The 72,089-nt window shown below is 42.2% G+C and overlaps 1 pseudogene; it reads left to right on the plus strand.

The window, feature by feature from the left end:
• Positions 1-21,401: 21,401 nt before the first annotated feature.
• On the plus strand, positions 21,402-37,438 carry LOC110567469 (microfibrillar-associated protein 5-like; annotated as a pseudogene).
• The last annotated feature ends 34,651 nt before the right edge of the window (positions 37,439-72,089 follow it).

Below are 72,089 nucleotides of genomic sequence, written 5' to 3' on the forward strand. Positions count from 1 at the left end.
ATTTCTTGATGATATGTTAAACAAGGGGTGGCTTATTTATAAATGTCTCCCCTTTTTCTTTTTTAAAGACGAGGTTTCACCGTGTTGGTCAGGCTGGTCTTGAACTCCCGACCTCAGGTGACCCGCCCACCTTGGCCTCCAAAGTGCTTGGATTACAAGCGTGAGTCACCGCGCATGACCTTTTTTTTTTTTTTTTTTTTTTAGATGGGGTTTCACCATGATGGCCAGGCTGGTGTTGAACTCCTGACCTCAGGTGATCCACCCACCTCGGCCTCCCAAAATGCTAGGATTACAGGCATGAGCCACCATGCCCAGCCTATGTCTCCCCTTTTTAAACTATATAGGATAACTTCTCGATGTTGCTGTGGCATTCATAAACTGTCATGGCGCCGGTGGGAGTGTAGCAGTGAGGTCAATCAAAGGTCACTCTGGCATCCATTTTGGTTTTGGTGGGTTTTGGCCGGCTTCTTTACGGCAGGCTGTTTTATCAGCAAGGTCTTTATGACCCATAATTTGTGTTGACCTCCTATTTCACAGGATAAGTCCTGTGCCTTAACCATCTGGGAATGTAGACCAATAGGTCTCAGCCTCATTTACCCAGCTCCTATTCAGGATGCAGTTGGTCTGGTTCACACGCCTCTGACAGCGGGATGACTCGCAGGCTGCACTCAGGCCTCACCTCATCTTTCATTAGTTGCTGTGAGAAGAAATCTCTTTCTTGGTTTTTAAATATGAAAACAAGACCTTGTTGTTCATGGTCTAAAGGAGAATACATAGTGGATGTGAGGCCAGGCACCACCTGGGCTGTGTGAAGAAGGCATGGATTTGCTGTGTTATCATTTGTCCAACAAGCTGCTCGAGTTCCTGGATGGAATCATTACTCAGTTGCTGCATACTTGGAAACTTCTGAAGCAAAAGGAAGGCTTTAACTTTTCCAACTCCTGGAATCTGCTGCACATTTCAAAAAAGGAGTGGGCCAGGCGTGGTGGCTCAGGCCTGTAATCCCAGCACTATGGGAGGCCCAGGTGGGTGGATTACTTGAGATCAGGAGTTCAAGACCAGCCTGGACAAAATGGTGAAACCCCATCTCTACTAAAAATACAAAAATTATTGGAAGTGATGTTGGGAAAATAAATTTAAATTTAAATTTAAAATATATTTTAAAAATTGTATTTAAATACAATAATTAGTTGGGCATGCTGGCAGGTGCCTGTAATCCCAGCTACTCAGGAAGCTGAGTCAGGAGAATTGCTTGAACCTGGGAGATAAAGTATTGCTCACTCATATGAGTTCTTTCAACTACTACCCATAGATTACCAGAATTCCTAACCTGACCAAGCCTCTTTATGTAGCTATTTTCTGGCCACCGTATCAGCTTCAGTGACATAAAGAATGCAGAATCTGCTAAATAGGTAAAAATCTGGTGTCAGGCCATCCTGAGAAATGAGATTAATTTTCCTTTGCATCCCCTGCAGCAGCTGGGACCCATGCCATTTCTCAGTGGCCACAATGAGAGAAATGAAAGACAGAACTTGAACAGTCTCTCCTGTACACATCCCCGTATTCCAGAACTTAAGGCCTCTGGCAGGATCCCATCTGCAGAGTGTTCTTTCAAAGACTGAAATTATTTGCCAATGTCATAGAAATAAGAAAGACCAGTTGGGTGTGGTGGCTCATGCTTGTAATCCCCACACTTTGGGAGACTGCGGTGTAAGGATCACTTTAGCCCAAGAATTCGAGACCAGCCTGAGCAACATAGCGAGACCCTGTCTCTATTTTTAAATTTTAAAAAATGATTTAATTTAAAAAAAGAAGAGAAACAAGGAAGACCTTTGAACTTTTTTTTTTTTTTTGAGACGGAGTTTCACTCTCATTACCCAGGCTGGAGTGCAATGGCGTGATCTCTGCTCACCGCAACCTCCGCCTCCCGGGTTCAAGCAATTCTCCTGCCTCAGCCTCCTGAGTAGCTGGGACTACAGGCATGTGCCACCATGCCCAGCTAATTTTTTTTTTTTTTGTATTTTTAGTAGAGATGGGGTTTCACCATGTTGACCAGGATGGTCTCGATCTTCTGACCTCATAATCCACCTGCCTCGGCCTCCCAAAGGGCTGGGATTACAAGCGTGAACCACCGCACCCGGCACCAGGGTTTCACCATGTTGGTCAGACTGGTCTTGAACTCCCAACTTCAGGTGATCCACCCACCTTGGCCTCCAAAGTGCTTGGATTACAGGCATGAACCACCACGCCCAGCCCTGAGCTTGGTTTTTAATTCAAGCCTCATTCTAGCATATATGGTCGCTGGAACCTAAATCACATTCAAACTCTAGCTGTAGGAGAGTCTTGAATATGTAGTTTTTTGTTTTCCACCACCTGTAGTACAGGAAAAGCACAAGAAAAAAGGTGGAAAAATGTTGAGCAAGCTAAATCCTAATAGCTTGACATGTCTGAGACAGAATTGTCATCTTCCTGCACAGTGCACCCCCATCCTCAGCTAAACTGGGGCCATGATCTACTAAGTTACATGGTTGAAATATGGGTGAATCATCCTCATTTTTCTGTTTCTCTCTTTGCCTCACTTGAGTTGCAGCACACACACCACACCCTTTATCACTAAAATCCCATGCAGCCTACCTCCTTAATATCCTTCAAATCCATCCATCCTCCATTCTTTCCACATGGCTTCAGCTCTGTTCAGTCATTGCTCTAACAGAGTCCTAAGTGACCCCCGAGTTCTCATCCATGCTTCCCCATCTTCTTTGCCCCCCTCCCCTACATTTTTTTTTTTTTGAGTCGGAGTCTCCCTCTGTCACCCAGGCTAGAGTGCAATGGTATGGTCTTAGCTCACTGCAACCTCTGCCTTCTGGGTTCAAGCGATTCTCCTGCCTTAGCCTCCTGAATAGCTGGGATTACAGGTGCATGCCACCACACCCAGCTAATTTTTGTATTTTGTAGAGACAGGATTTCACTATGTTGGCCAGGCTGGCCCCCTCATCATTTTTTTCTTTTTCTGAGACAGGATCTCACTCTGTTACCCAAGCTGGAGTGCAGTGGCACAATCTTGGCTTACTGAAACCTTCACCTCCTGGGCTTGGGTGATCCTCCCACCTCAACCTCCCAAGTAACTGGGATACAGGCATGCACCACCATGCCTGGCTAATTTATTATTATTATTTTTGTAGACTCAGGGTCTTGCAATGTTTACAGGCTGGTCTCAAACTCTTGAACTCAAGCAATCAGCTCACCTTAGCCTCCCGAAGTGCTGGGATTACAGGCGTATATCACCCTGACCCCCAGCTCTGTTAGCCTTGCCCCTTGTTTGTTAGCCATAGTGAATTACTTGCACTTCTTCAAAAGCTCAGAGGTCAGGCCGGGTATGGTGGCTCACGCCTGTAATCCCAGCACTTTGGGAGGCCGAGGTGGGTGGATCACAAGGTCAAGAGATCGAGACCATCCTGGTCAACATGGTGAAACCCCATCTCTACTTATCAGTGGTGATATCCCAATTTTAGAAGGTGGCCCCTAGATGGTGGAGAAGCAATAGAGTCCCTGGAGGCTCAAACTGGAGTGTTTCTTTAAGCGTTTCACCTTTCTGAGTCTGCTGTCTGTAATTAAAGCCTGTCTGACTCAAGGTGCCTATGGGATGACCAAACAATGATATGCTATTGCATATGCAGACTTAGAGCTCAGGACATAGATATGTGAAAGTAAATATAATTTAAAAGCTGTTGGGCTGTGCACAGTGGCTCACACCTGTAATCCCAGCACTTTGGAAGGCCAAGGCAGGCAGACCACTTGAGGCCAGGAGTTTGAGACCAGCCTGACCAACATGGTGAAACCCTATTTCTACTAAAAATGCAAAAATTAGCCAGGCATGGTGGTGCAGGCTGGTAGTCCTGGCTACTCAGGAGGCTGAGGCAGGAGAATTGCTTGAACACAGGAGGCAGAAGTTGCAGTGAGCCAACATCATGCCACTGAACTCCAGCCTGGGCAACAGAGCAAGACTCTGTCTCAAAAAAAAAAAAAAAAAGTCTGTTGGGGGCCAAGCTCAGTGGCTCACTCCTGTAATCCTACTACTTTGGGAGGCCACAGCAGTGGGGTGACTGAAGCTCCGGAGTTCAAGACCAGTCCAGGCAACATGGTGAAAACCTGTCTTTACAAAAAGTACAGAAAATTAGCTGGGTGTGGTGGCATGCCCTTGTAATCCCAGCTACTGGGAGAGCTGAGGTAGGAGGATTACTTGAGCCCAGGAGGTCAACACTGCAATGAGCCAAGATCATGCTGCCGCACTCCAGCCTGGGTGATAAAGTGAGGCCCTGTCTCAAAAAGAAAAAAAAAAAAAAAGCCAGGTGCAGTGGCTCACACCTGTAATCCCAGCACTTTGGGAGACCAAGGTGTGCGGATCATGAGGTCAGAGTTTGAGACCAGCCTGGCCAACATGGCGAAACCCCATCTCTACTAAAAATACAAAAATTAGCCAGGCATGGTGGTGGGTGCCTCTTACTCAGCTACTTGAACTGGGGAGGTGGAGTTTTCGGTGAGCCAAGATGACACCATTGCACATCAGCCTGGGTGACAGAGGGAGAGCTCTGTCTCAAAAAAAAAAAAAAAAAAAAAAAGCTATTGGAACCCCTCAAAACATTTAAACCTTGACAGAGATGAGACTGCTCTGAGCTACATATGGCTATAACATGTTTCTCAGATTATAGATTAACTCATTCTCTCATTTTTCTTGTCCTGTACAATGACTAGACAAAATTAAACAACCTCAGAGACAAAAACTCCTGCCTTCTTAACTAATGATCTTTGTTACAGATTAACTTTCCCTTTGTTGTTCTGCCTTGCTTAAACCAGATGACAGAAAATCCGTGACTATTACACCTCTGTAAAACAACAATGCAGGCCAGGCACGGTGGCTCACGCCTGTAATCCCAGCACTTTTGGAGGCTGAGGCGGGTGGATCACGAGGTCAAGAGAGCGAGACCATCCTGGTCAACATGGTGAAACCCCGTCTCTACTAAAAAAATATAAAAATTAGCTGCGCATGGTGGCACATGCCTGTAGTCCCAGCTACTCGGGAGACTGAGGCAGGAGAATTGCTTGAACCCAGGAGACAGAGGCTGTGGTGAGCCGAGATCGTGCCACTGCACTCCAGCCTGGGTAACAAGAGCGAAACTCCATCTCAAAAAAAGAAAAAACGCAACAAAAAAACCCCAAGGAAACAACTGCATGTACTCTCCCAAAAAGAAACCCTTTTATAGCCAATCAGATTGCGATAACTACGTGCCAAACTTGTGTTACAAAAAGTTGTAATACTGCTAAAAGCTCCTGTGTCTCTGCCTATATAAATGAAACCTTAACTTCCTGACTTCACAAGGCTGACTTCCTTCTTTTGGATTTGATGTTTCCAGATGTGCCATCGTCACACTTTGCACTTGAATAAACTGTTTTGAAATTAGATCCTGACCCTTTTGATTATTTTAGATTGACAGATACAGGTTAAACTGAAGTATAGATCTGGGAGAATGAACCAATAGATGGTAAATGAAGACTTGGGAGTGGGCGAAGGAGAGGGAGAAAGTACAGTAAAAAGAGAGGTGGCTGGGTCAGAACCTTGAAAACCAGCACTGAACAGTAAATAAAAGAAGAAGAAGAAAAAGGAAGTGTTAAAGAACACTAGAGGGTGTTAAGAGGAATAAAAGGACTGTGATGTCATAGATGTCAAGAGGAGGGGATATTTCAAAAAGCAGGGACTGGTCAGCAGTGACTAATGCTTCAGAAAATACGAAAATAAGACTGAAATGTGTCTGTGTTATTCAGCAAAAAAGAGGTTCTTGCATGACAGCTTTTCTTAGAATTGTGAGAAGATGGATGGGTGTGGTGGCTCATGCCTGTAATCCCAGTGCTTTGGGAGGCCTAGGTGGGTGGATCACATGAGATCAGCAGCTCAAGACCAGCCTGGCCAATATGGTGACACACCCATCTCTACTAAAATATCAAAATTAGCTGGTTATGGTGGCAGTTGCCTGTAATCCCAGTTACTCTGAGGCTGAGGCAGGAGAATTCCTTGAATCCGGGAGATGGAGGTTCTAGTGAGCCGAGATCATGCCATTGTACTCCAGCCTGGGCAACAAAGCGAGACTCCCTCTCAAAAAAAAAAAAAAAAAAAAAAATTGTGACAAGAGGCTGGGTGCAGTGGTTCATGACTGTAATTCCAATACTTTGAAAGGCTGAATGGGCAGAGGCTTAACTTCAGAGATGCTGTGGAGGACTAAAGATGACTGCATGTTTGTTTCTTGCCACTCTTCTCAGCAAAAGGTGGACTTCATTTCTCTTTCCCTTAAATTGGAACTGACCCTGTGGCTTATCTGGACCAACAGAACATGGTGGGAACTTCTGAGACTGAGCCTTAGGAGACGTGATGTTTCTTCACATGCTCTCTCAACCCATGCTTATGCTGTCAGAAGGCCAAATGAGGCCGGGCGCGGTGGTTCACCCTTGTAATCCCAGCACTTTGGGAGGCTGAGGCGGGTGGATCACCTGAGGTCAGGAGTTTCAGACTAGCCTGGCCAACATGGCAAAACCCTTTCTGTACTAAAAAATACAAACATTAGTCAGGCGTGGTGGCACACACCTGTAGTCTCAGCTACTTGGCATGATAAGGTAGAAGAATCACTTGAACCTGGAAGGCAGAGGTTGCAGTGAGCTGAGATTGCACCACTGCACTTCAGCCTGGGTGGCAGAGGAAGACTCTGTCTCAAGAAAAAAACAAAAAAAGGGAAGCTCCAGTGAGTTGGTAGAGACACTACATGGAAGATAACTGATGCTTCTGCCAACAATCCTATTTGCTATTCCCACTGGCAGCTAGCACTAACTATCCATTCAGCCATCCCTGCAGCCCAGCTAATGCTTTGTAAAGCAGAATTCCTGCCTAATCAACACACAAAATAAAGAAATGGAGTCTTACTCTGTTGCCAGGCTAGAGTGCAATTGCACCATCTCAACTCACTGCAACCTCTGCCTCCTGGGTTCACGTGATTCTGCTGCCTCAGTCTCCCAAGTAGCAGGGACTACAGATGTGTGCCACCACGCCCTGCTAAGTTTTTGTATTTTAGTAGAGATGGCGTTTCACCATGCTGGCCAGGATGGTCTCGATCTCCTGACCTCGTGGTCCGCCCACCTTGGCCTCCCAAAGTGCTGGGATCACAGGCTTGAGCCACCACACCAGCTGCTGTTGTTTTTAATCACTAAGTTTTGGTGTAGTTTGTTAAATAGCACCATTCAGGGAGTTGAGGAGAAGGCTCTTCAAATGGAAAGGTATCAGTGATTCATGGTAACTTGTCAGTAAGGAGTATTTGAAAGACCAGCACTGTATCTCTACCTGTCACTGCTCTCAGCACAGCTCTGTCTGTCACTGCATTTGGCTGTTCTTGCATCACTCTAAAGAAATATCTCATCAGAGGCCAGGAATGATGGCTCACGCCTGTAATCCCAGCACTTTACTTTGGGAGCTGAGGCAGGCAGTTCACCTGAGATCAGGGGTTTGAGACAAGCTTGGACAACATAGTGAAGCCTTCTCCCTACTAAAAATACAAAAATTAGCTGGGTGTGGTGGTGGGTGTCTGTAATCCCAGCTACTCAGGAGGTTGAGGCACAAGATTTGCTTGAACCTGGGAGGTGGAGGTTGCAGTGAGCTGAGATTGTACCACTGCACTCCAAGACTGGGTAATTTATAAACAAAATAGGTTTAATTGGCTTATGATGCCACAGGTTATACAAGAAGCATAGCAGTATCTGCTTCTGGGGAGACTTCAGGACGCTTTTACTCATGTCTGAAGGCAAAGCAGGAGCAGGCTGTTCACACGGTGAAAGTAGGAGCAGAGGGAGGCGGAAATGTACCACACACTTCTAAATGACCAGATCGGCTGGGTGAGGTGGCTCACACCTATAATCCCAGCACTTTGGGAAGCTGAGGTGGGTGGGTCACAAGGTCAAGAGATCAAGACCATCCTGGTCAACATGGTGAAACCCCATCTCTACTAAAAATACAAAAATTAGCTGGGTATGGTGTTGCACACCTGTAGTCCCAGCTACTCAGGAGGCTGAGGCAGGAGAATTGCTTGAACCCAGGAGGCGGAGGTTGTGGTGAGCCAAGATTGCACCATTGCACTCCAGCCTGGGTAACAAGAGCAAAACTCCATCTCAAAAAAAAAAAAAAAAAAATGACCAGATCTCATGAGAAATGATGTGTGTGCCCATGCAAATCTCACCTTCAGTTGCATCTTCCAGAATTCCCATGTGTCATGGGAGAGACTGAAGGGGAGTTAACCATATCATGGGGGCTGATCTTTCCCTTGGTATTCTCCTGGTAGTGAATAAGTCTCATGAGATCTGATGGGTTTATCAGGGGTTTCTGCTTTTGCTTTTTCCTCATTCTCTCTTGCTGCTGCCATGTAAGGAGTGCCTTTCTCCTCCCACTATGACTGAGGCTTCCCCAGCCATGTGAAACTGTAAGTTCAATTAAACCTCTTTTTCTTCCCAGTCTTGGATATGTCTTTATTAGCAGCATGAAAATGGAATAATACAGTAAATTGGTACCAATAGAATGGGGTGTTGCTGAAAAGAGACCTGAAAATGTGGAAGTGACTTTGGAACTGAGTAACAGACAGAGATTAGAACAGTTTGAAGGGTTCAAAAGAAGATAGAAAAATGTGGGAAAGTTTTAAACTTCCTAGAGACTTGTTGAATGGCTTTGCCCAAAATGCTAATAGCAATAGAGAGAATAAAATCCAGACTGGGTTGGGTGTGGTGGCTTATGCATGTAATCTCAGTACTTTGGGAGGTTGAGGTGGGTGGATCACGAGGTCAAGAGATTGAGATCATCCTGGACAACATGGTGAAACCCCATGTCCACTAAAAATGCAAACTTAGCTGGATGTAGTGGCAGCCTCTTGTAGTCCCAGCTGCCCAGGAGGCTGAGGAGGGAGAATCACTTGAACCTAGGAGATGGAGGTTACGGTGAGCTGAGATCGTGCCTTTGTATTCAAGCCTGGTGAAGAGCTAGACTCCATCTCAAAAAAAAAAAAAAAAATCCAGCTGGGTGATCTCAGATGAAGATGAGGAATTTGTTGGAACTGGAGCAAAGGTAACTCTTGTTGTTTTAGCAAAGAGACTGGTGGCATTTTGCCCCTGCCCTAGAGATTTGTGGAAATTTAAATTTGAGAGAGATGATTTAGGGCATCTATTGGAAGAAATTTCTAAGCAGCAGAGCATTCAAGAAGTGACTTGGGTGCTGTCAAAGGCATTCAGTTTTATAAGGGAAGCAGTGCATAAAAGTTTGGAAAATTTGCATCCTGACTATGCAATAGAAAAGAAAAACCCATTTTCTGGGGAGAAAATCAAGCCGGCTGCAGAAATTTGCATAAGTAGCAAGGAACCTAATATCAGTCCCCAAGACCATGGGGAAAATGTCTCCAGGCCATGTCAGAGACCTTCACAGCAGCCCTTTTCATCACAGGCACAGAGGCCCAGGAGGAAAAAGGGGTTTTGTGGTCTGGGTCCAGGGATCCCATGCTGTGTGCTACCTAGGAACTTGGTGCCCTGTGTCTCAGCCACTCCAGCTGTGGCTGAAAGAGGCCAACATACAGTTTGGACTGTGGCTTCAGAGGGTGGAAGCCCTAAGTCTTGGTGGCTTCCATGTGGTATTCAGCCTGTGGGTGCACAGAAGACAAGAATGGAGGTTTGGGAACCTCTGCCTAGATTTTAGAAGATGTATGAAAATGCCTGGATGCCCACGTAGTTTGCTGCAGGGGCAGAGCCCTCATGGAGAACCTCTTCTAGGGCAGTGCAGAAGGGAAATGTGGGTTTTGTAGCCCCCACGCAGAGTCCCTACCAGGGCATTGCCTAGTGGAGCTGTGGGAAGAGGGCCACCATCCTCCAGACCCCAGAATGGTAGATCCACTGGCAGCTTGCACTGAGAGCCTGGAAAAGCTGCAGACACTCAATGCCAGCCAGTGAAAGCAGCCAGGAGGGAGAGTGTACCCTGCAAAGCCACAGAGAAGGAGCTGCCCAAGACCATGGGAGCCCACCTCTTGCATCATTGTGACTTGGATGTGAGACCTGGAGTCAAAGGAGATCATTTTGGAGCTTTAAAATTTGACTGCCCCACCGGATTTCAGACTTGCATGGGCCCTGTAACCCCTTTGTCTTGGCCAATTTTTCCCATTTGGATCAGCTGTATTTACCCAATACCCAATACCTCCCATTGTATCTAGGAATTAAGTAGCTTGCTTCTGATTTTAAAGGTTCATAGGTGGAAGGCACTTGTCTTGGCTCAGATGAAATTTTGGACTGTGGACTTTGGGGTTAATGCTGAAATGAGTTAAGACTTTGGGGAACTCTTGGGAAGGCATGATTGGTTTTGAAATGGACATGAGATTTGGAGAGGCCAGGGATGGAATGATATGGTTTGGCTGTATCCCCACCCAAATCTCAAGTTGGGTGAATTCCCACATGTTAAGGGAGGGACCCAGAGGGAGGTAATTGAATCATGGGGCCTTGATTCCTTCTCACTCTCCATGTCTCTTCCTTCTCTCCTATCCCTTCTCCGATATCCCTTCTTTTTTCTTTTCTTTTCTTTTTTTTTTTTGAGATGGAGTTTCACTCTTGTTACCCAGGATGGAGTGCAATGGCACTATCTCAGCTCACTGCAACCTCCGCCTCCTGGGTTCAGGCAATTCTCCCACCTCAGCCTCCTGAGTAGCTGGGATTACAGGCATGTGCCACCATGCCCAGCTAATTTTCTGTATTTTTAGTAGAGACGGGGTTTCACTATGCTGACCAGGACGGTCTCAATCTCTTGACCTCGTGATCCACCCACCTCAGCCTCCCAAAGTGCTGGGATTACAGGTGTGAGCCACCGTGCCTGGCCCTCTTCTTTTCATCTTCTTCCTTTCTTTTCTGTCTACTTTCCTATGATGTATTAATTTTCAAAGAAGGTATATAATTTATGCAGCATAATCATACTGTACTTATTTTTTAGCTAGCATAGCCTAATATGTGATAAATGCTCCATAAATATTAGCTATTATTACTAATTTACATTAATATTTAATATATGAGGTAATTTATAGTGTTTCATCTTAATATAACTGTATTGATACTATATCATATTATTATATATTGCTATGGTTTAGATATGGTTTGGTCCCTCCAAATCTCGTGTTGAAATTTGACTCCCAATGTTGGAGGTGGGCCTAGTGGGGGGTGCTTGGATCATGGGGTAAGTAAGATGCCTCATACATGGCTTGGTGTTCTCCCCATAGTAATCAGTGAGTTCTCATTCCATTAGTTATTGTGAGAGCTGGTTGTTAAAAAGAGCCTGGCTCCTTCTTCCCCTCTTTCTTGCTTCCTTCCTCTCTTGCCATGTGATATCTGCATACACCAGCTCCCCTTCCCCTTCAGCCATGGGTGAAAGAAGCCTGAGTCCCTTGCCAGAAACAGATGCTGGCACCACGCTTCTTGCACAGCCTGCAGAACCATGAGCCAAATACACCTCTTTTCTTTATAAATTACCCAGGCTTGGGTACTCCTTTACAGCAACACAAATGGACTAAGGCATATACTATATATAGTTACAAATATATAAATATTAAATTTATATAATAGATAAAAATAATCCTATATTATAGTTATACAACATATTAGTTATCTATCTAGTTCAAAGTTCAACAGCTTAAAACAAAAAACATTTATTTTCCTAACATTTCTGTTGATTAGGACTACTTAGCTGGGTACCTCTGGCTCAGAGTATCTCACAAGGCTGTCATCGAGGTGTTAGCTGGTGCTGTCATCATCTCAGGGCCCAGCTGAGAGAAGATCCACTTCCAAGTTTATGCACGTGGCTTTTGGCAGGTCCTGGGGTGCTGGCTGTTGGCTACAGACATCAATGCCTTGCCACATGGCATCTCAATAGAGCAGCTCACAGCATGGCAGCTGGCTTTGTTCAGAGCAAATAAGAAAGCAGGCTGGGCATGGTGGCTCACACCTGAAATCCCAGCACTTTGGGAGGCTGAGGCAGGTGGATCAGGATATTAGGACATTGAAACCATATTGACTAACACGGTGAAACCCCACCTCTACTAAAAATACAAAATTAGCTGGGTGTGGTGGTGTGTATCTGTAATCCCAGCTACTTCAGAGGCTGAGGCAGGAGAATCGTTTGAACCAGGGAGTTGGAGGTTGTGGTGAGCCGAGATCGCACCACTGCACTCCAGCCTGGCAACAGAGTGAGACTCCGTCTTAAAAAAAAAAAAAAAAAAAGGGTCAGACGTGATGGCTCATGCCTGTAATCCAAGCACTTTGGAGGCCAAAGTGGGCAGATCACCTGAGGTTGGGAGTTCAAGACCAGCCTAACCAACATGGTGAAACCCCGTCTTTAAAAAAAAATAAAAAGAAAGAAAAGAAAAAGAAAGCAGGAGAGCAAGAGGGAGCCTCAAAAACAGAAACTAGAGTCTTCCTGTCACATAATCTGGGAAGTCACACCCCATCACAACTGCTATGGTCTATTTGCCAGTAGTCCCGAAGGTCAGACCAAACTCAAGCGGGGAGCATCACACAGGGGATGAAGAACAAGAGGTGGGAGGCCAGGCATGGTGGCTCACCCTGTAATCCCAGCACTTTGGGAGGCCAAGGCAGGGCAAATCACTTGAGCTCAGGAGTTCAAGACCAGCCTGGCCAACATGGTAAAATCCCGTCTCTGCTAAAAATACAAAAATTAGCTGGGTGTGGTAGCTGGTGCCTGTAATCTCAGCTACTCAGGAGGCTGAGGCAGGAGAATTGTTTGAACCTGGGAGGTGGAGGTTGCAGTGAGCCAACATCGCGCCACTGCACTCCAACCTGTTTTTGTTTTGTTTTTTTTTTTTTTTTTTTGAGATGGAGTTTTGCTCTTGTTACCCAGGCTGGAGTGCAATTGCGCGATCTCGGCTCACTGCAACCTCTGCCTCCCGGGTTCAAGCAATTCTCCTGCCTCAGCCTCCTCAGTAGCTGGGACTACAAGCATGAGTCACCATGCCCACATGATTTTTGTATTTTTAGTAGAGACGGGGTTTCACCATGTTGACCAGGACGGTCTCGATCTCTTGACCTCGTGATCCACCCACCTCGGCCTCCCAAAGTGCTGGGATTACAGGCGTGAGCCACCGCACCTGGCGAGACTCGATCTCTCAAAATAGTTTTTTTCTTTCCTTGGACTATTATGCCCAGAGACTCGATCTCAAAAACAAAACAAAACAAAACAAAACAAAACAAAACAAAACAAAACAAAACAGGAGGTGGGGATCATTGTGGCTCTCTTACAAGCTGCCTAGTATTAATACATATAACCTATGAAACTATGTGTTTATTTTATAGATGTACTTAATTACATAAGCTATTATTCGTTATTAATTATATACATTGAACTTTTCTTTTTTAAACCATATTTTTTTTTATTTTGGCAGGTAGAATGAAAAGATGGATGAATTTCTTTCTTTCTTTCTTTTTTTTTTTTTAAGACAGGGTTTCACTATATTGGTCCAGCTGGTCTCGAACTCTGAACCTCAGGTGATCCACCTGCCTCGGCCTCCCAAAGTGCTGGGATTACAGGCGTGAGCCACCACTCCCAGCCAATGAATGAATTTCTAGAACTTGTCCTATTTTGTTTGTCTGTAGCCAGTTTTATTCTTTGATTTAAATCTTTTTTTCTGTCGGTTCAGGAAATTGAGCAGAATCTTAAACCTGGATCAAACATTTTCCATTTGCATGGTCAAGAAAGTATGACTGTATGTGGCCAGGCATGGTGGCTGATGCCTGTAATCCCAGCACTTTGGGAGGCCGAGGCGGGTGGATCATGAGGTCAAGAGATCGAGACAATCCTGGTCAACATGGTGAAACCCCGTCTCTACTAAAAATACAAAAAATTAGCTGGGCACGGTGGTGTGTGCCTGTAGTCCCAGCTACTGAGGAGGCTGAGGCAGGAGAATTGTCTGAACCCAGAAGGTGGAGGTTGCGGTGAGCCGAAATCGCACCATTGCACTCCAGCCTGAGTAACAAGAGTGAAGCTCCGTCTCAAAAAAAAAAAAGAAAGAAAGAAAGTATGACTGTAACAGCATTAAGACCGACTACCAGTGCCATCAAAAAATTTACACAAAGCAAAATGATGAGACAGAAGCACTAATTATTGTAGATATAAGTTGTATATGTTTTACATGCAATAACTTTTACAGTCTTACTGACAAAATTCCTTTATTTTAAGACTAGCAGGGGGCTGGGGCAGTGGCTCATGCCTGTAATCTCAGCACACTGGGAGGCCGAGGTGGGCAGATCACAAAGTCAAGAGATTGAGACCATCCTGGCCAACATGGTGAAACCCCGTCTCTACTAAAAATACAAAAATTAGTTGGGCGTGGTGGCTCATGCCTGTAATACCAGCTATTCAGGAGGCTGAGGCAGCAGAATCACTTGAACTGGGGAGGGAGGTTGCAGTGAGCCAAGATCGCACCACTGCATTCCGGCCCAGCGACAGAGTGAGACTCCGTCTCAAAAAAAAACAAAAAGACTAGCTGTTGCCGCATTTTTCTGATTTGGAGGAGTCTGTTCCTTTTTGCTCTCTTTCCCCAATATTACTTCAGTATTTCTTGTTCTGCTTGCTGAACTCCATGTATGCTCTCAAATTGCTTACTTCCCTAAAACTTTATCCTCTACCCCCTCGCATTTGACTAAGTTTTTAAATGTTAGTATTTCAGAAATAGTAAGTTCCTATTTCAAGTCTTCATCTCAATTCAATTGAATTGACCACATTTAGATAGTTTTTTTTTTTTGTTGTTTTTTTTTTTGAGGCAGGGTTTCACTCTGTTGCCCAGGCTGGAGTGTAGTGGCATAGTCATAGCTCACTGCAGCCTAGACCTCCTGGGTTCAAGTGATCCTCCCACCTTAGCCTCCTCAGTAGCTGGGACCACAGCATATGCCACCACACCTGACTAATGAAAACAATTTTTGCTGGGCGCAGTGGCTCACGCCTGTAATTCCAACACTTTGGGAGGCTGAGGTAGGTGGATCACCTGAGGTCAGGAGTTCAAGACTAGCCTGGTCAATGTGGTGAAACCCCGTCCGTAATAAAAAATACAAAAATTAAGTCAGGTGCAGTGGCTCATGCCTATAATCCCAGCACTTTGGGAGGCTGAGGTATGAGGATCACGAGGTCAGGAGTTCAAGACCAGTGTGACCAACATGGTGAAACCCTGTTTCTACTAAAAATACAAAAAATTATCTGGGTGTGGTGGCATATGCCTGTAATCCTAGCTACTCAGGAGGCTGAGACAGGAGAATCGCTTGAACCCAGGAGGTGGAGGCTGCAGTGAGCTGCGATTGCCCCATTGCACTCCAGACTGGGCAACAAGAGCGAAACTCAGTCTCAAAAAAACAAAAACAAAAATCAGCCAGGCATGGTGGTGGGCACCTGTAATCTCAGTTACGTGGGAGGCTAAGGCAGGAGAATCACTTGAACCCTGGAGGTGGAGGTTGCAGTGAGCTGAGATTGTGCATTGCACTCCAGCCTGGGTGACAGAGTGAAACGTCATCTCAAAAGAAAAAAACTTTTTATTTGTTGTTTTTTTTTTGTAGAGACAGGGTCTTGCCATGTTGCCCAGGCTGCAAATTTTGAGTTTTAATATGCTAACCATTATGTGAGCTAAAGAAGAGTAAGACAGCATCTGCCATCAAGAAACACTCAGCCTAGGCTGGGGGCATTGGCTCATGCTTATAATCCCAGCACTTTGAGAGGCCAAGGCAGACAGATCACTTGAGCCAGCCTGGGCAGCACAGTGAGACCCTGTTTCTATAAAAAATAAAAAAATAAGAAAAAGAAACACAGCCTCACAGGGATTAAAGATATGTAAAAGAGTTTAATAAAGTGGATTATGTAAATACACAAATAAAACCTGGTTTCATAGAGGGAATGATGAACTCTTCAGAAGCAGAGGGGACCAGGAAAAGTTTCTGGCAGGAAGCCACATCTAGGCTGGATTTTGATGGACAAACAAGTGTTCCCTAGCCTATATTTTCTAAGCACATACGTATTTTGGCATCTAAGTCCATCTTTTGTGTTTGGCTGTTACTACTGCATTGCTTCATTCCTCTACACACACCACTCCCTCTCCCTGCTCTCCCTGCCTCATATGACCCTCCCCCTTTCTTTTCTTTCCTTTTATGGGGAATTTTTTGTGTGTGTGTTTAGCTCCTGGATTTAATTTAGTTGGATGGGACTGTAGTAATAACGTTTCCATACATTTGCCCAGAGGCCTTTAGCTAATGGGTGTATTCTTTACAGGCTGATAAACAGATTAATAAAGCCAGCCTGACATCTCACATCTCTGCCTCTCTCCTCTTCCTTTGCACTTTGCCCATCATTCACAGACATTTTATAAAAACTAAAGTTTTCCTGGGTAACTCAAACATAGATTGCTGTCATTAAGTCACTCCTACACCTGCCAGTCAATCCAACGAGGGCTTTCTTTTTGCTGGAGAATGTGTTGTCTACCCTCAGGAGATCCATCCTACGTGGGATGGAAGTATGGACTGCTACCCAGTAAGTAAAAAAGAACCCCAGAAAATTATGGACTTGTAACTCTGGGTAGCATTTGCTCATTTCTGACCATTGGTGCTGATTTATTAAATGATCAATTGATGTACAATGGAACAGAGGCTGACCAAATCACCCGGCGAAAAGCAAATCTGAAGATCTGTAAGCATGGGGATCCAAACCCAGGCTCTGAAAACAAATGTGAAACTGTAGTAGAATAAAGGGCCCACCATAGTTGCCATGAAAAAGTTAACTAACCTTGGCCAGGTGTGGTGGCTCACACCTGTAATCCCAGCACTTTGGGGAGCCAAGGTGCGTAGATCACTTGAGGTGAGGAGTTTGAAACCAGCCAGACCAACATGGTAAAACCCCCTCTCTACTAAAAATACAAAAATTAGCCGGGTGTGGTGGCGGGTGCCTGTAATCTCAGTTACTAGGGAGGGCAAACCGGGAGAATCACTTGAACCCAGGAGGTGAAGGTTGCAGTGAGGCAAGTTCCTGCCACTACACTCCAGCTTGGGGGACAGAGTGAGACTCCATCCCCCCCCAAAAAAAAAAGAAAAAGAAATTAACCAACCTTGAAATGAACTGCATTCTTTTTTTTTTTTTTTTGAGATGGAGTCTCGCTTTGTTGCCAGGCTGGGGTGCAGTGGCACAATCTCGGCTCACTGCAACCTCTGGCGCAGAGGTTCAAGCAATTCTCCTGCCTCAGCCTCCCAAGTAGCTGAGACTATAGGTGCCCACCACCACGCCCAGTGAATTTTTGTATTTTTAATAGAGACAGGGTTTCACTATGTTGGCCAGGATGGTCTCGATCTCCTGACCTCGTGATCCACTTGCCTCGGCCTCCCAAAGTGCTGGGATTACAGGCGTGAGCCACCATGCCTGGCCACAAACTACATTCTTTTTTTTTTTTTGAGATGGAGTTTCGCTCTTGTTAACCCAGGCTGGAGTGCAATGGCGCGATCTTGGCTCACCGCAACCTCCGCCTCCTGGGTTCAGGCAATTCTCCTGCCTCAGCCTCCTGAGTAGCTGGGACTACAGGCGTGCACCACCGTGCCCAGGTAATTTTTATATTTTTAGTAGAGATAGGGTTTCACCATGCTGACCAGGATGGTCTTGATCTCTTGACCTTGTGATCCACCTGTCTCAGCCTCCCAAAGTGCTGGGATTATAGGCGTGAGCCACCGTGCCCGGCCACAAACTACATTCTTAAACGTCTTGAAAACCCAACAACAAAATATGGTTGCCCTGCTTTTCTGCCAGTTCCTGCCTCACCACCTCTCCTTTCCTTCTAGGATGCTACTCTCTGCCTGTTCTCTTCTTTAGCCCTGCTCTGAGCGCTCTGTTCCTATTTTCACTGCCCCAACTCCAGATTACCTCCTACACCCCCAGGAAAATGCCCCTCCCACTGCCTGGGGAGGCTCTCCTCTAGCCAGGCCAGAACGTTGAGGTCATTGCTCTCCCCGCCAAGTGACTGGCCTGAGTCTAGCTCTGCATCTGCCTGAGCTTCATGGAAAACTTGATTGTTGCTCTAGGCTCTCCATTCTATGTCCTGCCTTAGCTATGTCCTGCTTTGCATCTGCTTTTTTGTTTCTTCTCCCCTTCTCCCCACACCCTTTTCTTTCCCTGACTCTCCCTAGACTAAAATCACATCTGTTTTCTAGCCTCAGCCCCGACATTGTGGAGCAGATGGGAGAGAAGCAAGTTCTGGGCAGGAAAATCAGGAAGAGCTGGGCATAGCACTCAGCTTGTTCTGGGGACTGACCAGATTCCATGTGTCTCAGAGATGTAGCACTTACAGCTCCCTCGGAGGTCCCAGAGGTGCTTACAAAGTGCAATTTGCTTATTTCTTTTTCTTTTTCTTTTTTTTTTTGAGTCAGAATTTCGCTCTTGTTACCCATGCTGGAGTGCAATGGTGCGATCTTGGCTCACCGCAACCTCGGCCTCCTGGGTTCAAGCAATTCCCCTGCCTCAGCCTCCCGAGTAGCTGGGACTACAGGTGTGCACCACTGTGCCCAGCTAATTTTTGTATTTTTAGTAGAGACAGGGTTTCACCTTGTTGACCAGAAGGGTCTAGATCTATTGACCTCAAGATCCACACGCCTCGGCCTCCCAAAGTGCTGGGATTACAGGCGTGAGCCACCACACCCGGCCAGAACCTCATATATTTCTATGGCATACAAGGTCCATTATTCCTCAGACTTGATTTTCTGTAATTCAAGTTTGCTCTTGAATCCAAAGCGGGAATGCTTTAGTGGTTTAACCACTAGAGTCTCAATGAATAAGAACAAATACAAAGTGTTTAAAATTCCTGGATCAAGCCTGAGCAACATGGAAAAAATCCTGTCTCTACAAAAAATAAAAATAAATTGGCTTGGCATGGTGGCATACACCTGTAGTCCCAGTGACAGGAGGCTGAGGCAGGAGGATCGCTTGAGTCCAGGAGTTCAAGCCTGCAGTGAACCATGATCATGCCACTGTACTCCTGTCTGGGCAACAGACCAAGACCCTATCTTAAAAAAAAAATTCCTGGATCAGAGAAAGTGTTACCTACACATTACATGATCTAAGGAAAAATATTGGTAGAATATAAGGCAAACACAATAACCTTGCTTTTCAATTTTCTTTGGGCATCTGATTGCATTTTATCCTTAATATCCCAGAAACCAAGATTCTTAGGTAAGCTGAAACAAAGCCAAAATACAGAGTAAGGCTAGCACTCCTCTCATGGAACTTCTCTACATTTGAAAATGATTTGGAGAGTTCTGGGCTGGGCACGGTGGCTCACACCTGTAATCCCAGCACTTTCTTTTTAACGACGGGGTTTCACCATGTTGGTCAGGCTGGTCTTGAACTCGCAACCTCAGGTAATCCACCCACCTTGGCCTCCAAAGTGCTTGGATTACAGGCATGAGCCACCATGCCTCGCCCAATCCCAGCACTTTGGGAGGCCGAGGCAGGTGGATCACAAGGTCAAGAGATCGAGACCATCCTGGTCAACATGGTGAAACCCCGTCTCTACTAAAAATACAAAAAAATTACCTGGGCATGGTGGTGCACACCTGTAGTCCCAGATACTCAGGAGGCTGAGGCAGGAGAATTGCCTGAACCCAGGAGACAGAGGTTGCGGTGAGCTGAGATCATGCCATTGCACTCCAGACTGGGTAACAAGAGCGAAACTCGGTTTCAAAAAAAAAAAAATGATTTGGAGAGTTCTGAAAATGTCCTCAACTTTTTATAACTTTAAGATGGCCAGCCTTCCTCTTGGACAAAACTCATATGGCATCTGTGTTTTCTTGGTTGTGAGAATGCATAGGATATTCCCAGGGGAAAAAAACAGGAAGAGTCTAAATGTGTAGGTCAAGAAGAGACAGAGATGAAAAAGAAATACAGATATAAAAAGGAATTTCTTAGTGTTGACGAGATGAATACTGAAAAAGAAAGTGAAAAAGAGGGATTGTTGGAAATAGATGCTCGGTGCTGCAAAGAAAAATTAGCACTGAGACAAAGGATCTTTCAGCAAAGTAATTTTTACCTCCTGGACTGTAGGAAGGGTACTCTCACTAGCCATCATGCTACGAGAGTACAAAGAACAAAGGGAAACCCACAAATGTATTTCTTACACATTTAGGGTCGTCTTTACTGCTGTGTCTGATCTCTGTTGGCTGGAGTCAGACCTCACAATCTAAAACCCAATTGGCTAAAACAACTTAAAACTTTTTTTAAACAGGTAAAAGCAATGGAGAGCTGGGACATGCTTGTGAGCATGTCCGGCACAGATATCTTGGTTAAAGTACAAGGACATAGAATATACTACGTGCCTGTAAGCATGGCATGTCTAACAGCTACATAGGCTAGGGCTTAACAAAGTTATTAGCACACTTATTCTTTTTTTTTTTTTTGAGACGGAGTTTCAGTCTTGTTACCCAGGCTGGAGTGCAATGGTGCGATCTCGACTCACCGCAACCTCCGCCTCCTGGGTTCAGGCAATTCTCCTGCCTCAGCCTCCTGAGTAGCTGGGATTACAGGCATGCACCACCATGCCCAGCTAATTTTTTGTATTTTTAGTAGAGACGGGGTTTCACCATGTTGACCAGGATGGTCTTGATCTCTTGACCCCGTGATCCACCTGCCTCGGCCTCCCAAAGTGCTGGGATTACAGGCGTGAGCCACTGCACCCGGCTAGCACACTTATTCTTTAACAAGGAAGGAAACTTTAAAAAGGAACTTTTCTACTTCCCACAAGGATGAAGGAATGACTCAAATATGGAAGATAGAGGTCTGAGGCAGGAGAATTGCTTGAACCTGGGAGGCACAATTTGTAGTGAGCCGAGATGATGTAATTGCATTCCAGCCTAGTCGGACTGGAGTGAAATTCAGTCTCAAAAAAAAAAAAAAAGGAAGATAGCCAGAGAGGGAGAGAAACTGCAAGGATAAGTAGGAACTTTTAGGTAAGAAGGAAAGCCAGGATAAAAGGGGAGCTGGGACCAGATCGTGAGAGGAGAGAAAATAGTCTGATGGAAGAAATGCAATACATGAGCTAGGGCCAACCCTTCCAGGGAGCAGCAAGAGCTCTCGCCAATGTGGTCATAACGTTTGGAATGAGGGTGTGAGTGACTGCAAATTCCCATCCCCCTTCTCATCCCAGCCTGATAGTAACAGGCATTCTATGCCTAGCCTGGCTTTCTTATTCTCCCTCATCTCATTGTTTCAGAGGCCAAATCCGAAGTTCTTTCCAGGGAGTGGCTCTGTTCACATCATTCTCCAGCCAAAGTTAGAACAGCATAAGAGGAGAGAGACACATTCAGCAGCCAAAGGACTCGGCAGAAAGAGCAGAACACCATAGACAGTGAATTGTTGATACCTAAAACTCTAAATAGATGGAGGGAATGTGTGTATGTCTGTGTGTGTGTGTGTGAAAGGGCTGGAGAGGGGCAATGGAGAATGTCACTGAACTTAGACTTGAGCAGACTTCCAAATAACCATGCAATTCAAATGAAGGAGATGCCAAGATGAGCAGATGATATGAAAAAGACAATCATGGGCTGGGCACAGTGGCTCACACCTGTAATCCAAGCACTTTGGGAGGTCGAGGAGGGTGGATCACGAGGTCAAGAGATCGAGACCATCCTGGTCAACATGGTGAAACCCTGCTACTAAAAATACAAAAAATTAGCTGGGCATGGTGGTATGTGCCTGTAATCCCAGCTACTCAGGAGGCTGAGGCAGGAGAATTGCCTGAACCCAGGAGGCGGAGGCTGCAGTGAGCCGAGATCACACCATTGCACTCCAGCCTGGGTAACAAGAGCAAAACTCCATCTCAAAAAAAAAAAAAAGAAAGAAAAAAAGAAAAAGGCAATCATATGAGAAAGGAAGATTTGACATCGGGGCGAAAGAGGCCAAAGTGTAGGGCCAAGTACGGACTGTGTAGAATGTACAATTTCTTCTCACTTGGTAGAAGAGAATAATAAGAGCAAGAATAATGGTAAGTGACCAAAGAACAGATTTGAGGGAGAAATGAATGTTGGGTGAAAGGCAAGAAAAGAGAGAAAAGGTTTGAGTCATAAGGGAAAATGAAGAAAGTTCCTGGGAAGACAAAGACAGGGACCCAGAGCATCACATTCTCTGCTATGCCCACCACCTCTATAGATATGCTGCTCTTGGGACCCAGGATGTTGCTGTTTCTAGCTGCATTCATCATCCCCTCTGGTGAGTCCTTTCTTCTTTGCTCCCTAAACCTTCAGCTCCCCAGTTATACATGTGTGTGGCTGGAGGTGGGATGGAATGAGGTTGAAGAGGAATAGCGGTGGAGATGCTTGGTATGGAGCTCTGGAATTCCTATAAGAGAGAAGAAAATAACAGATTTTGTGTTAAGGAAAAATGGGCAGGAATGTGACAAGACTTCGGACTAGGGGAAAGGCCTCGTGAGAGTTATGAAACTAAGGTTCAACTAAGACACACACAAATGCATGTTAACCACCCAAAGAGGGTCACATATGTAAGTAAATGAGCAAACAAATTGCAAAGCAAAAAAGAGGCTGATACACAAATGCAAACACAAACACAGAGGGACTACCTAGTAAGAAACTAGGCCTGGGCTGGGCATGTGGCCCACGCCTACACTCCTAGTACTTTGGGAAACTGAGGCAGGAGGATCACTGAGACCAGCCTGGGCAACATAGTGCGACCTCATCTTTGTTAAAAAAAAAAAGAAGCTGGCCTCAATTGAAAATTTGAAGAACAGTGGGAATATATCCTCTAGCACCAGCATACATGCAGGTATATACACGTGCATGCAAAAAATATATGCCATACTGACCACCAGAGAAAAGTCATCTTCACAGATTTTCCAGAATCTGGCTAGAAGATTGGCCACAGAAAGTGAACTTTAGGCTTTAAAGATGTCCTACTCTATGTTTTTCTTTTCCTTCCGATGCAGATTGAGAAAAATAGTTCTTCTGCCTCATTCACTAGCATAGCTAGCGGGAAAGCCGTGGGGCGAGAAGGCAGGAAACACAAAAGGGCTGCTGGGCCTCTCAGTGGAGCTGGACTCCATTTCTGGACAGGAATGTGGGTAAGAGGGGAGCAGGGTTTTGTTCTCAGGAACTTGTCTTTTTTTTAACCAACCAAATGCACAGCAGTGAAGGAGCTTGTCTTTCTGAACTGTTTCTACTCCTGTTGGTTTTGTTCATAGCACTAATGGTCTGAGTAATTTTATATTGAGCTGTATAGGAATAAGTTACAAAGATAAAGTTTAACCATCTCCATCATTTTCTGATTTGTCTAATGAAAGGGTTATGAGGTATAGAGCTGCAGTCAGTCACATCTCTTTTCTCTTTCATTTGCTACAGATTGGATACTCCTGGGGGTCAACAGCCAACGAGGAGGTAGGTAAACCCTATGAATTCTTGGATAGGGGTTCTGTTGGGGTTCTTATTAGGAAAATGTAGATGAACAGGGTTAAAGAATCCTTCCTGCTTATCTATTGCTGCCAAAAAAAAATCTTTCCTACAACACAGAGATGCATTGCCAAAGTGTGAGAAATAGGATCAACTTCATGAGTTTCCACAATCCTGCTATCTCATTCATAAAAGCTTCTTGCGTGTGTGGTTTTAGACTACTAAAACACCTTCCCAAGATCTCCTCTATGCCCATTTCTGTTTTCACTCTTCTCTATGCATCTCCTGTCTTACTCAGAAAATGCCAGTAGTCCTTACAAAAAGCATTCCTTACTCCATGTAACTGTGGAAAAATTAAAGACAGGGTAAAAAGTCTTCTCATGCCCATAATTCTAGCACTTTGGGACCCTGAGGCAGCAGGGCCAGGAGTTTGAGACCAACCTGGGCAACATAGGGAGATCTCATCTCTTAAAAAAAAAAAAAATTAGTCTGGTGTGGTGGCACATGCCTGTGGTTCTAGCTACTCAGGAGGCTGAGGCATGAGAATCGCTTGAACCTAGGAGGCTGGGGCTGCTGTGAGCCATGATCGTGCCATTGCATTCCAGCCTGGGCAACAGAGTGGGACTGACTCAAAAGAAAAAACACTCAAAAAAATTAGAAGAAGGAAGTCATGTCAGTACTAAGTGAAATTGTAGCACAACCAGGTAAAATCCAAAAGGTATTTTTTTGATTTTTCTGCTTTTTAGGTTGTTTTTTTTTTTTCTCACACCATTCTCCATAACAATAATCCTAAAAGTGTGACTCCTAAAGGACCATTTCCTTTAGCTTGATGAAGAAAACTCCATTCTGCCTCAAGACATTCAACATAATTATAATTTATCTCTTTATTTCTCTGATCCCAGGAGAGTTAGATGACAGACCATTACAGTATGCAACCTATTAATGCGGTCATAAAATCAATTTAGGGGTCACAGCTGGTATTAGTTTTTAAAATGAATTAAGAAAGACAAAAACAAATATACCAGGATGTATTGCATGTGCTTTGCAAGAGTAAAGTATTATTTCATAAAACTTTAATGAACTTCTCTGAGTTTTCCATATATGTATACCAGGGTATAGTACAATATAATTTTCTTGCAGTGGGTCCTGGTACAGAAAATAAAAATATAAAAATATTTTTTTCTGTTGGTAAAAATATCTGAATCCCAGAGTTTCTGAATCTAGATCAGATTTCAGCACCAGAAAAACTGAAAATCGGAATCCATTTTTCTGGGCTGGTTAGAAACCAGTCTTGTGTTATGACTTTAGATGCTTTTCTAGTAGAAATATCATAAAGTATGATGAATTGTCTTGCCTGGTGTGGTGGCTCACATCTGTAATACCAATCACTTTGGGAGGTTGAGGTGGGAGGATCATTTAAGGCCATGAGTTCGAGATCAGCCTGGGCAACATAGGGATACCCTCTCTCTCTCTCTCTCTCTCTTTTTTTTCTTGAGATGGAGTTTTGCCCAGGCTGGAGTGCAATGGCTTGATCTTGGCTCCCTGTAACCTCTGCCTCCTAGGTTCAAGCGATTTTCCTGCCTCAGCCTCCCAAATAGCTTGCATTACAGGCATGTGCCACTACGCCCGTCTAATTTTTTGTATTTAGTAGAGATGGGGTTTCACCATGTCAATCAGGCTGGTCACAAACTCCTGACCCCAGGTGATCCACCCACCTCCACCTCCTAAAGTGTTGGGATTACAGGCCTATGCCAATGTGTCCAGCCTGAGACCTTGTCTTTTTTTTTTTTAAAGCCAGGTGTGGTGGTTTGCCAGTTGTCCTAGCTACTCAGAAGTCTGAGGTGGAAGTATTGCTTGAGCTGGGAGTTCGAGGCTGAAGATAAGCTATGATGGCACCACTGTACTGCAGGCTGGGCAACAGAGTGAGACTCTATCTCAAAAAAGAAGAGGAAAAGAAAATATGTTAATATTTCTCTTAAGAGAACTTCATGAATACTAGATAAAGCATTTGTATGGTGATAGCTCTTGGAAAAGTTGGTTAAACTGAGGTGTATGCAGAAAAGCAGTACTCTGCCCTGAAATCCCAGAGACAGCTAGGATGCATTCTTTTTTTTTTTTTTTTTTTTTTTTTTTTGAGACAGAGTTTCACTTTTGTTACCCAGGCTGGAGTGCAATGGCATGATCTCAGCTCACCGCAATCTCCCCCTCCTGGGTTCAATTGATTCTCCTGCCTCAGCCTCCTGAGTAACTGGGACTATAGGCACACATCACCAATGCCAAGCTAATTTTTTGTATTTTTAGTAGAGATGGGGTTTCACCATGTTGTCCAGGCTGGTCTTGAACTCTTGACCTCAAGTGATTTGCATGCTTTGGCCTCCCAAAATGCTGGAATTACAGTCATGAGCCACCAAAGACTGGTCAAATCTGATGAATTTCTATCTGGAATTTAGAAAAAAAGGATGAAGTAAGCAAGAGAAACTCCTACAAAATGCTTTATGTATATTTTACTTTTTTTACAATTATCTGTAACAATGACATGCTGTACAAAAATGTATGTTCTCATCAGATGTACACCTGATACTTATTAATATAATCTGAAGTTGAAAAAAGAAGTCAGGCCGGGCATGGTGGCCCATGTCTGTAATCCCAGCACTTTGGGAGGCCAAGGTGATCGGATTACCTGAGGTCAGGAGTTCAAGATCAGCCTGACCAACATGGTAAAACCCCATCTCTACTAAAAATACAAAAACTAATTGGGCACAGTGGTGCACACCTGTACTCCCAGCTACTCAGGAGGGGCAGGAGAATTGCTTGAACCCAGGAGGCAGAGGTTGCAGTGAGCCGAGATCATGCCACCACCGTACTCCAGCCTGGGTGACAAGGCGAGAGTCAGCCTCAAAAAACAAGTTAAAGGAAACTATGTGAATTTGCTGACCCCTAGTGGATAGAATGGATTATGAATATAAACTATTTACATTGAAGGGTAATAGCCGATGGAATGTTTGCTTAATATTTATTTATTCTTTTATTATTCTATTTTATTTTATTCTATTTTATTTCATTTTATTTTTGAGACGGGGTTTCACTCTTGTTGCCCAAGCTGGAGTGCAATGGTGCAATCTTAGCTCACTGCAACCTCTGCCTCCCAGGTTCAAGTGATTCTCCTGTCTCAGCCTCCTGAGTAGCTGGGATTACAGGTGCATACCACCACACCTGGCTAATTTTTGTATTTTTAGTAGAGACAGGGTTTCACCATGTTGATCAGACTGGTCTTGAACTCCTGATCTCAGATAATCTGCCCACCTGGGCCTCCCAGAGTGCTAGAATTACAGGCACGAGCCACTGCACTGGGCCTGTTTGCTAAATATTTAAATATTATTTGCTAAGAGAGTAGATTTCAGGTGCTCTTTTTTTTTTTTTTTTTTGAGAAGGAGTTTCGCTCTTGTTACCCAGACTGGAGTGCAATGGCACGATCTCGGCTCACCGCAACCTCCACCTCCTGGGTTCAGGCAGTTCTCCTGCCTCAGCCTCCTGAGTAGCTGGGATTACATGCATGCGCCACCATGTCCAGCTAATTATTTGTATTTTTAGTAGAGACAGGGTTTCACCATGTTGACCAGGATGGTCTCTATCTCTTGACCTCATGATCCACCAGCCTTGGCCTCCCAAAGTGCTGCGATTACAGGCATGAGCCACCGCGCCCAGCCCAGGTGCTCTTATTATACACATACAAAAAAGAAGACTGGTGAGGATATGGATATGTTAATTTGCTTGACTGCAGTAACCATTTCACTTTATACACGTCTATCAAAATGTCATAGTGGATACCTTAATATAATTTATACATAAATTAAAAAATACAAGTAAATGTTAATGCTTTTTTGTTATTTTGCTTTTTAAAGTAGACACCATTGGTTTTAGGAAGTGCTGTTATTTGCAGTTTCAGAAATAGTTTTCTCAGTTTATCCTAATATAATAGATTCCACCTTATGACCTGGACCATTTTTATTTCTTTTCCTCCTGCCTTTACTTTCCAATGATCAAATGCAAACCATTCTCTACTTACACTGGCATTTTCCCTCTCCATTTTCACCTCACTTCTCAAAGAGCATCAGAAAACCATCAACATGGCCGGGCACGGTGACTCACGCCTGTAATCCCAGCACTTTGGGAAACCAAGGTGGCTGGATCACTTGAGGTCAGGAGTTTAAGACCAGCCTGGTCAACATGGTGAAACCCTGTATCTACTAAAAATACAAAAATTAGCCAGGTGTGGTAGCGTGCACCTGTAATCCCAGCTACTCGGGAAGCTGAGTCACAAGAATTGCTTGAACCTGCATGGAGGTTGCAGTGAGCCAGACTGGCCACTGTACTTCAGCCTGGGTGACAGAGTGAGGCTCTTAAAAAAAAAAAATTAATACTACCTTTTATGAATACTCAAAAGCATATCAGCAAATTTATACCCAATGATATCAGAATTATGAATGTCAACATTCATAATGTCTTTGGTATAGCCAATTTCATTTTAAATAAGTATTGCAAAGAAGTCATCAATGGATTGCGATTATAGTAAGCAATCAAGGAAAAACAATTGTGGGATACTCAACTCAGCTGGGCACTATGCTACACAATTTAACTTATCGGAAGTGCAAGGGTGGCGGGGGACAGAGATTCTCAGAAAATGCTTTCTAATTTTCTTTTCAGACGATGTGACTCCAGTGACTCCAGAAACGTTCACAGAAGATCCTAGCAAGCTACACTTTTTTAAAAAATTGCTGTTTTATTGGGATAGATGGATTGAGGGTCATTTCTATATAAAGAAAAATAAAGACTTTAAACGGGTTGGTGAATACTTTGAGCTCATGCAGAGCTCTGATGTCACCTTAGATGCCAGCATCTCTGTACCCATGCCCAATCTTTTTTTTCTTTTTATTTTTTGAGATAGAGTCTCACTCTGTCACCCAGGCTGGAGTGCAGTGGTGCCATCTTGGCTCACTACATCCTCCACTTCTGGGGTTCAAGCAATTCTTCTGCCTCAGTCTCCCAAATAGCTGGGACTACAGGCACATGCCACCATGCCTGGCTAATGTTTTTGGTATACTTAGTAGGGACAGGGTTTCACTGTGTTAGCCAGGATGGTCTCAATCTCCTGACCTTGTGATCTGCCTGCCTCAGCCTCCCAAAGTGCTGGGATTACAGGTGTGAGCCACAGTGCCCAGCCACACATGCCCAATCTTATTCTCTCTTCTATTTCTTGCTGTGATAGTCCCTCATCTGCCTAAGTCCACATGCTTTCACTTCAGCCTTTCCTGCATCTTTTGAGATTATCATCCCTTTATCCTGCTTTCCTTAGCTACTTTTCCTAAGTGAAATTGTTTTCATTCCTTGTCATGTGTCTTTGCAGATCTGGTGAATGATCCCGCTACAGATGAAACAGGTGAGATTTTTTTTTTTTTTGAGACGGAGTTTCACTCTTGTTACCCAAGCTGGAGTGCAATGGTGCAATCTTGGCTCACTGCAACCTCCGTCTCTTGGGTTCAGGCAATTCTCCTGCCTCAGCCTCCTGAGTAGCTGGGATTACAGGCACACACCACCATGCCCAGCTAATTTTTTGTATTCTTAGTAGAGACGGGCTTTCACCATGTTGACCAGAATGGTTTCGATCTCTTGACCTCATGATCCACCCACCTCGGCCTCCCAAAGTGCTGGGATTACAGGCATGAGCCACCGCACCCAGCGAAGCAGGTGAGATTTACTGTAGTTTTTTTAAAAAATGGCATAGTTCTTGTTAATATTCACAATATTTATCCCAGCTCTTGAATTTATTCTGCACTTTTATCTTCGTTGTTATTGTTGTTGTTGTTTGTTTTTGAGAAGGAGTCTCACTCTGTTGTCCAGACTGGAGTGCAGTGGTGCAATTTCAGCTCATGACAACCTCCACTTCCTGGGTTCAAGGGTTCAAGTACTTCTCCTTCCTTGGCCTTCTGAGTAGCTGGGATTACAGGCATCCACCACCATGCCCGACTAAGTTTTGTATTTTTAGTAGACACAGGGTTTCACCATGTTAGCCTAGCTAGTCTTGAACACTTGGCCTCGGCCCCCCAAAGCACTGGGATTACAGGTGCGCCACCGTGCCTGGCTAATTTTTTGTATTTTTAGTAGAGATGGGGTTTCACCATGTTAGCCAGACTGATCTCAAACTCCTGACCTTGTGATCTGCCCATCTCAGCTTCCCAAAGTGCTGAGATTACAGGCATGAGCCACCGCACCCGGCCTAGGACTAATATTCTTTAAAAAATTTCATAATTATGTCAATTAATTGTATCCCCTTATACACAAAACACAAACCCAGCCATAGCCTTGCCCTTGCCATAGTATCTGCATTCTTCCTTTTCTTACTCTGCCTTATGTTTGCAATTCGAAGCTCTCCTCACACCTGCTGTTTTGTGTCTTTTCATTTCTGGCTGATATTGCACCTTCCACAGATGACTTGGGTGAGTTCAGATCTGGGACCATCAGGGCTGTTCTAGGCTTTCTCCAGAGCCCATTCTGGATAATGCGCAGCTGCCAAAGGATCCTAAATAGACAGGATGACAGTTTATGTGGCACATTTTTCCAGTAGTTCAATTCAAATTGATGACATTGTTGAACACCCAACAAGCAGGAACTGTGCTAATCTTTCTCTCAAGTTTCAAGACTTGATAGGTAAAGGCAAGATAAAAGTATAAACACCTGTTCTGGAAGATAAGGGTTAGAAGTAACCCCTGCTTTGACCAAATTTTTTTTTTTTTTTTGAGACGGAGTCTTGCTCTTGTTCCCCAGACTGGAGTGCAATGGCCCTATCTCGGCTCACCACAACCTCTGCCTCCTGGGTTCAAGTAATTCTCCTGCCTCAGCCTCCTAAGTAGCTGGGATTACAGGCACCCACCACCATGCCTGGCTAGTTTTTAAATTTTCAATAGAGATGGAGTTTTGCCATGTTGGTCAGGCTGGTCTTGAACTCCTGACCTCAGATGATCCACCTGCCTCGGCTTCCCAAAGTGCTGGGATTACAGGCATAAGCCAGTGGGCCCAGCCTCAACTGAATTTTGAAAGAAGAATTGGAGAAAGCCTGGAGGTCAAGGAGGGGATGGACATTCCAGCCAGAGGGAACAGCATGTTTAGAGATCTGAAAGTGGCTGGGTACAGTGGCTTATGCCTGTCATCCCAGTACTTTGGGAGGCCAAGGCAGGCAGATCACCTGAGGTCGGGATTTCAAGACCAGCCTGACCAACATGGAGAAACTCCCATCTCTACTAAAAAAAAAATACAAAATTAGCTGGGCATGGTGGCACATGCCTGTAATATCAGCTACTCAGGAGGCTGAGGGAGGAGAGTTGCTTGAATTCAGGAGGCAGAGGTTGCAGTGAGCCAAGATCACGCCATTGCACTCCAGCCTGGGTAACAAGAGCAAAACTCTGTCTCAAAATAAAATAAAGCTTTAAAAGCAAAGGGAGTTTGGCCCATGAAGGAAACTGAGGTTTTGGAATTTTTTTTGGACGGCTAGAGAAAAAACTATACGAGCCAAGTGGTAGGAAGTAAGAAAAGGAGAGAGAAGCTACATTTTTGTTTGTTTGTTTGTTTTGAGACAGAGTACTCTATTGTTCATGCTGGAGTGCAATGGCATGATCCCAGCTCACTGCAACCTCAGCCTCACAGGTAGCTGGGATTATAGGCATGCACCACCATGCTCAGCTATTTTTCTGTATTTTAGTAAAGACAGGGTTTCTATTAAAATACAAGTTTCTACTAAAACTTGAGAACTGACCTCAAGTTATCTGCCACCTTGGCCTCCCAAAGTGCCGAGATTATAGGTAGCTAGATTTTTTTTTAACAAATCGTTATCAAAAACCTGCTACTGGGTGCCAAGGATATACAAGTGAACAAAACTGATTTTCTTCTACTAGACATCTTTTGTGTAATATACAAGATAGACAACTTTATTCAGTTTCAAAAAATTCTATAATTAGGGTAAGCAAAAGAAGCTATGGAAAACACCAAAAGAGTTTTTGGCTAGGTTCAGTGCTGGGGGTGAGAAAAGGCTTTTTCTGGAGGGCACATTTGACTAAGCTGCTTCCTGAAAGAGAAGTAGAAGTGAACCAAGTGGATAGAAGAGGGAAGAGCTTTTAGGTAAGGAAGACAATATAAATTAAAAAGTGTAGGGTAGACATGAAAACCAGCCAGAGAGACATTTATGCAAAGTAAGATTTTAATTAGATTTGTGTATTGGAATGATCATGCTCCACCTCCACAACCACTACTGTACTCCCAGGGCAGTGTGGAGAACTTTATTTGACAATGATAGCCCAGAAGAGGGAAAACCAGCAAGGCTACTGCTGCAGTGTTGCCAATAAAAGATTCTGGCACATGAATTAATTAGCAAGGTGTGGCAGCACACACCTGTAATCCCAGCTACTGAGGAGGCCGAGGCAGGAGAATTGCTTGAACCTGGGAGACAGAAGGTACAGTGAGCCGAGATCATGCCAATGTACTCCAGCCTGCAAGACAGAGCAAGACTCCATCTATCAATAAATAAATAAATAAATAAATAAATAAATAAATAAATAAATAAATAAAATCTGGCCTGAATCAAGATAGAGATAGTAAGAACCAAATGTGAGCTATAAGGGAGAGTGGATTGCTGAGATGACTAGACGTAGCTACTGGGTGGATGTTCGTCTCATTCACTGAAGAATGGAATTGGTGAAGGGAAAGATAATTAAGTCAGTTTGAGATACATTGAATATGAAGGATCTTTGAAAAATTCAAGAACTCTTCCATAAAATGGCAGTTGGATTTATAGGTCTGGAGCTTAGGAGAGAGATGGGATTGAAAATATAGGTTTGGTAATTATCAGCATATTGACTTGGCTTAAAACCATGAGATAGATGAGATATCATAACATACTTCCTAGTATTGTATTCGCAACACTTCCAGCGACATTTTCCCTGGTAACGCCCCTGACTAGTCGATTCATCTAACTCCTTGACTTGTTCTTCATTCTGTGAACAAGGCCCATGTTAAATTTGCTCCTAGGTTAGGATGACCATCAATATTCTTTTTTTTTTTTTTTGACATAAACTCTACCTCTGTCACCTAGGCTGGAATGCAATGGCATAGTCTTGGCTCACTGCAGCCTCCGCCTCCTGGGTTCAAGCAATTCTCCTGCCTCAGCCTCCTAAGTAGCTGGGATTATAGGAGCACATCACCACACCCAACTAATTTTTGTATTTTAAAAAAATTTTATTTGTTTTTATTTATTTTTTTTGAGATGGAGTCATACTCTGTCACCCAGGCTGGAGTGCAATGGTGTGGTCTCGGCTCACTGCAACCTCTGCCACTCAGATTCAAGTGATTCTCCTGCCTCAACCTCCCAGGTAGCTGGGACTACAGGTGCATGCCACCACACCCAGCTAATTTTTGCATTTTTAGTAGAGACAAAGTTTCACTATGTTGGCCAGGTTGGTCTTGAACTTCTGACATCATGATCCACCTGCCTTGGCCTCCCAAAGTGCTGGGATAACAGGTGTGAACCATCACGCCCAGCCAGTTTTTGTATTTTTAGTAGAGATGGGGTTTCACCATCTTGGCCAGCCTGGTCTTGAACTCCTGACCTCAAATGATCCACCCGCCTCGGCCTCCCAAAGTGCTGGGATTACAGGCGTGAGCCACCGTGCCCGGCCAACTCTCATTATTCTTTACCCAACAACTTTTATCAAAAGAATTCATGATGATGTATGTAATCTACAGAAAATAAAATTTCCCTTTTAAGGAAGAGCTTGTACAGGATAATAATCTTTTCTCTCCTAAGTTCTAAAAGGCACTCCTCTGGGCATACAGCTCTTTGGCTTGTGTTCCTACTAAATTTGCTTCTTGTCAACAGTACAGAGATACTCACAATACACTGTATTTCTCAACTCTTTAGAAAGGAAAGGAGAAAGGAAAAAAATCCCGTCCTACCTCCTAATCTCTTCAATTTTGTGGAGCAAATCAGCCCAATAAGATTTTCTTTTAGAAGTTGCTAAGAATTATACATTAATTTGCTCCCTATTTATGGGACTCCAGGCAGGACCCAAGTGAAGCAGCATGGCAATTACATGAGTAGTAACTTCTAGAATTGGTAATAATGGAATAAAATGTCTGCCTTTCAGCCTCCCCTGGTGATGAAAATACCACTGCAGGTATGATTGGTGCTTGCATGTCATCTTATGCCTTTTTTCTTCCTGTGGATTCCTTATCTCCTTGTTCTTTGGGGGGTACTTGGTACATCTTCTAGTTTACTTCCAATTATTTCTCAGAGTATTAGTATTCTTTGCTTTCTTACTCCTTTTTTTTTTTTTTAAATGAGCGTCTTTCATAAAAATCATGAGGAAAGAATGGAATGAATGTTGCATGGTCCCCAGAGAGCCCTCTCCCTAAAATACCCTTGGACTTTATTTGGTGGTTAGTGGCTTGGGAAGTGAAATCAACTTAACTGCAAGGACTCCATATTACCATAGATGTCATGTTAAAATTGCTTTCCTAATGTACTGATAATCCTGATATATTGCTAGGGTTGAAAACTATTGGAACAGAGAAATAGCAACTTACCTAAGAAATTTTATTCTTTCAGAATGGGATTATCAGCATTTACATTTTATGTATAAATATATATATATAGTAATATATATATAAGATATATATAACATATAATATATAGATATAATTGTATATAATAGATATAAATGTACATAATATATATTATTGTGCTGATGCACAGAGTACATATATGTACTCTGTGCATCGGCCAATTCGACAATGCATTCATCATTTTATACATATATATATATATATATATAAATTTTTTTTTGAGATGTAGTCTTGCTCTGTCACCCAGGCTGGAGTGCAGTGGCATAATCTCAGCTCACTGCAACCTCTGCCTCCCAGGTTCAAGCAATTCTCGTGCCTCAGCCTCGTGAGTAGCTGGGATTACAGGCGTGCATCACCACTCCTGGCTAATTTTTGTATTTTTAGTAGAGACAGTGTTTAACCATGTTGGCCAGGCTGGTCTCAAACTGCTGATCTCAAGTGATCCACCCACCTCGGCCTCCTAAAGTGCTGGAATTACAGGCATGAACCATTGTGCCCAGCCTATTTTGTATTGGATAATCCTAGAAAGACTTTATCCCTAGAAGTGCTCCCAGAGATTATTTTATCCACTTCTGCTTCCAAGTAGACTTCATTTAGTCAATTTCTTCTTGCTCTGTTTTTAGTGAGCAGAAAGGATGTAGCCCAATTTATAATGATTCTCTGCAGAGATTACTCTGTATTTTTTTCTACTCTATCTCTCTTTCCCAATTCCTTTAATGCTTTGTTTATGCTGCTTCTATTCCGACCTCCTTATTTTTTGTGTCGGGCTTCTTCAGAGTGCTGGGATGAGAAATTTACTTGCACAAAGGTCTAGTCTGCATCGGCCAATTCAACTATGCATTCGTCAGTCATGCTTCATCAGGTAAGGGATCCCAGAATGCCCAAAAAGCATCTTCCATGGTAGTGTTTTTGTGTTGGTAACTATTTAATGAGCACCCACTCTGAAACTGCAAACTTTAATGGGGCAAAAGTTGTTAGCACAACCCTCCTAGTTATTCCTGAATGTGCCAACTAGAACCTGGAGTCTGGGCTGAGGTATACAAAGAATAGCCAAGTGGTAAGTGAAGGTGAGGGCTGGAGGGAGAAGTCACGAGGGAAACACTGGCATGCTCCATTAATTACCTGATAGAAGAGGCAGAAGCAACCCAACTCTAAGGTAGAAAATAGTGGGGAGGAATATTAAGCCTGACTCTAGGTGGAGTGGGCAAAGTGTCACTAAGAACAATAATGAAAACAATGGCCTTTGCAACAACTTGGATGGAGCTGGAAGCCATTATTCTAAATGAAGTAACTAAACAATGGAAAACCAAATATTGTCTCTTCTCACTTATAAGTGGGAGCTAAGCTATGAGAAGGCAAAAACATAAGAATGATATCATGGACTTTGGTGACTCAGGGGAAAGGGTGGGAGAAGATGAGGGATAAAAGACTACATATTGGGTACAGTGTACACTGCCAGGTAGGGGTGAACCAAAACCTCAGAAATCACCACTAAAGAACTCATCTATGTAAACAAAAACCAAAAACTATTGAAATGAAAATTTAAAAAATAAAAGAGTAATTAATACCATTCCCTCCCCTATTTTCCCCCAGTGTGTGTGGGGAAAATGTCTGAAATACTTAAGGAAATCCATTTGGGGAAGAACAGATAGGGGAAAGTGGGGAATACGAGAGTTGAAGAGGCATCCCAGACCCATGTTAGTGCTTCTCTCAAGGCTTTCTTCCATCTCCTTCCTTGCCTATGACATTGGGGCATCTGCAGGTTTCAATGTATGTACATTGCCAACAAGGAGATCTGCTCCCGTCTTGTCTGTAAGGAACACGAAGCTATGAAAGGTAAGATGTTGTCTGGATGTTTACTGGGGAGAGGCAGTTATGAGAGGGGTAAATGGGGAATGATACAAATGTATCCAAAGTCTGGTATTGGAGGAGGGGTTTAGGCTATTCCCTTAGATTCCATCAGCTCCTGCTGGAAGTTATCCCAAATAAACAATCTATGTAAAGCAGTATGCTTGATATAGAAACACAACCCTAAGAACAGTACCCCTAGATCCCTTTCCTACTAGATTGTAACCCCACAGTGTCTCTTATTTAGAGAGCTTTCTGACACTCCAGCTATTTTAAAGATCATTCACTGGGGTTCTAGGGAAAATTTCAAATCAGCCATTACAGATAATAAACTCTGCTAGTCCGCAGCCATGTTCATAATTAAAAATAAAACATATGCATGCCCATGCCCATGCACTAATTTGGAGACAACAAGGTTTGGATAGGGACTATAAATAAAAAATAGATGGGACATTTAGAAATCAGCTATGTTATAAATAGTTTACCAATTCCAGGAACAATGTACATTTCTTACTGTGACATTTCAGGTAGAAGAAGTTAGAAAGATGTTATAGAACCAATTACAAGGGCCCAAAATGTGTGGCTACAGACCTTATGTAGTGGGAACAAAGATACCTCTCACTTTCGCTGTGGCCAGCCCTGAACGATGGCTGTGCTTGGTGAAGACACCACAGACAAAGCCATTTCTGACTCAGTAGCCCACTTTGTGCTGAGCTCCTGAGTAAGAGCTGTAGTTAACTTCACAGAAGGAAACTTGCTGTATGCCCCCATTGGCTTTGTGCAAGCCACCTGCGAGGGAAGCACCTTGAGATTGAGGATGAGTATTTGGGACTCTAGGTACTTTCAAGTATCTCAGGGGATTTACTAAAGTTAGCTATTTGCCCATAGTAAGCATGTAAATGTATAACAAATGATTGGACCTCATTTTTCTATTTAATAGATCCATGATTAGAAGAATTGGCAGCTGGATATATAAAGGAAACTAGCATTTACTGGTCACCTGTGCTAGGTTCTTTGCATGCATGATTTCATTTTATTATTCAGAAATATACTGTTGAGGTAGGTATTTTAATTCTCATTTTACAGAAAGGGATAGTGAGGTTTACAAAATTTGAGAAACTTTCTAGGAAGTAGTAAATAGCTAGAGTAAGTAGCAGAGCTGGTTGAAACCCAGATCTTTTTCTCTCCAACCTTTACACTACACCACACTGCAAAGTCTTCTCTATTCCTTAAAACAAGAGCCTCTGTTATCTTCCTGCATTCTCTTCCCATGGTGTCCTTCTCTTCTAGGTGAACTTTGCCATCAGATGGTTGGTCTGCCCCTAGGAGACTCTGTCGCTCCAATTACTTCCTACTTAATCCCTGTGAAAATGTGGATTCGCAGAAACCCAATGGTCTGTGATCATCAAAAAAGAGGAAAAAAGAAAAAATATGTGGGTGAGAGGATGGAGAATTTCCTTCTTCTTTAACCACTGACAGCTAACCTATAGACAGTATTTCTTAAACCAATCCTTTTGCAATGCCAAACTTTTACCCCTACTCTCTAATTTTTCACCCAAACTGATAACATTTATCCCATTTTTTAGCACTTAAAATACAAAGTCTATATTATTGCATAAATTTGCTGCTTCTCAATATCATAGACATAGTGAATGGATGATGACTATATATGGCTTACATACAAACATTCTATGTACAATTTCAAGGGAGAATAAACTTTAGGCTAATTATCTTTACTATTGAATCTGTCTGATATAGGTCTTAGGATTGAAGAAGTTATCCTTGTCTATTTCAGCTAACCATATAACTTCATTTATTTTCCTCACAAGCGTTTCCTATATTAACTCCTCATATTTACATGTTCCTCTTTACTCTTATTTTAACTATTTTGCTGGCTTGCCTGAAAATTTGGCTGGCAAGTATTCCTTATGAGGCAGATCTTAGTAATTCTTATAGTCCTGGAAGATTCTGCAACACGGCTAAGAATTATACAATCCTACTAGCAACATATAGGATCCAAAATGTCTTCTGTTAAGCTCAGAGGCTGAGGCTAAAGCATGAGGACTATGCCAGATATAAAACTTGGACTCATAATTCCCAATTCAATTGTTCATGCAGTTGTCCAGTTGGGAAGTAAGACTGGAAAGTAAGTCTCATTTACTGATTCATTTATGGTAGCACTGGGGTTAACCCACCTCCACAAAGTAAATTAGACAACTTCATGTGAAACCATACCATTGTTTGGCATTTCTTTGAGTTGCGACTTCATTCATCCTCACGACTTACCAAGTACACAGTAGAATTACTATGCAAATGGCTTCCAGAATATCCTAATTGGGGCTAAGAGGGGCATTCAGACTTGAATTTTAATAGGCAGACAGAAAGTGTGCCTAATGGTTAATATGAAAGAGTGAAAGAAACACAATATTCAGACAACCCACATTCTTATACTGGCTCTAGAAGTCACCATGTAACCTTGGATAAGTCATTTTCCTTCATTAGGTCCTGGTTTAATGTCATCTTTAAAACGAGAAGGTTAAATTTATATTAGTTCTTCCAGGCACAGTGGCTCACACCTGTAATCCCAGAACTTTGGGAAGCTGAGGCAGGTGGATCACTTGAGTTCAGGAGTTTGAGCCAGCCTGGCCAATATGGTGAAACCCCGTCTCTATTAAAATACAAGAATTAGCTGGGCATGGTGGTGGGAGCCTGTAATCCCAGCTACTTGGGAGGCTGAAGCAGGAGAATCACTTGAACCTGGGAGGCAGAAGTTGCAATGAGCCAAAATTGCACCATTGCACTGCAGCCTGGGTGACAAGAGTGAGAGTCCATCTCAAAAAAAATAAAATAAAAAAATATATATTCATAGTTCTGAGATTTCTTTTAATTCTATGATTCTCTGGATTTAATGCATTATTTGTATTTCTTGAAGCTTAGGTACAGTCTAATTCACACCAACCATATCTGCTTTATCCTAGGTAAGGATAGCAATCCACAATGTAACAGAACAAAACATCATTATAACAAATGACAAATTATATATTATGAATCCTCTGTCTGAAAAACTCCATAACTTTCTATAAAAACCAATGGAGTTCAAACAGGAACTAGGAGACAAGTTACATATGACAGTGGAGTTTGTGTTGCTTTTATATTGCTGAGAAAACTAGTTAAATGATCAGATTCTTGCTGTTAAGAAACAATTTAGTTTAACGGGATCTCTACAACTGATTAAAAAGAAATGCTAGAAAAAGCACCAAAGCATATAATCTCTACTCCTTACAGTCTCTAGAATTAAATGTACTCATTTAGACAGACACACTAAATGCATATTGTAGCCACTTTAGAGAAATCTTGTAGGCATAGTTTTCAAGAATCATATTAAGACTCTCTTCATGAACTTGACCCTCCTACTCCATATTGCAACATTTCCATCAGACAGCACAATTCCAGTATTATGTATGTTCCAAATTAAACATTTAAAAATATTTTTCCCTAATTTATTTCTCAGAATAAAATGTCTTTTGTTCTAGTTCTTTTCCTCTTTTCTTTTATGTTGACAAAAAAAAAGGCATGAATTTATGCACTTTTATTCCACTTTAAAAAATGAGTATTGACCTGGCACTGTGGCTCATGCCTGTAATCCCAGCACTTTTGGAGGCCGAGGTGGGAGGGTCACCTGAGGTCAGGAGTTTGAGATCAGCCTGGCCAAGATGGTGAAGCCCCGTGTCTACTAAAAATACAAAAATTAGCCAGACATGGTGGCAGGTGCCTGTAATCTCAGCTACTCAGGAGGCTAAGGTAGGAGAATCACTTGAACCTGGGAGGCAGAGGTTGCAGTGAGCCGAGATCATGCCACTGCATTTTAGCCTGGGCAACAACAGTAAGACTCCATCTCAAAAAAAAAAAAAAGATTTGGAAGAGAGATTTTACTCGTTAAGGTGTTAATATGTCGCTTTTCCTGGTAAGCCCAAATGACAACCTTGCTAAGCAATGGCTTTTAATGAAAAGCCATTTTTTTTTTTTTTTTTAGAGACGGGGTTTCACCATGTCAGTCAGGATGGTCTCTATCTCTTGACCTCATGATCCACCCACCTTGGCCTCCCAAAGTGCTGGGATTACAGGCATGAGCCAACACACCCGGCCTGAAAAGCCATTTTTTAAACCAAAATAATGGATCTTCAATGTTAGAATTAATGAATTTGGTAAAAATATCATTAGGTATTGAATGCCTTCCCGGTATCCTGAAGATAGTAGCCTCATCTACCTACTCATAAAGATTTACCCTTATTTTCTCTTCTCGGATTGAGTTGATTCTACTCTGAGCCTTCTTCCATATTCCATGCTTATGATTCAAGAAAATTCTCTGTTCTCCTTAAATGAACACATTCTGGAAATTCAAGTGTGTGTCCTACTCACTAAATAGAGTTCTATGAACACTTCTTCTCAGTATTGTTTTGACTCACAGCAGAGAGTGCAAACCCCAGCTGGTCTCCCAACTTCTGAGTCTTACTTTGATGACATATACAGCAGTATATGTTGCTAGACACAAGCTCCTCCATTCTCTGCTTCGGGGTACTTGTGGCCAAAGCTGGATGTCTAACTAACCACTTTACCCCTGGTCAGAAGGCACAGGAAACCTCTAAGATCCCTCTCCCTTTTCTACTGAAGCTGCTGTAACACAGTGAAGAAGGAAAGGAAGAAGTGGGAAGAAAGATGGAACAGCACCAGACCGGGGGTTAGGGGGATGAGAGAGTGACAGCAGGCTGACACCAGGGTGGGAGAGCTGGAAAGCTAAAGGATGGGAATTGTCAAATTGCAAATTCAAAGGGAATCTGGGAAGTGTGGGAAACTTAGGGTAAACTGGAAAGACACCAGGAGCACAGTGGAGGAGAGGCCGGACTGTCCTTGTAGCTTTGTCAGCTCAGGGAGGCCTTGATTAAAACCACAATACTCTGATTTTAAAAAAAGGAAGCCCTTCTATCTTTGAGCATTTTCACCAACCAAACATCAGGGAAAGTGACTTAAGTGTCTCTGTGGTAAGGAGAGGAACAGGTGGCCACAGTTGTGTTTTTTCTTTCTTTCTTTCTTTTTCTCTAAAACCAGTCAAGCAGAGCCAGAAGCAGCAGTCACGACAAATTCTGGGCAGAACCCAAGATGGAAAAAGCAAACGTTTGTATAAATAGAGGCGCAGAGCCCACAGCTTCCTGTTGACAAATCAGACTTGACTTTACCTCAAACCCTCATTTTTTTTTTAATAGCTGATAATGATTTTGTGTTATTTTTCAACTTGTCCAATCGCTTAGAGTAAGGTTCTAGTTTATTCCTAACCCTTGGGTCTTGCAGTTCTTTTCTCTACCTCTGGTATTTTTCTCTTCTCCCTCCCTTTTTCTTTCTCCTGTCCTGACTGTACATGCCGGGCTACATTTATGTAATGATCTATAGAGATTCAAGATGATCTCACAAATTTGTAGGAGATTCACCTCTTCTTCCCTCCTTCACCAAAAAACAAACAAACAAAAAAAACAAATAAACAAACAAACCTCCAAACCAAACCAGAATAGATAAGTTTTGAGCATAAGTATAAGGAAATTCATTTTATGGAAAATAATCTGTATTATATTGAAAAGACTGATGGGTGTTAAGGTATCAACTGCATCTCTGTGTACCATTTCCTAATATGTGGAAACTATGGAAAGTACTTCTACTTTAATTATGAATTATTACGTTATGTGAGATCTATCTCAGTCTTTGTCAGATAATGGCAACATAATGAGCATAGTTGTTTGACTTTCTCAAGTTATAAATTAACTTCCAGCAAACTAGTTTCTCTTAAAAACCAATTAAGAAGCTGTCATTTAGGGCCAGGGGCAGCGGCTCACACCTATAATCCCAGCACTTTGGGAGGCCAAGGCAGGTGGATCACGAGGTCAAGAGATCGAGACCATCCTGGTCAACACGGTGAAACCCCGTCTCTACTGAAACAACAAAAATTAGCTGGGCATGGTGGTGCATGGCTGTAGTCCCAGCTACTCAGGAGGCTGAGGCAGGAGAACTGCTTGAACCTGGGAGGTGGAGGTTGCAGTGAGCTGAGATCGTGCCATTGCACTCCAGGCTGGGTAACAAGTGAAACTCCGTCTCAAAAAAAAAAAAAAAAAAAAAAAAAAAAGAAGCCGTCATTTATTATCTTATGTGAGTATTTTGTCATTTTTGTTTTCAACAGGTACTGATTTTAATATAGTTTCTCTTAAAAACCAGTTTGCTGAAAGTTAACTTATAACTTGAGAAAGTCAAACAACTATGCTCATTGTGTGTAACATTAACATTAAGAATGCCAATATATTCTGAGATAGGGCAAGAATAATTTCTCTCTTGTCATGTAGAAACTAAAAGAAATGATCACATCATTGATACTTGGGTCATCTAGAACCCCAAATCAACATTGTTCTAGGTATAATAAAAGCAACACTTACATCATCCTGTTCATTTTAATTTCAAATAACTGGCATTTGTTTCAGTGCCAGTCCAGACTTGGCACTCACTACTTGTGTGATGCTAAGCAGATCGCTTCTTAACTGTAAACTGGTGGCAATATACCTGGCTTAGGGGTGGTTCTGAGAATTAACAAGATGATGTGTTCAAAGGTTTAGTAAGACTATTAAGGGGATAATAAGACTAGAGGATTTTTTTTCTGCTTAAGCTGATTGGTTTCTCTTAGACTGTTCTTGAGTAGGTTGGATCTTTCATTCTGTCCCTTGTAACAGAATGAGATGAACCTTGCTGGTTAGCAGTGAGTAGGAAACTTGCAAAAAGTGTGCAATACCACCAATACTAGTTTCTCTACTGTTTGTGTGTTTGAGATGGAGTTTTGGTCTTGTTGCCCAGGTTGGAGCGCAATGGCTCAATCTCGGCTCACTGCAATCTCTGCATCCCAGATTTAAGCAATTCTTCTGTCTCAGCCTCCTGAGTAGCTGGGATTATAGGCATCCACCACCACGCCTGATTAATTTTTGGTATTTTTAGTAGAGACAGTGCTTCACCATGTTGGCCAGGCTGGTCTTGAACTCCTGACCTCAGGTGATCTGCCCACCTTGGCCTCCCAAAGTGCTGGGATTACAGGTGTGAGGCACCATGCCTGGCCTAAAGTGTGTTTAAATTTACTCCTCACCTTTTATTTTTTTCTCATACAGATGGGGGTCTGGCTATGTTGCCCAGACTGGTCTTGAACTCCTGGTCTCAAGCTATTTTCCTACCTTGGCCTCCCAAGGAGTTGAGATCACAAGCATAAGCCACTGTTCCTGGTCATAATTTAACTTCAATGAAAGAAATTTTTTTGGCCAGACTCTATATCTCACATCTGTAATCTCAACACTTTGGGAGACCAAGGCAGGAGTTCAAGATTAGCCTGAGCAACATAGCAAGACTGTCTCTACAAAAAATTAAAGTACTAGCCTGGGCTGGGTGCGGTGGCTCACGCCTGTAATCCCAGCACTTTGGGAGGCTGAGGCAGGTGGATCACGAGGTGAGCACAGGTGTCTCTTTTGTTTTCACAGACCACATACACTACCCAGGAATTCTGTGGAGACTCACCCAGTGGCCGTTAGACCTGAATCTGACCAGAAACAAGAACCTGGGAAAGGCCAAAGAGGTTCCGATTATTCCTCTTCTCAGAAGGGTAGACAATCAGTGTGTTTACTGGCTCATCAGTCTTTCTCTTTATCCTGATTTCTTTGAGTCCGTGTCAGCACACACTCCGGAGCTAGACTATATGGGTGCACATCCTGACTCCACTGTTCTACAGTGAGCTGGTCTATGCAAACCTGCCCACAGAGCCTTAAGGAGCTGAAAGGCCAAATAAAGAGGCAGCCATGTCCAGTTTCTTAGCAAAGAAGCATTTAATAAGAACTTAAAAACAGAAGCCATGTCCCAGGCGTCTGCGAGATGGTGGATCCGCTCGCTGTTACCCTACCCGAGACCCAGGGCTTATATACTGTAGGGAGAGGGTATAGGTGCTTCAGAAGGGATGTGCAGGACAATTGCAGCTGACCCCTCAGGGAAAGGCAAGAGTGCTACCTGCATCACAGCCTGTAATTTGCTCAGGGGCAGGATTCATAGTAAATGCCTGTACATGATAACATCAAGGTTGTTTTGATCTAGGGGCTGGACTTATGGTAAATATGTGCTCTTAACAGTAGATAAAGTAGAAATCTTAGAGGTATTGCCAGAACTGGGGGTTAATCAGAAGTCAACATGGTGTTTCAGCATCCAAGATGGAGTTACTTTAGTCTCCACACTGCTGTTATGATTCGAACTGTTCTGTGCCTCACTTTTCTCATCTGTAAAAGAGATGATAATAGATAACCCTTAGGGCTCCTGCAGAATGAAATGAATTAAGTGGTTTAGAGTAACACCTGGTACATAGACTCTATGTAAGTGTGAGCCATTATCCTTCAGTCAACAAACAACTTTTGAACACCAAGTGCCTGGGGCAGTGCTGGGATCCCAAGTTAACTAAGACATGGTCTCTGCATTTGAAACATAGAGTCGCTTCTTTATTGCTCGAGTTGTTTCTTTCTGCTTTTAATAACACCTTTTGCCTCCTAGAATGACATTCATTTTCTTGTTTTCTTTTCAGCTTTTTATCATATTTGATAATAAATAATAAAGTAATGCCTTAAATTATACTATAAATTCATCGTGTGTTCTCCTGTTCAAGGAAAGTATACACCTGCTCGCGGACATTAGTTCCCCTCTACACACCTGCTGCCTAGCTTTTGGTCAAGTTAACTTTCCACTGATATCCTGGGCCCTTTCCTCCCATTCCCATATCTATTATTTATTCTCCTTGGTCCCAGAGCAGTTGTCACCTCTTATTTATGGACTTTCTCCTCTGATCATGCAAACTAATAGTATACCTAAAGAGAGAATAACCCAGTAACCCCTTGTTTCTTTTTCTGGCTCTTCAGTCCCTAGAAGTCTCTGAGTTTAATCAGGATTTTTCAAAATTGATGTGAAATTTATATGGCACAGTATTAACCATTTTCAAGTGTACAATTCAGTGGTATTTAGTACATACAGAGTTGTATAACTACCACCTCTATTTTCAAAACTTTTTCCTATCTCCAAAAGAAAACCTCACATTCCTTAAGTAGGAAGGAATGTCTTAGTCTCCACTCTAGCCCCTGGGCAACTACCAGTTTGCTCTCTGCCTCTAGGGATTTACCTATCCTAGATATATTTTCAAATAAATACTTTTTTCTTTTTTTGAGATGGAGTCTTACTCTGTCACTCAGGCTGGAATGCAGTGGTGTGATCTTGGCTTAACCTCCACTCCTGGGTTTAAGTGATTCTCCTGCCTCAGCCTCCCAAATAGCTGAGACTACAGGTGTGTACCACCGCACCAAGCTAATTTTTGTATTTTTTTTTTAGAGATGGAGTTTTACCATGTTGGTCAGGATGGTCTCGAACTCCTGACCTTAGGTAATCTGCCTGCCTCCTCCTCTCAAAGTGCTGGGATTACAGATGTGAGCCACCGCATCTGGCCCCAAAATAGATACTTTCATAAAAATGAAATTATACACAATGTGACCATTCTTTTTTTTTTTTTTTTTTTTTTTTTTGAGACAGAGTCTTGCTCTGTCACCAGGCACGAGGCTGGAGTGCAATGGTGCGATCTCAGCTCACCGCAACCTCTGCCTCCTGGGTTCAGGCAATTCTCCTGCCTCAGCCTCCTGAGTAGCTGGGACTACAGGCATGCGCCACCGTGCCCAGATAATTTTTTGTATTTTTAGTAGAGACGGGGTTTCACCATGTTGACCAGGATGGTCTTGATCTCTTGACCTCGTGATCCACCCGCTTCAGCCTCCCAAAGTGCTGGGATTACAGGCGTGAGCCAGCGCACCCGGCCCTCTAGTCTGTCTTAATCAAGATTTTAGGATTATTTGCATGGGGCATAAATAACTAATTACACAGCATATCCAGGAAAATTGTCTCAATAGGAGAATTTTTATTTTACTTAATTTTTGCTGTAGCCATACCTCCTTTAGGGAACCTACGGATGGAGTTCTAAAGTAATCTGAATTCATGGAGGTAGGGGCAGGCTGAATAAATTACCCAAAGTGCTGGCGTGTACTGAGTGAGTTAGTAGTGTTGTTTTCTAACTGTGCTGAGTTGGTTGACTCTTCCTTTCCTCCTCTGGTAACAAAGTGAAAAGGCAGGCCCTCATTGATTGGTACTTTTAGCCAATGTGTGGATGGGTGAGGGGAGGGTGTGGATTGGTGATGGGTGGGAATAAAAGGGTGAGGGGTTGTGTGGAGGGGAAACCAGGCTGGATTGTGAACTAAAGAATTTGGAGGCCTGGCACGGTGGCTCACTCCTGTAATCCCAGCACTTTGGGAGGCCGAGGCGGGTGGATCATGAGGTCAAGAGACTGAGACCATCCTGGTCAACATGGTGAAACCCCGTCTCTATTAAAAATACAAAAAAATTAGCTGGGCATGGTGGCGAGTGCCTGTAATCCCAGCTACTCAGGAGGCTGAGGCAGGAGAATTGCCTGAACCCAGGAGGCAGTGGTTGCGGTGAGCCGAGATCACGCCATTGCACTCCAGCCTGGGTAACAAGAGCGAAACTCCGTCTCAAAAAAAAAAAAAAGAATTTGGAGTTGCTGATGTCCATTAGTCTGCTTCTCAAACCTCATGAAGGACAGTGATTTTAATAAAATCCAGAGGGGTTGTGATTTGATTAGTAGTGACTAAATAGATTATCATAAAAGAAAGGCAATCATTAGTGCAGACCCTAAAAGAAAGAGAACCAAGGAGGAAGAATTTGCCAACATGGTTCCAGGACTTTGAGACTCTCTAGAAAGAAATATCTTTAGAGACAAGAATGGCAATTCTACAGATAATATGTTGTTTCTAATACACTGTACTTTCCTCAGGAGCCGTCCCTTGCCCATTTTAGAGCTATTTGGGTCAAGATGAACTCTACTAGTCTTTGGAATCATATCAGTCCTTATATTGCATCTCTGAGCAAACAACTAATACAGAATTTGGTCTTTGGAATGTATCTACCCACAAAGAGAAAAAACCACTGTAAAGAGTTCCATGTGACTTGGAGCACCTCTAATTTTCTCTGGCATTCCAATTTGTTGAAAAATGCCCTCCTTCCCCTGTAACCCCATGACAGTTTAAAATATATATATATATGGAATAGTCATTTTAGAGTTACATGAGACTTTGGAGATCTTCTAGGCCAATATTTATCAAAGTTTGGCTCCAAACTGACCACCAGCTTTGGAATGAGTTATTGGCATGTTTTTTCAAATAGGCAGAGCCCTGGGCTGCATAGAATAAAAATTTGTGGAATCTGCACTGTTATGCACTCAATCACAACAAAATGTGAGAACTATAAATCTACTCATATTTCATTACTAATCAGAAAACTTTGAACCATGGTTGCAGATAACTTGCTGATAGTCACAATTTATATTTTTGAAGTATCTCATCTTTTTTTTTTTTCCAAAGGGAAGCTTTGAAGTAGAAAGAAGAAAATTTTAGTTATTCTTTTTTTTTTTTTTAATTTTACTTTAGGTTCTGGGATACATGCGCACAATGTGCAGGTTTGTTGCATAGGTATACATGTGCCATGGTGGTTTGCTGCACCCATCAACCTGTCATCTAGGTTTTAAGCCCTGCATGCATTAGGTATTTCTCCTAATGCTCTCCTTCCCCTTGCTCCCCACCCTCTGACAGGCCCCAGTATGTGATGTTCCCCTCCCCGTGTCCATGTGCTCTCATTGTTCAACTCCCATTTATGAGTGAGAACATGCAGTGTTTCATTTTCTTTTCCTGTGTTAGTTTGCTGAGAATGATGGCTTCCAGCTTCATCCATGTCCCTGCAAAGGACATGAACTCATTCTTTTTTATGGCTGCATAGTATTTCATGGTGTATATGTGCCACATTTTCTATATCCAGTCTATCATTGATGGGCATTTGGGTTGGTTCAGTCTTTGCTATTATAAATAGTGCTGCAATAAACATACATGTGCATGTGTCTTTATAGTAGAATGATTTATAATCCTTTGGGTATATACCTGGTAATGGGATTGCTGGGTCAAATGGAATTTCTAGTTCTAGATCCTTGAGGAATCACCACACTGTCTTCCACAATGGTTGAACTAATTTACACTCCCACCAACAGTGTAAAAGTGTTCCTATTTCTCCACATCCTTGCCAGCATCTATTGTTTCCTGACTTTTTAATAATTGCCATTCCAACTGGTATAAGATGGTATCTCATTGTGGTTTTGATTTGCATTTCTCTAATGATCAGTGATGATGAGGTTTTTTCATATGTTTGTTTGATGCATAAATGACTTCTTTTGAGAAGTATCAGTTCATATTCTTTGCCCACTTTTTGATGTTTTTTTTTTCTTGTAAATTTAAGTTCCTTGTATTCTGGATATAAGACCTTTGTCAGATGGGTAGATTGCAAGAATTTTTTCTCATTCTGTAGGTTGCCTGTTCACTCTGATGATAGTTTCTTTTGCTGTGCAGAAGCTCTTTAGTTTGATTAGATCCTGTTTGTCAATTCTGGCTTTTGTTGCCGTTGCTTTTCGTGTTTTAGTCATGAACTCTTTGACCATGCCTAGGTCCTCAATGATATGCCTAGGTTTTCTTCTAGGGTTTTTATGATTTGGGGTTTTACTTTTAAAGTCTTTAATCCATCTTGAGTTCATTTTTGTATAAGATGTAAGGAAGGGGTTCAGTTTCTGTTTTCTGCATATGGCTAGCCAGTTTTCACAGCACCACTTATTAAATAGAGAATACTTTCCCCATTGCTTGTTTTTGTCAGGTTTGCCAAAGATCAGATGGTTGCAGATGTATGGTGTTGAAATATCTCATCTTCTAAATATACCAGTTATTGTAAGATAAGATTTTATAAAAACAGTTATTTATAGAGTAACTTCTGTGTACAAGGCAACATGCTGAGACACTTGTTTATGTTATTACTATTTTCAAGACAGGGTCTCACTATGTAGCCCAGGCTGGTCTCGAACTCCTGACCTCAAGTGATCCACCCTCCTCAGCCTCCCAGAGTGCTAGGATTCCAGGCATGAGACTCCATGACTGGCCTATGTTATATTTAGCCATCCTGCAAAATAGTTGTTTCACCTCTGCGCCGCCCCAGTATTCATGCCTGAACATAGAAATAATAATAATTCCTACTTCTTGGATATAAATGAGATACTGTATGCAATGCACTTAGTACAAAACCTTCCATAAAGTAAATACACAATAAAGGTTAGCTATTATCACTATTATTTGTTCACAGTTTATACGTGGAGGAATTGAAACATATAACATTAGGTAATACAGTCACAGAAATGTGGAGGAGGATGGATAGGAAAGGGTAGAAACAGAATTCAAATCTCTATGTGTTAGACTGCGAAACCTAACTTTTCCCACTACTCTGTTCTATGTTTTACATGTGCATGACCAGTGAAGCTTCCTTATCTCATTTTCCCATTAAAAATTCTTTTGTTTCAGCCTTTTGCCCAGTCCTACATTTTTGATACATTCTTGTTTACTGTTTTCTCATCCTTGAAGAGTCCTGGGCAGCTGCACAGCAGAAGTTGAATGAGTAATTCCTGTACATGCATAAAATCCTGTCACTCAACTTCTTCATACCCCAGAGAAGTTCTGTAATATGGCTGGCAGTAAACTGAGAAAAACAAAAATCGGGGAATGCAGAAGTAGAAGCACTCCAAAAATCACACTTTCACTCACACAGACTCCTTTTTGAGCTCTTTTAAAAACAGCACAGTATCATATTGAACAATCTAGCTGGGTGTCCAAAAATAGTGGCCTGAGGAGTCACTGCCGGAGCATGCTGGCCTCAGATACAGGAGTGCACACCCTGGAGACTCCCAGGGGAAGTCCCTATTTTGGCTTCACATAGTGGCCATAACGAAACCTCACCCTGTGATTCTCATGGTGAGGATTAATGGTGAAGTCCAGATGTGCAAAACTTAACTCAGCCACCAGCAGCACAATTTCCAAGTCATGTTATTTTTGTTAAAAATGAATTAGCCAGGTTGTGCTGTGGTTTTTCAATAGAAATTGGTGAGGGGAGAGAGTAGTAAGGAAAATAACTAATAGCTGAATGAAACCCCACAAAACTGTTTTTCTTTTCTTTCTTTTTTTTTTTAATTGCATTTTAGGTTTTGTGGTACATGTGAAGAACATGCAAGATTGTTACATAGGTGCATACATGGCAGTGTGATTTGCTGCCTTCCTCCCCTTCACCTATATGTGGCATTTCTCCTCATGCTATCTCTCCCCAACTCCCCACTGTCCCTCCCCTATTTCCCCCCAACAGACCCCAGTGTGTAGTGCTCCCCTCCCTGTGTCCATGTGTTCTCATTGTTCAACACCTGCCTATGAGTGAGAACATGTGGTGTTTGATTTCCTGTTCTTGTGTCAGTTTGCTGAGAATGATGGTTTCCAGGTTTATCCATGTCCCTACAAAAGACGGGAACTCATCATTTTTGATGGCTGCATAATATTCCATGGTGTATATGTGCCACATTTTCACTGTCCAGTCTATCATTGATGGGCATTTGGGTTGGTTGCAGGTCTTTGCTATTGTAAACTGTGCTGCAATGAACATTCATGTGCATCTGTCCTTACAGTAGAAAGATTTATAATCCTTTGGATATATACCCAGTAATGGGATTGCTGGGTCAAATGTAATTTCTATTTCTAGGTCCTTGAGGAATCGCTACACTGTCTTCCACAATGGTTGAACTAATTTACACTCCCACCAACATTGTAAAAGTGTTCCTATTTCTCCACATCCTCTCCAGCATCTGTTGTCTCCAGCGGGAGGCATCACACTACCGGACATCAAACTATACTACAAGTCTACAGTAATCAAAAGAGCATGGTACTGGTACCAAAACAGAGATATAGGCCAATGGAACAGAACAGAGGCCTCAGAGGCAACACAACATATCTACAACCATCCGATATTTGACAAACCTGACAAAAACAAGCAATGGGGAAAGGATTCCTTGTTTAATAAGTGATGTTGGGAAAACTGGCTAGCCATATGCAGAAAGCAGAAACTGGAACCCTTCCTGACACCTTACACTAAAATTAACTCCAGGTGGATTAAAGACTTAAACATAAGGCCAAACACCATAAAAACCCTAGAAGAAAACCTAGGCAAAACCATTCAGGACATAGGCGTAGGCAAGGACTTCATGACCAAAACACCAAAAGCATTGGCAACAAAAGCCAAAATAGACAAATGGGACCTAATCAAACTCCACAGCTTCTGCACGGCAAAAGAAACAGTCATTAGAGTGAATCAGCAACCAACAGAATGGGAAAAAATTTTTGCAGCTTACCCATCTGACAAAGGGCTGATATTCAGAATTTACAACGAACTAAAACAGATTTACAAGAAAAAAACAAACAAGCCCATTCAAAAGTGGGCGATGGATATGAACAGATACTTTACAAAAGAAGACATACATGAGGCCAACAAGCATATGAAAAAATGCTCATCATCACTGGTCATTAGAGAAATGCAAATCAAAACTATATTGAAAACTGTTTTTCAGTCTCACTAACTCCAAATCTCCCCAAATAGAAAATACTTCTGTAATTATAAGAGATATAATTTTCCTTCCTTTAGAAGAAGCAAGATGAATAAGGAATATTGCTTTCTAAGAAATAAAGTATTATCTTATGCTGGACAAATTATGTTTTCTTAGCAAATAATTTTATAGCTATATGTAAGTTAGTTAGCTCTGGATTTTATTATAATTTTCCTTAAGAAGCTTATTTGAAATATGAATAACATCCCAATTTTATGTCATCATAGCTTTACCATGAGCCTCCACTCAAACTGGACTGAGCTCAAACTGTTGAAAGCAAGTCCTTACAATCCTGCTGTTCCTGTCACCTGGAGAGAAGATGACAGGAACAGCAAGATTGTGAGGACAACAAGCTCATGCTATTCCTGTCACCTGGAAAGATGAGAAATTTTATTAAGCATATTTTACATATTCCAGAAGCTATGCTTTCATATTCACACACAATAGCTAAAAAATTTTCAGGATAACTTTGTGAGGAAAGAATTCTTTCCCAATGCCATGCATTTCCTAAATGAAAGTGTCAGATCTGCTGGGTGCGATGGCTCATGCCTGTAATCCCAGCACTTTGGGAGGCTAAGGCAGGTGGATCAATTAAGCCCAGGAGTTTGAGACTAGCTTGGGCAACATGGCAAAACCTTGTCTCTACAAAAAATACAAAAATTAGCTGGGTGTGGTGGCACATGTCAGTAGTCCCAGCTACTCAGGAGGTTGAGGTGGGAGGATTGGTTGAGCTGAGGAGCTGGAGGCTGTGGTGACCTATGATTGCACCAGAGAACTCCAGCCTAGGTGACAGAATGAGACATTGTCTCAAAGAAAAATAAAAAGGCCAGATCTTGGGCCCAAGTCTCTCTGTCTTCAAAGACCATGCTGGTTTCATTACACTATACTCCCTTCCCAGAATTCTCTTCCCCATCATCAATGAAGACAAATGAATAGTCAAATATTTTCTATTCATTATTATTCAAATGGTGAACAAATGTTCTAATTCTATCCATCAACATCTCAATCAAGCACTGCCTATCATGAAGCTTTCAATTATTTCAATTATCTTGATTATTACATCTTCTATCTATTGTGATTCCCTTCTTCCTCTGAACACATGCCACAAAGTGGAAGATGCATGTCCTGGTACAGCTGTCTCTTGGGAACCATGAGGGATTGATTGGTTCCAGGACCCCTCCTCAGATACCAAAATCTGAGGATGCTTAAGTCTTTTATATAAAATGGCATGGTATTTGCATATAACCTACACATATACTCCTGTATACTTTCAGTTATCTCTAGATTACTTATAATACCTAATACAATGTAAATGCTGTATAGTTGTTACACCACATTGTTTTTTAAATCCATATTATTTTTAATCATTATTTTGTTTCTTTGTTTTTCAAGTATTTTCAATCCAAGGCTGTGGAACTCATGGATATAGAGGACCAACTACACTGGGTTTGTACAAGAGAATAGGAGAGGCCGGGTGCAGTGGCTCATGCCTGTAATGCCAACATTTTGGGAGACTCAGGTAGGAGGATCATCTGAGCTCACAAATTCAAGACTAGCCTGGGCAACATAGTGAAATCCTGTCACTATAAAAAAATTAAAAAATTAGCCAATAGTGGTGGCACATGCTTGTAGTCTCAGCTGCTCGGGAGGCTGAGGTGGGAGGATCTTTTGAGCCCAGGAGGTAGAGGCTGCAGTGAGCTGAAATTGCGCCACTGCACTCCAGCCTGAGCAATAAATCAACAAAGCAAGAACCTCCCACATTAAACTGTCTATGAAGAAGAGTAAACTAAGCAATGCTGAGCATCTAAGGGTACAATTGCAAATCACTCAATTCACTTGGAATATGCTTTATCTTTAAAAGTTTCATGATGCTGTATTAGCAACCACACTGGTGGGTCTACTACATGTAGGTTTACTTTGCAGACAGGGGAAAATAAAAATTGTTGGTCTTCCCTATTTTTGTTTGTTTGCTTGCTTTTCTTTTGATTTTTGAAGTCTTCCATATCTTGAGGCCTTTTCCTTCTCACATGAGAGTAGAAAATAATACTGGGGAAAAAAAAGGCCAGGTGTGGTAGCTCACATCTGTAACCCCAACACTTTGGGAGGCCCAAGCACGCGAATGTGAGTCCAGGAGTTTGAGACCAGCCTGGAAAATATGGCATAACCCAGTCTCTACAAAAAATACCAAAAATTAGCCAGGTGTGGTGGCGGCTGCCTTTGGTCCCAGCTACTTGAAAAGCTAAAGTGGGAGAGCCCATAGAGGGAGGCCTGGGTGACAGGGTAAGACTCTGTCTCGGAACGACAACAGCAACAACAACAACGGCAACAAAATAAAAGGGCCGGGCGCGGTGGCTCATGCTTGTAATCCCAGCACTTTGGGAGGCCAAGACAGGTGGATCATGAGGTCAGGAGATAGAGATCAGCCTGACCAACATGGTGAAACTTCGTCTCTACAAAAAATTAAAAAATTAGCTAAGCGTGGTGGTGCCCACCTGTAATCCCAGCTATGCGGGAGGCTGAGGCAGGAGAATCGCTGGAACCCAGGAGACGGAGGTTGAAGTGAGCCGAGATCGTGCCACTGTACTCCAGCCTGGTGACAGAGCAAGACTCAGTCTTAGAAGAAAAAAAAAAGTGGGGAAAATACATAAGTATAAAGAAATTAATGTGCATATTATATTCTTCTCTAAATATTTTTTAAAATAAAAATAATGTTTTCCTCTAATTTTTGAAAAATGTTTCTGTTCCAGGAAAGCATGGCATATCCATCCTGTGGCTTCCACTTATCCTTGAGAGATTGCTCCACCCTCAAAAAATAGGCAGATCTCCAGATAGGCGTTTCCCATTTTGCAAAGCATAGGCCCAGACAAACACTAAAATTCCTTCAATTTTGAGAGGCCATGATTCAGTAATTTTAAAATTTGTCTCTTACAGCTATTTAATTCTTTTATATTGTCATTGAAGTATTTTGTCTGTTATTTTGGTAGGGGTTATGGAGTTTTGTCACCCAAGGTGAAGTGCTATGGGGCAATCTAGGCTGACTGCAACCTCGGCCTCCTGGGTTCAAAGGATTCTGCTGCCTCAACCTCCTGAGTAGCTGGGATTACAGGTGTGCCCCACCCCACTTGGCTAATTTTTGTTTTCTTAGTCGAAACAAGGTTTCACCAGGTTTGCCAGGCTGGTCTCAAACGGCTGACCTCAGGTAATCTGCCCGCCTTGGTCTCCCTAAGTGCTGGGATTATAGGTGTGAGCCACCGTGTCCACCTATTTTTAAAGCTTTTTTTTTTTTTTTTCAGACGGAGTTTTGCTCTTGTTACCCAGGCTGGAGTGCAATGGCGTGATCTCGGCTCACCACAACCTCCGCCTCCTGGGTTCAGGCAATTCTCCTGCCTCAGCCTCCCGAGTAGCTGGGACTACAGGCACGCGCCACCATGCCCAGCTAATTTTTGTATTTTTAGTAGAGACGGGGTTTCACCATGTTGACCAGGATGGTCTCGATCTCTTGACCTCGTGATCCACCCGCCTCAGCCTCCCAAAGTGCTGGGATTACAGGCGTGAGCCACAGCGCCCGGCTTAAAGCTTTTTTTTTTTAATTTTCTTTTTACTTTTCTTGTTTTTTCTTTTTTTCCATCCAAGTAGTGAAGGAATATTTTTAAAGCTTTAGCCCCCTTATAAACTGCTTGAAGACCTGTAATGCACACGAGTGCTCACTTTCAATGTACCCCTTATGTGGTCTCACAATATGCCTCTAATAAATATTAATCAGATGAATGAATTTCAGCTTTCAAAGATGGTCCTCATAAGTTTCTCATAAAATAACTTTTTTTGATTGCCCCCAAAGGAGTAGAACATCAAAACAAACAGTTTCCCTCCAGGAACTTCATTTTCAAATGCTGAATATCTAAAACTGATTGATATATGTTAGAGAGAATCTTCTTTATACAGTCTATACACTGAAAAGATTTTCAAAACAGAAGGAGATATTATACAGACATGTACACTGTATTTTCTGTTGTGCTTATTAGGTTTTGCCAACACCATATCAAATAACACCTCATAAAATGGAATATACAAATATCCACAGATAATTCTGCCAACAGAGTCTCTCGATGAAACAAGAAGCTCTAAAGAAGTACATGTCCATGTTCCAATTAGATTTAGACTTAATATTTGCTAGGTCAACTGTCTACATTTTTGGGTGGAAGACAAAGTCTTTTTTGCATAAGCCATTTGTTGAGTTTGCCTGACATATAGCAATTCTAAATGATACAACAATGTGGCGATGCGGGGAGATCTTTGTCTGTAGCCCTGATGAAGATTTCTAAACTGATATGGTCAAACAGATTAAGGTCTGTAGGGCTGATTTTACCAGCTTGATAGTATTTCTCAGTCCCAGCTTTTGTGCTTTCTAGTTGTTGGCTGAACTTGTTAGATAATGATTTTTTTTTTTGAGATGGAGTTTCACTCTTGCTGTCCAGACTGGAGTGCAATGGCACAATCTCAGCTCACTGCAACCTCCAACTCCCAGGTTCAAGCAATTCTCCTGCCTTAGCCTCCCGAGTAGCTGAGATTACAGGCATGAGCCACCATGCCCGGCATTTTTTGTGTTTAGTAGAAATGGGGTTTCACCATGTTGGTCAGGCTGGTCTCAAACTCCTGACCTCAGGTGATCCACCTGCCTCAGCCTCCCAAAGTGCTAGGATTACAGGTATGAACCACCACATCTGGCCGATAATAAATTTTTGTATAGAAAATAGGATTGCTACTCAGTCAGAGAGGCTGAGCAGAAAGAAAGAGGGCCCTTGTCAGGAAAGCTGGCTTTTTAAAATAATTTCATAGTTTCAGTAAGGGTGTTTGTGTGTGTGTATGGGGGGGACGGTTAAAGGAGCTGCCAATAGAAATATAATATAGGCCAGGCACAGTGGCTCAAGCATGTAATACCAGCCCTTGAGAGGCTGAGGTGGGCAGATCACCTGAGGTCAGGAGTTCAAGACCAGGCTGGCCAACTTGGTGAAACCCCGTCTTTACTGAAAATAGAAAAAAATTGGTCAGGCACAGCATCTCTTGCCTGTAATCCCAGCACTTTGGGAGGCCAAGACAGATCAATCACGGGAGCCCAGGAGTTCAAGACCAGCCTGAGTAACATGGCAAAACCCCATCTATACAAAAAATACAAAAATTAGCTGGGTGTGGTGGCACATACCTATAGTCCCAGCTACTCAGCAGGCTGAAGTAGGAGGATCACCTGAGTCCAGGAAATTGAGGCTGTAGTGAGCCACAATCATGCCACTGCACTCTACTCCTTAAAAAAAAAAAAAAGTCTATACTAACTAAGGGGATATAGAAATTGAATGATTAAACACAATTAGTATCAAAATTCCATTTTTCAAAGAAATAATTCTAAAATTTGTATGGAACATAAGACACTGAATACACAAATCAAAATCTTGAGAAAGAAGAACAAAGTTACAGGTAGCACACTTTCTGATTTCAAGTTATATTACAAAACTATGGTAGTCAAAACTGTATGGTACTGGCATAAAAACAGACACATAGACTAATGGAAGAGCATAGAAGTCTCCCTAATAAACCCCAGCATACAAAGTCAACTAATTTTCTTGTCTCTGTGTGTGTGTGTGTGTGTGTGTGTGTGCACATGTGCACATGTGCATGTGTGTTTGAGACAGAGTCTCACTCTATTGCCCAGCCTGGAGTGCAATGGCATGATCTCAGCTCACTACAAACTCTGCCTCCCAGGTTCAAGCGATTCTCCTGCCTCAGCCTCCCAAGTAGCTGGGATTACAGGAGTGAGCCACCACACCTGGCTAATTTTTGTACTTTGGTAGAGTTGGGGGAGTTGGGGTTTCACCATGTTGGCCAGGCTGGTCTTGAATTCCTGACCTCTAGTGATTCACCTGCCTCACCTTCCCAAACTGTTTGAAATATAGGTGTGATCCTGACAGCTGTGTTTATAGGGGAAAAGAAAACAAACAAGAAAAAAACAAAAAAAGATACAGGAGCCAAAACAAGAACCACCACACCCAGCAAGTCAACGAATCTTCAACAGGGGCACCAAGAATACTCAATGGGGAAAGGACAGTCTCTTCAATAAGTTGTGGTAAGAAAACTGGATATCCATAAGCAAAAAAAAGAAAGAAAGAAAGAAAGAAATTGGACCCTTATCTTACACCATATATGAAAGTCAACTAAAAATGAATTAAGGACTTAAATAAGACCTGAAACCATGAAATTAGTAGAAGAAAAAGGGGGTGGGGTTAGGCAGCTTCTTGACATTGACCTTGGCAATGATGTTTTTGGCTATGACATCAAAAGAATAGGCAACAAAAGCAAAAATAAAAAGCAGGAGTAAATCAAATGAAAAGCTTCTGTGCAGCAAAGGAAACAATCATCAAAATGAAAAGGTAACCTGTAGGTTAGAAGAAAATATTTGCAAATAACATAACTGGTAAAGGGGTTAATATCTGGCCAGGTGCAGTGGCTCATGCATATAATCCTAGCACTTTGGGAGGCTGAGGCAGGAGGATCACTTGAGCCAAGGAGTTTCAGAAGAGCCTGGGCAACAAAGTGAGACTACTATCTCTGCAAAAAAAAAAAGTACAAAAATCATTTGGGCATGGTGGCTTGTGTCTGTAGTCCCAGCTACTCAAGAGGCTGAGACAGGAGGATTGTTTGAGCCTGGGAGGTCAAGGCTGCCATGAGCTGTGATTGCAACATTGCACTCCAGCCTGGGTGACAGAGCAAGACGCTGTTTCAAAAAGGAACAAAAAAGGTGGACAGGGGTTTAATATCTAAACTAGGAATTCATACAACTTAATAGCAAAACAAAAAACACATGTCAATCTAAAATAATCAAAAGGATCAGAATCTAATTTAAATAAAGTTTATTCAAGGACAAAGTTTGCAGATAGTCCACTCAGAAACACCAACTCCAAGGAAATGGAGTCAGTATTCTGAACCAGGGAAGTTAAAGTTTCATTTATACAGGCAGACCCACAGGAGTTTCTGCACAATTACAACATTTTTCATACAAGGTTGGTGTATAATTGCAACATTTGATTGATTATAGGCAGTGTTTCTTGTTGGGAAGGGTACAGATAGCATCTTTTGCAGAGGGTATAATAGTCACAGGTTTTCTGCCATCTGGTCTAAGCAAAGCAAGATAACGAAGGAGAAATTAATCTATAATAAGGGTCATTAATTAACAAGGTGGGAGGTTTTTGTCCTTGATGTCATTTAATTTTCTCTAGTTATTATACAGGTCAAGAAAAATAAAAAAGTGAGTTAATGTATAATTTGAGAAGCAAATATTGCCACCATATGTGCCTCAGATCAGTCACATCTCTCTCAAGGCTTATGGTGTTTATGGGATTCCAACAGCTTTTTTTTTTTTTGAGATGGAGTTTTACTCCAGTCACCCAGACTGGAGTGCAGTGGTGTGATCTCGGCTCACTGCAACCTCTGCCTCATGAGTTCAAGCAATTTTCATTCCTCAGACTTGTGAGTAGCTTGGACTACAGGTGTGAGCCACCATGCCTGATGAATTTTTATATATATATTTTTTGGTAGAGATGGAGGTTTCGTCATATTGGTCAGCCTGGTCTCAAACTCCTGGCCTCAAGTGATTCACCCACCTTGGCCTCCCAGAGTGCTAGGATTACAGGTGTGAGCCACCACTCCCGGACTGTATGCTTTATTACATCCTTCATTAGCATAATAAACTGGTAAAAGTTAAGTAATTGTTTCCCCGAGTTTGTTAAGACAGCTTAGCAAATTAAATTTGAGATTGGCATCTGAAGTGGGGACCAGCTTGTGGAATTGACCCACAATCTGTGAGGTCTGATGCTATCTACAGGCAAATAGTGCCAGAATTGAATTAAGTTATAGAACATCCAGTTGGTGTCCACTGGAAAACTGCTTGGTGTATGGGAAAAGGCCGGCGCGCATCTGGTGTCAGAAGGGTTGGGCTGAGTGGTGTGTGAATGTGGAAGAAAAAATAGTCAGTTTTTCCTATTATATACTTTTGGTTTCACATTTTACATTTTGATTTTTTCCTATCTCAGAATCTCACACCTGTTAGGATGGCAATTATCAGAAAGACAAAAGAAAACAAGTGTTGGTGAGAATGTGGAGAAAAAGGAACCTTTGCACACTGTTGGTAGGAAGGTAAATTGGCACAGATGTTATAGAGAATAGCACAGAGGTTTCTCAAAAAAACTAAAAGTAGAACTACCATATGATCCTCAACAATTTTAATACAGAACTACCAAATTGAGCAATCCCTCTTCTGGGTATATACCCAAAGAAAATGAAATTGGTGCCTTGAAGAGCTATCTCTCGTTCACTGCTGCACTATTCACAATAGCCAAGATATGGAAACAAATAGTGTCTGTCAACAGATGAATGGATCAAGAAAATGTGGTATATATATAAAACAGAATAAGAACATTCTTCCTCCTTAAAAAAGGAGATCTTGCCATTTGCAGCAACATGGATAAATCTGCAGAACATTATGCTTAGTGAAATAAGTCAGACACAGAAAGAAAAATACTGCATAATTTCACTTATATGTGGAATCTTACACAATTTAATATATAGAAGCAGAAAGTAAAATGCTGGGCCAGGCACAGTGGCTCATGCCTGTAATCTCAGCACTTTGGGAGGCCGAGGTGGGCGGATCACGTGAGGCCAGGAGCTCGAGACCAGCCTGGTTAACATGGTGAAACCCCATCTCTACTAAAAACAGAAAAATTTGCTGGGCATGGTGGCATATGCTTGGAATTCCAGCTACTTGGGAGGCTGAGGCAGGAGAATCGCTTGAACTTGGGAGGCAGAGGTTGCAGTGAGCGGAGATCATGCCACTGCACTCCAGCCTGAGTGTCAGAGTGAGAGTCCATCTAAAAAAAAAGAAAGTAAAATGGTGGTTACCAGGCATGAGGAAGTAGGGAAAATGGGAAGATGTTGGTCAAACAGTACAAAGTTGCAGTTATACAGGATTAATCAATCTAGGGATCTATTATACAGCATGATGACTATAGTTAAAAAATATTCCAGCCTGGCCAACATGGTGAAACCCTGTCTCTAGTAAAAATACAAAATTAGCCAGCTGTGATGGCATGTGCCTACAGTTCCAGCTATTCAGGAGGCTGAGGCAGCAAAATCGCTTGAACCTGGGAGGCGGAGTTTGCAGTGAGACGAGATCACACCACTGCACTCCAGCCTGGGTGACAGAGTGAGACTCTGTCTCAAAAAAAACCCCCAAATATATATATATATTTTTTGAGACAGTGTGTATATATGTATGTATATATATACACACACACACATATATATACATGTATATATACAGTATTGGGCCAAGTGCAGTGGCTCACACCTGTAATCACAGCCCTTTGGCTGAGATGGGAGGCTTGACTGAGCTGAGGAGTTCAACACCCAGCTGAGCAACATAGTAAGACCCTGCCTGTATAAAAAACTAAACAAAAATTAGCTAGGTGTGGTGGTGTGCACCTGTGGTCCCAGCTACTTGGGAGGCTGAGGTGGGAGGCTTGTTTGAGCCCAGGAGGTCAAGGCTGCAGTGAGCCAAGCTCATGTCACTGCACACCAGCCTGGGCAACACAGCAAGACTCTGTCTTAAAAAATAAAAAATTGTGTGCTGGAAATTTTCAAAGACAGTAGATTTCAGGTGCAGTCACCATACACACATACACATACAAAGTTACTATGTGAGGAGACTGGTAATTTAATTAGCTTGGCTGTAGTAACCATTTCATTATGGATATCAAAACACCATGTTGGGTACCTTAAATATATGCCATTTTTATATAAAACTATAAAACAACCCAATTGTGTGTATCTGTGTGTTATTCTTTTGAAAAATGGGTGAAAATATGATAAAAGCCCAACTCACATCTGAGGATACCACTTAAAGGGATGAGATTTCAAACGCCTGCACCTTCTGGTGGACACTGCAGATGACTTTGGAGTCTCCATTCTGCTCCGTCCTAGAAAACTTAGAGTGCCAAAAGCAACTACTGTTTATGATCTTTCTGGTGCCCTGAGGAATTTTCTCAGCAATAATACTTTAGACAAGTCCAGGTGCAGTGGCTCATGCCTGTAATACCAGCACTTTGGAAGGCTGAGGTGGGCAGATCACTTGAGCCCAGGAGTTCAAGACCAACCTGGTCAACATGGCAAGGCTCCATCTCTAACAAAAAATACAAAAATGAGCTGAGTATGGTGGCACATGCCTGTAGTCTCAGCTACTCAGGAGGCTGAGGCCGGAGTGTCGCTTGAGCCCAGGAGGTCAAGGCCTGCAGTCAGCCATGTTCATGCCACTGTACTGCAGCCTGGGTGACAGAGAGAGACCCTCAAAATAATAATTATCATATAATTATTAGAAATAATTACAATTATTATTTTGAATCTCATGGCTAATCAAAAAATAGTAATTTAGACAGACTATTTTACTTGTCTTTAGTTTACTTAAGAGAGTATTTGAAGTGATAAGTGCTAAAGAGAAAAATAATTTAGAGGATGGAGGCAAGAGAGTGTCAGAATGGTGAGATTTTGTTGACATTTTAGATATGGTGACTAGGACAAGTCTCAAATACTACAGAGTGTTTGAATAAGACATAAAATATATGACGGTGTAAGCCACAACCATACACAAAAAAAGAACATTTCAGCAGAGGGACCCTCAAGGGCAGAGGCAGGAGTGTGTGCTCTTTCCATGGTCAAGGGACAGAATGGAGGGAGATGCAGCCAGAGGGGTGAAGCAGGGCAGATGGGAGCAGGGTTTGTGGGCTGTCTCAGGCTGCTGGCCTATACTGAGAGAATGGGAAGCCATGGAGGGTTATAACAGGGGAGTGACATGAGCTTAAATGTACCAGAATGAATACTCTAGTTGCTGTGTGGAGAACAGACTGTAATAGAAGAAGGGAGAGGCAGGAAGGCCAGCTGGGAGGCAAAATGCAATAACCCAGGTTGCTTGACCTGGAAGCGGTGAGGAGTGGTCAGTTTGTGGAAATATTCTGGAAGCAGAGACAACAGGATTTATTAATGGAGTGTGCATGGAATTTAAAAAGAAAGAGAGGAGTTGAGAGACACTCTGCCCAGGTTTTGCCGAGCAATTAAAAGAATACTGCTGTTTATTGAGATGGGGAAGATGGCAAGAGGCACAGGTAAGGCAGAGTACAGGGTCTCTGTGTTAGACATGTTTGAGATGCTCAAACATCCAAATGGAGATTCTGAGAGGGAAGTTGGACACACTTGTCATGAGTTTAAGGAAGAGGTCTGATACGTTTGACTGTGTCCCCACCCAAATCTCATCTTGAATTGTAGCTCCCACAATTCCCACATGTCATGGGAGGGATCCAGTGGAAGGTAGTTGAATCATGGGAGTGGGTCTTTCCCATGCTGTTCTTGTGAACAAATCTCATAAGATCTGATGGTTTTATAAAGGAGAATTCCCCTGTATGAGCTCTTTCTTGCCTGCCACCATGTAAGATGTCCCTTGCTTTTCTACCATGGTTGTGAGGCCTCCCCAGCCATGTGGAACTGTGAGTCAATTAAACCTCTTTCCTGGCCAGGCATGGTAGCTCAAGTCTGTAATCCCAGCACTTTGGGAGGCCAAGGCGGGCGGATCATGAGGTCAAGAGATCGAGACCATCCTGGCCAACATGGTGAATCCCCGTCTCTACTAAAAATACAAAAAATATTAGCTGGGTGTGGTGGCATGCACCTGTAGTCCCAGCTAACCAGGAGGCTGAGGCAGGAGAATTGCTTGAACCCGGGAGGAAGGGGTTGCAGTGAGCTGAGATCATGCCGCTGTACTCCAGCCTGGCGCCTGGCAACAGAGAGAGATTCTGTCTCAAAACAACAACAACAACAACAACAACAACAACAAACAACAACAAAACCTCTTCCCTTTAAAAATTACCCTGGCTCAGGCATGTCTTTATTAGCAGTGTAAGAAAAGACAAATAGATGGTCCAAGCTAGGACTATTGATTTGGGAATTATCAGGGTATAGATGCTATCGAAACCTTGAGGCAGGAAGAGAACAAGGACCCTAGCTGCACTGCTCGCCATTGCATCCCTAGCGCTTGGCATAGTTTCCATTACGCTGTAGGCATGAAGTGTCTACTGAGTGAATAAACAGAATGCCTATGGTCTACAGTAGGAGAGAAATAAAATATTTAGTAGACCAACTTCTGTAAGAGCACAAAATTAAAGTCTTTTATTTGAGGATCTTAGCCTGTTTTCCAAATTCAATGCAGTCAATTAGACACTGATTCTGTCTGGTGAAATAAGCATTTTTGTATTTTGGAGGACTGCTGCTGATTCTGACTCCAAATTAAGGATTTTTTTTCTAAAAAGGATGGCTCATGCAAAAATCACTCTTTGGTGTAAATATCTAGTCTTCAAACAATTCTTGTAATGCAATCAGAAAGAAAAAAATTCATGGTTTAGGAGGCAAAATTTTTGCGTTCTAAATTCTATATAACTGAGTTCATTTGCTTAACTGCAAAGTAAGAACCGTTAGTGCCTGTCTCTACTGAGATTCAGAGATATTGGGGGAATATGGGGAATAGAGGCTTTTTAAGTGCTCTTTAACACAACACCACAAGAAGCTAGTTAAATGATCTTTAATGTTATTTACACAGATATTGCTATTTTCACTGTGCTTTTAAAGATATTTTGTGTTACCATGATTATAATTTAAGTGTCTACTGTTACTGCCTCCTGATCTTTGCTAGCTATGGAGCATGGACTGGACTTTCAGAGCAGGAGCCCTAAAGGAACTTAAACAAGCAGAGCTGCCCTCAATCATTTAACCCATGTGACTCTGCCTATGACAGCCCCACCCATCTTCACAGGATCCAAATCAGGAGCGAGGCCATTGGGGTACCTGGTGGGGGTGATGCTGTCAAGGGAGAAGCCCAAAAGGCAAGCTCAAAGTTGAATGTGAAGGGCCAATGCACTGTCAGACAGAGGCAGAGAAGCATCATTAATTGAGGCAAGATTTTTCTGGTCTGACACTTTCAGGGAGCCAAGAAAGACAGTCTGGACACTGCTATGGATAGGTAAAGAGGCAGTCTCCTCATGGGTGGTTGCACTGGCTTTCCTTTCAGAGCAAATCTGAGTAATGAGACTGGTAGCTATCCCTTTCTCTCATATAACTGTCTGCCTCATAAGATCAGCTTGGTCAATATGCATATTTACTTTTTGGATCCATCCCGTTTTCTTCTATTCAGACCTTAAATGCTGTCAGCCCAATTCTTTCTGTTTCTGACTTCTATTTTTTTCATTTTGCAAAAGAAATAGTGTGTACAATGTACTGATTTGTCCTGAGATTTGCACCATGGTTGAAACTAATTTATGGTAATAATCTTAACATAGCGAATCTTTAGAGACTCAAATCACGAAAAGATAATAGCAATACTGTACTAAAAACAGTAGTGGTAATTTTCATAATAATTTTGTAGATATTCAACGATAAAACAACTTGAAGACACACTTTCCTAGGGAGATGTTAAAAATAATTTAGCTATAGTAACAAAATTTGTACTTTTTAGAAATGCCGAATGTTCTAAATTAATTGCTTGAAAGTCACTATGATTGTGTCCATTATAATGAGAAAAATTCATTCAAGCAAGTTATTTCATGTTGAAGACCCAATTGTTAGGCAGCTAATGGCACTTCTACTGTTAACTAACCTTTCCATTTGTTCAGACATAGCTTAACTTACCTCTGAAGTGTGACTTTGGTTAAGCTCCTCACAAAGTCTTTATGTGCAGCTTTTAATAAGTTGTTGTCATAGATGTTATTCTATTCCTACATTTATGATTCCTATGAATGTATGAGAATAATACCTAATCCATATACTTTACCTCCATTTAATTCCTTTATAAAGAACTTATGGGCCGGGCGTGGTGGCTCACACCTGTAATCCCAGCACTATGGGACGCTGAGGCGGGTGAATCACGAGGTCAAGAGATCGAAACCATCCTGGTCAACATGGTGAAACCCTGTCTCTACTAAAAATACAAAAATTAGCTGGGCATGGTGGCACGTGCCTGTAATCCCAGCTACTCAGGAGGCTGAGGCAGGAGAATTGCCTGAACCCAGGAGGCGGAGGTTGCAGTGAGCCGAGATTGTGCCATTGCACTCCAGCCTGGGTAACAAGAGCAAAACGCCATCTCCAAAAAGAAAAAAAAGAACTTACATTACAAAATAAAGATTTTAAAAAATATATTTTTCTTGTAAAGACAGAGTCTCACTCTCTTGCCCAGGCTGGTCTCTAACTCCTGGCCTCAAGCAATCCTCCCTGCTGGGCCTCCTAATGTGCTGGAATTACAGGCATAAGCCATCACACCTAGTGTACAGAAAAATATATATATTTTTTGTTCTGAGATGGAGTCTCCTTCTGTTGCCCAGGCTGAAGTTCAGCGGTGCAATCTCGGCTCACTGCAACCTCTGCCTGCAGGGTTCAAGTGATTCTCCTGCCTCAGCCTTCCAAGTAGCTGGGATCACAGGTGCACGCCACCCTGCCCGGCTAATTTTTTGTATTTTTAGTAGAGACAGGGTTTCACCATGCTGGCCAGGCTGGTCTCAAACTCCTGACCTTGTGGTCCGCCTGCCTCAGTCTTCCAAAGTGCTGGGCTTATAGATGTGAACCACTGCGCCTGGCCAGAATAAAGATTTTTAATGGAGGATTTAATGTTCTTCAGAAAATTTTCTTGAGGATAAACAATGTCAAATGTCTCCTCAGTTTACAGTGAGATTTTGAAAACAAGTCCGAGGTTTAGGTCCTGGTGAAAGGTCCATTGGAAATGTTTGTTTTATCAAAGTAAAATGCAAAGCAAAGTTAAAACCAGCAGTTGAAATTCAGAGAAAGACAGAAAAGGAGAAAAGATGAAATTCAACAAGACAAAAGGGAAAAATATCATCATTAAGGAGGAGACTATCCATAGAGCTCATTAGTGATGGCAAAATGACTTCGTCAGGATTATTTTTAACCTAGTTATTTCTGATTTGCCCAGCTGGGGATGCAGCTAGGGTTCTGCCTCAGGGAGCACAGCTGTCCAGAGCAGCTGTCAGCCTGAAGGTCTGAAACACTCCGTCAGCAAGTCCTTCCTACCCAGGGGAGAAATTGTGAGAACAGGGTGCTGGAAACAGGCCTCTAACCAGAGAAGGGAAGTAATGGATCAATGAAGTTAACTAGCAGGTTAGGATCATGTAATTCATTTCACTCCGACGGGTACCATGTGCAGAAACAGTGCAGGCCTATTGTATTTTCATGTAGAGTAGGACCCAAAAGTCCACTGAAGTCCTTTATCTATGCCATATACTTCTGTTTTTTTTTTTTTTTTTTTTTTTTTTGAGACGGAGTTTCGCTCTTGTTACCCAGGCTGGAGTGCAATGGCGCGATCTCGGCTCACCGCAACCTCCATCTCCTGGGTTCAGGCAATTCTCCTGTCTCAGCCTCCTGAGTAGCTGGGACTACAGGTGTGCGCCACCATGTCCAGCTAATTTTTGTATTTTTAGTAGAGACGGGGTTTCACCATGTTGACCAGGATGGTCTCGATCTCTTGACCTCGTGATCCACCCATCTCGGCCTCCCAAAGTGCTGGTATTATAGGTGTGAGCCACCGCGCCCAGCCTGCCATATACTTATCTATACTTCCAGGACACTTTTCCTTCCTTATGGTAACAGTCTCTCGCTCTCTCTCTCCACACACACACACACACACACACACACACACACACACCCCAAGGTGCAGGTAAAAACATGTAGTTTCCTCTGCCTTTCTCATCTATATGGCCCAGGAGAGTAGATTAAATATAAAAGGGATTTATTGGTAAGAGATGATGCATAATCTGTTTAACTTTGGGCCTCAAAGAGTGAATTTATTTTCTTTTTCTTCTGTACTTATTAAGCACCTATCATGTGTTGAGCTTATATATACACAAAGGGTTATTATATGCTAATATAGTAATAGTAATGGTGGTTGGTACTATGGTAATTAACATAAAAAATTATCATTTTAAAATAAAGCTAATTATTATTGGATCTTTGTTAGTATTCATTTTGTTTTTTATATTTTTTATTTTTTTAGAGACAATCTCACCCTGCTGCCCAGGCTGGAGTGCAGTGGTTCGATCATAGCTCGTCTGCAGTCTTGAACTCCTGGGCTCAAGGAATCCTCCCACCTTGGCCTCCCAAAGTGTTGGGATTACAGTCGTGAGCCCTTGCATCTGGTCTAGTATCCATTTTGGATTCCAGCCAAATATGCATTTTTAATTTTAAAATAATATGGCTAATTTTTACCTTATGTAATGTGTATACTGGTAATAAATCTAGTATGCTGCCTAAGGTTTAAAGTGCTTTCCAATAAGCTTCATGTATGATGAGATATTTAAATTGAAACAGATGGCTGGATGTGGTGGCTCATGCTTGTAATCCCAGCACTTTGGGAGGCTGAGGTGGGTGGATCGCTTGAGCCCAGGAGTTCAAGACCAGCATGAGCAACATGGCAAAACTCTGTTTTTACAAAAAAATTCAAGAATTAGCCAGGTGTGGTGGCATGTGCCTGTGGTCCCAGCTACTAGGGAGCTGAGGCAGGAGAACTGTTGGCACCCAGGAGGTCAAGACTGCACTGAGTCATACTTGCACCACTGCACTCCAGCCTGGGTGACTGAGCAAGATCTTGCCTCAAAGGAATAATAAGAAAAACTAAAAAAATTAATTGAGGCAGCTACAAAGAGCTGCTGTCCTAGATGATCGACTTAATTTGGTTGATACTTTGGTAGTTAACTTTTAAAGTTAGAGTCTATCACCTGTATTACATTATTAAAATATCAATTCTCAATGTATATCCACACAAAGACTGGTACATGAATGTTCATAGTACCTTTATTCACAAAAGCCCTAAAGTAGAAGCTATCCAAACATCCATCAATAGGTGAATGAATAAACAAAATGTGCTATATCCATGCAATAGAATACTACCCTTCAGTACCAAGGAACAGGTTGCTTTGGGATGAATCCCAAAGTCATTATGCTAAATGAAAGAAGTCAGACATGAAGGAGGAGATAAATGTATGCTATACAAAATTCTAGAAAATGAAAGTAACTTACAGAAAGCAAATCGGGGCAGGCATAGTGGCTCACACTTAATCTCACCACTTTGAGAGGCCAAAGTGGGAGGATTTCTAGAACTTATGAGTTCAAGACCCGCCTGGTCAACACAGTGAAACCCCATTCTCCACAAAAAAAGGGAAAAAAGAAAGCAAATCAGTGGTTGCCTTGTGGGGAGGGGAAGGACTGCAAAGGGGGAGGAATAAACTCTGGTGGGGTGAGGGTGGTGATTCAGGTTCTGTATTCTGACTGTGGTAGCAATTTGGGGTGTTTGCACCCAACAATATTCATAGAATTGTGCATCTTAAATGGGTGAAGTTTACTGTATGTAAATTATACCTCAATGTAAGAAAAAAATAATGAGTAAGAAATGTTTCAATTCTCTTGCTAGCAAACGTTATTCAAATTCCTGATCCCTTTACTCGCAAATTCTCTGCACTTCTGCCCCATCCCATTAGGTGACAGCCCTACCTCCACAAATTGGATAAATGCATTTCTGGAAAAGTCTAGGGACAAAAACCAGGCACCACTTGTGCTTTCCTATCAACCATGCTGTACAGCTTGTGTTGCTGTTTGCAGCTGCAATGGGGACTCTTGATTTCTTTAAAGAAGCTTGGGTTACCAGAGTATTTCCACAAATACTATTCAAGTTAGTGCTTCTGATATGCAAGACACTCTGCTAGGAGCCAGAAAATGGAGGAGGAGAAATCAGTCACTATGCAGGAACAACACAGCAAGATATTTAGATTATTTTGCTTAGTTGAAAAGGCAGCAGAGTGCAAAATCACACATGCAATCGGTATAATCCAAATCATGTAAATATGTACCATAGAAAGACAAGAGGAATAAACACAAGAATCTTAGCAGTCATTTTCATTAGACACTATGTCTAATTATGATTATTAGACACTGATATTCTAGATTAAAAACATCTTTAATATTTTAAAATTTAGAGCTCTTCTATTTTTCCATGGTATTCAAGTTTGACAACAATGAAGTATTATTCTTTTTTTTTTTTTTTTGAGATGGAGTTTTGGTCCTTTTGCCCATGCTAGAGTGCAATGCATTCAGCAGAGGAATCCAGAGAATCTTCTCTGGTTCAGCCCAAGTAATGATTTCTTTAAAAAGTTGAAGGAAAATACAGAGTGACCAGATAAGGAACTGTTCTCTTGCATTTCCTCTCCCTCCTCTCACCCACAGCCTCTTGATGAACCAGAAGAAGTTCCTTTACCATTTCAAAAATGTCCGCTGGGCTAAGGTTAGGCATGAGACCTACCTGTGCTACGTAGTGAAGAGGCGGGACAGTGCTACTTCCTTTTCACTGGACTTTGGTCATCTTCGCAATAAGGTATCAGTTAAACTCGGCTTTGCAAGCAGTTTAATGGTCAACTGTGAGTGCTTTTAGAGGCACCTGTTGATGTTATTACTTCCACCCTTTTTTCATTTGTGTCTCATTACATTCCTCAAATCCCTTTTTTCTTTCTTTTTCCATGTTCATGCACCCATATTAGACAGGGCCCAAAATATGTGATTTAATTCCTCCCCAGTAATGCTGGGCACCCTAATGCCACACCTTCCTTCAATACCAGGAACAACTGCTCCCAAACTTCCCACCTGCTTTCCTCAGCATCTGAATTGCCTTTGAGATTAATCAAACTGAAAGCATTTTGATTTGGGACAGTATTATCAGCTTGTTCAAGCAAACATTTTAAATGTGAAAAACAAATTGTGTCTTAAGCATTTTTGAAAATTAAGGAAGAATAATTTGGGAAAAAATTAACAGTGACTCAATTCTGTTTTCCAAATGATTTCCCCCTCCTCACATGAATTGTAGGCCAGTGAATATTCAACATGGTGATCCCCAGAAAACTCAGAGAAGCCTCTGCTGATTGATTAATTAAATTGATCTTTCAGCTACCTGAGAGAATTACATTTCCAAGAGGCTTCTTCACCAAAATCCAGATGGGTTTACATAAACTTCTGCCCATGGGTATCTCCTCTCTCCTAACATGCTGTGTCATCGAGTCTTGGTGAACTCTCAGTGAAGCATCCATGGGGTGGAAGGTCAACATCTGGCTCATTGTCTGGTAGTCACATTACCATGCAATTTTCTTTGCCTACATTTGTATGAGTATATCCCAATCTCCTTCCTATTTGATGACATGACACATTCTATTTCAGAAGGCGTTGATTTTACCAAGCGCTTTCTTTTTTTTTTTAATTGTAAAATGTAAATAAAACATTTATTCTAATCATCATCTAAACAGATAAGTATGCAATTTTAAGATTCATTTCAATATAATAAGAACAGTACATTATGAAATACAGGTGACATACACATCCTTGAATAATATCTGCATATTTTAAAATAGCATTTTAAGTATTTACAATTGATATAATTTCTATTTATAATTAAATAGGCTCTTTAAAATATCAACACTGGTAAAAGTGGCATAATCAAAAGGCCTTTCAGGTTGTTCATTAACATAATCAGCTTGTAGAAATTTGAATTTGGAATGAAAATATCACCTAAGTTAATCTAACATACATAGCATATCATGTGCAGCACTTTACTGGAAACCATTGTATGATTATGAGTGGGCAAGCAACTTAGGAATATATGATAAAGATATTTTATATAAAAATGTGTTTATATAATGACAGTAGCATATTGAAACAAATTTTCTTTTAAGTAGAGCATAGAATTGGATGACTTTTATAAGAATAAGGAATGCCACATTTATATGTTCCTTGGCATGAGGCATTCTATATCTTATATTAAATATTAATGATGATATGGGCATGTAACAGAGTATGACAAATGGACAGATGGAACAGAATGACTCCTTGCTTTTATATTTTGATTATTTCAATATTTTATATAATTTTGTTCGGTTTTGCTTTTGTAACTCTGGGAAGTCAAACTTGACCCCTGAACCTTACCTTCAAGCCCGGGTTAGATGCCTCCTATATGTCTTCCCCTATCATACGATTCTTCTCTCTGTTGTATTTAGCATATTGCATTGCTGCTGCCTGTTTAAGTACCGGAAGCCTCACTAACTAAATGTAAGCTCCATGAGAGCAATGACTATGCTGTGTTCATATCATATTGCTGTGGTAGTATCACCCTAGCACAGAGCCAAAATACAAAAAAGAATGTTGCTGGAAATTCTCTCTCCTTCCAACTTCAACAGTCCAAGGTTATGACAGTAGACAAATGCCTGATTAA

The sequence above is a fragment of the Aotus nancymaae genome, unplaced genomic scaffold (genome assembly GCF_030222135.1).
Source record: "Aotus nancymaae isolate 86718 unplaced genomic scaffold, 86718_ANA_hifiasm-v0.15.2.pri h1tg000102l, whole genome shotgun sequence".
In the NCBI taxonomy this organism is placed as follows: domain Eukaryota; kingdom Metazoa; phylum Chordata; class Mammalia; order Primates; family Aotidae; genus Aotus; species Aotus nancymaae.